The sequence below is a fragment of the Bidens hawaiensis genome, unplaced genomic scaffold, assembly GCF_021521415.1.
Source record: "Bidens hawaiensis isolate Kalapana, Puna unplaced genomic scaffold, B.hawaiensis_p1.1 tig00014198_1, whole genome shotgun sequence".
Classification (NCBI taxonomy): Eukaryota; Viridiplantae; Streptophyta; class Magnoliopsida; order Asterales; family Asteraceae; genus Bidens; species Bidens hawaiensis.
Window position 1 is genome coordinate 565,611 of NW_027492221.1, and position 72,089 is coordinate 637,699.

Genomic DNA, 72,089 nt, shown 5'->3' on the forward strand with positions numbered 1-72,089 from the left:
TGCAGTTTTACTAACTAATACCTACACAACTAGTATATGTCCTACACACTATACCTACACATGAATCAAGCATACCTACACAACAATCGAACATGCCTACACAAGAATCAAGCATGCCTACACCTGAATCAAGCACGCCTACACAACTATACATGAATCAAGCATACCTACACATGAATTGTGCAACATTTTGCATAACTACACATATTATACTTCAGCCAATATATACTACACAAAAACCAAATACATCAATTGCAGCATATACAACATCCTACACAACAAACAACTGTCCTACGCATTTTAAATGTTTAGTAACTACACACAAAAAAAAAACATTAAATACACAAACCTACACATACACGTATATTACAACATATAAAAGCTACACAACAAACAATAATGCCCTGGATGTTTAGAATATACAACCTACAAAAAAAAAACCATAACCTACATAGACACATTCTAAATATTTAGCACCTGCAAAAAAAAACATTATATACATAACCTACATATACCTTACACATACACATCTATAACAACCTACACAACATACAAATATGCCCTACACAGTACAATTATACCACTCAAAATTTCTAGAACCAAACCTTAGTAAGTCACGAAGGTTTATAATATTGATGAACAATAATATGAAGAAATTTCAGATGTGGATATTCAGTTTAGACAATGAAATCGATATGATAGATTGATCCTAAAAAAATTACAAAGAAAGAGCATAACCTTGATACGGTTGAAAGCTTTATTTTGTTAACATCAGAAAAATCCCCAAATTTGTTTTAAACGGGAACGATTGGGATGCGTATCGGCAAAAACCTTTTTTATACCCTCTCGAATTGAATCATCTAGTAAACATCAATTATGAGAATCAAATCTCCATTGCTACATGATTTTGGCAGTTGATTTGATCGAGTTTAATAAGGCGTGAATAGGGGAATTTGATTCAAAGAGTTACGTTTGCTTTAATTGTGTCTAAAAACATATCACGATTATACCCTTCTTACTTTAAAAAGGTTATTTTAATGTCTACTAAATTACAATTATGCCACTCTTGAATTCTACCATTGATTACATCTCATCAACGGCTACGATTCACTTCTTGCACTTCTCACTGTAATATCACTTCTCGCATGATCCATCTCATATATATATATATATATATATATATATATATATATATATATATATATATATATATAGGGTTAGGTTAAAATAAAAACTCACTTGAGTTGTGAAAACTCTAGAAACTCATTCTCAACCACATGTTTTTAATTAAAGATTAAATATTGTGGTCCACAATTAAAGTTAATAAAAAATGTTAATATAAATATAACTTTTTCTCTCTCCTAAAAACATCTAAAAAAATTATTAAAAAAATGTTAAAAAATAGCAAAACAATTTTTTTTAATGTTTCGATTTTTTGTATTAAATATTACAACATATATTACATGTAACAAAAAAAATGATGTTACATAGGGTTTTCGCGGGTTTTCATAACTCAAGTGAGTTTTCATTCTATACTTTGCCTATATATATATCTACACATGAAACTTGTAACGAAACTAGTCGAAACAAAACATTTAACTTTCATGTTGTCGGTTTAAATAAAATATTGGTTATTTAATATTGATTATAATATATTTTATAACAATTATAACAAGTTAAAAATAATACAAATAAAAACATTCCAAAAATCCCACTGGCCGGACTTGAACCCGCGACCTAGACGGCTCAATGATTTAACACACACACCAGCCAGCTGTGCTGGTGTATCAGTTGCTAAGAGAATGAAAACGATTTAAGATATACAGAAGCTAGAAACAAACCAGTTTTGATTCAAAAACCCTAGATTATCCAATTGATTAATCTGATCCTCGTTCATTCAATTAATGTTGGGGTTTATGTTTAATGATGTTATACGAACTTGTTGTATATACTAATTACCTTCACTGATGCTGCAACCAGGGAGAATAGTGACCTCGTCGCTGGCGGCAAGAAGAGAATCAAACAGAAGACAACGACCAATATAAATGCAATTAGGGTTAGGGCTTTTGATAGTCGGGTTATATAGACGGTGAAGACGCGTTTAATTGAATTATTATCAATGTTACGATATATAGTCGATTATAAGTTAAGTCGGTTTGTTAGGTAAATCAATACGCAACCAATTTGTATCTTGTTTCCTAATTAATGGAGTTGTTTAGGCCGATTATAACAAGAACCGATCCAAACCTGATTTAATTCCTTATTTATAACAAAAAATGAGGCTCAAGCAAGATAAACGGGTCACGGTATGGTTAAACGGGTATGGATTCGGGTCTGGGTAAATGGGTTATGAACATAATATGCAGAATTTGCAAATTAGTCCCTGGAGATTAAAGATGGAAATATTATGGGCTTAAACTTTATATTTGGGTTGAAAAATGTACTTTTTCCAAAGTTATATATATATATTAAATAAATATAATAAATAAATATAAATTGTATAGAAATTCCTCGATAAACTTGAAACTTTCCAGCGATAAATTTCCCAAACCTACGACCGGTCGGGTTATGGATATAAGTTGTATGTGAAAAACCCGAGTGGTTACAGTCTCCCCTACTTTAGGGAATTTCGTCCGAAATTAAGGAAAACCAAAACATCATCGTTTTGAAAATAAATTAAGCTTTTAAGAAAATATCATAACAAAGAATTTATGATAACCGAAGCAACGCTTCAAATGACAATCCGATAAGGGCACTTATATATAGGATGTACCAGCGGCGTATCCACCATGTCCTTATCATCTCATCATTCGTACCGTTACCCAAGTTACCTTAGGTTCTAGATCATGACACATAATTGTACGTATTATGATTTCCATGCGAGGACTTGGATAATTATATATGCATCCATAATTACTTTTATCGTCGGATGGTCCCGCGTAATTCGTTCCATCATGTAGGTTATAAAATGTTTTAAATAAAATTTTTAAGAGGAAACAATTGTTTTGATAATTCTAAATATAATTTCAAATTATAATTAATAAATGTTCGAGTTGAATTAGTAAAACCGTAAGAATTCGAAAATCTCTTTTGCTTGTAAAAGTAAAATTTTGTAAATTGAATAAAATAGATTTGGTAAAATAGATGTTATTGTGATAATCGAGATTATGGAAAGGAGATGAAGATGCAAGATCCTAATAGATTAACTTCGATAAAGGAAACTTTATTCATTAAACGATATGCCAAAGGTTTAATTTATAACAATTCTTAAGATCGAGAGTACAAATTTATTTGGTGATCGAGAACTTATGAGATTTAAAGAGAAGTAATTATAAAGCTATAACTTCCAAGTTTGTGACTTTGGGATTAGATTAATTCGATTAAGATACTCTTAAAATATTATAATAGTTAGTAATTAATAATTTAAATGATAATGGGGAAAATATACGTACTTTGAATTAAATTGTTAATAGATTAAATTAGGAAACGGATATTCCCGAACCACCGAGATAGTCATATTCCAATTAAACCTTTAGAATTAGATAAAATATAAAGTAGTTAATTTAATTAGATTAAATTAGGAATTCATGGATTTTTCCTTTTTCATAAAATCATTATAAATATTAGGAAGTAAGTAATTTGAATTATCAATAATGGAAATTTGAATAAATAATAAATTCTAAATTAAATTGAAGCATATAATAAATTGAGATAAATGCGATGCTAGATATGCATGAACCACCATGATTATTCTAACAAATACGAATTTATCATTTAAAACGTTCAAAATTTTCAAAAAAATCAAAGTAGGGAGTTGAAATTTTTACGATGAATGTCCAATCAAAAGGTCAATTTAATAATAAAAGTTAAATTAATTAATGAAAACTTTTTAATTTAAAAATGGAAATTAAATGTAGAGAATACATAATTTAGTTTAATAATAATAAAAAATTTACAATAATTGAATTTTAAAGATTTATAGAGTGGAAAATAAATTGTGAAAACCATCATATGTAAAACCTGGAACCATCACCAACCAATCACCACCACCACCCACCACATGCCACCGACACCACTTGCTGTCGCCATCATCACCCATCATAACTTGTTGCAATTATCAATTTCCCTCGGCAGTAGAAGGTTGGAATTGAACAGAGATTTGGGAGGTCACCAAAGATATAAACCCAAACCCTAAAGCATTTCACTGGCTGCAAACCCAAATCCTTTATTGATTCTCAATTATCTGCAGGTTGTTGCAAACCCTAATTTTTTATATCGATCAATTACAAAAATCTAAACTATTTGCAGACCCGTCCATCTCCATCGACCTTTTTCGGAGGACGGCGACCCATCAGCTGCTACTGCCAACTAATAGTCACCATCCCTTCTACCGGAAACCCCGTGCCGCTGCAAGGTGTGGCTAGAAAGCTGAGGGTCACCGAGTATTCAGTTTCAATTCCATATTCGGGTCGGCGACGAGTTCATCCAATCCGGCGCTGTAAGCCCAACAACTATGGTTCATTTATCTCTGATTTTAAAGGGTTTAACTTTGATTGGAAAATACCTATAATTAGAACCAGATTGGTGATATTGGGATTAATAGGATGTCTTCACATTGCCGGAAAATATCCGACGGCTTTAACCTCCAACAAAATGGTTGGGTATAGGGAACCACCATCGTCGATGGTTGCAGCTGCGGCAGTGCGGTGGTGTCACACCCTGCCAAGGGGGCCTGGGAGTTTCAGTGAAAAATTGGTACCAAATGTAAGCAGCGGATTATTATTGACAAATATAAGTTACAACATTTGCACTATGTATTTAAGAAAAGGTGTAATACAAAACTATCTTATCTCTGACACTGCTTCAATCTCGTATCAGGTTCTACTAATCTTCTTGGCATCTAATCTTCATTGTTCATGTTCGGCATACGCCTCTATCCTTAGCCATACTCATTACATTGATAATCCAAATTGTCATCCTCAGCGTACCTGAATACATGCTAAAAAGCGTCAACTAAAAAGTTGGTGAGTTCATGAGTTTAGGTCACATACACTTAACAGAGTTAAGTTATAAAAACGTAAAAGATTGCGTGTATGTAAGTGTAAAGCATGGTGCACATCAATCAAGTCCACAATCAATCCTGCATTCGATCATAAGCCTCCCCTCGACTTATAACCAAACGAAACCCGTCCCCGATTATTACTCTGCCAAGCAATAATCCAAACGTTAGGTTATATGCCGCAACGGTCCGCAGACCTCAATGTGGTTTACCCGACACAGGGTGGGGGTCTCCTAAATAGTACTACCCATACGAACCATAGGCTCACTCCCTGAGTTAATGATTGTGTAATTTAAAGCGGGAAAAAAACATGGCAGAAAACATTTCTTGATAAACATCACATCATAAGTAAAACAACATGTATCCAACCCAAAAAGCTTAAGTAAAAAGGGCAGCACGTAACTCACCTCAATCCATATACAATATGTGTAAGTGAACGACAATCTACGAGCTTGCAATGATACTAGACACCACCAAGTAAGCCTATTACGTATATATATGTAACAATAAGTAATTTGGCAACAATGTAATATTTGTTATTGGCGTTGTCATTCGATTGAGCTCTTCCGGTATTAAGTGTTATGACTTATTGTTGGTCGTTTGGCATTTAAGTGGGGGTTTCCCATGTTAACTAATTAGACAAACACTTCATTAAACTAATATCGTTTCGGTTAACCTTCCCTAGTATTATGTATTAGTCAACTCTGTGTCAGCCGACTAACTAGGTTCCAACAATTAAAGTTTCCTTTTTAGAAAAGTTCACACATATTCATGTTTATAGCATCTATATCATGTAGGGGGTCATATTATTCATGTATAACAACTAAACATTACAATAAATCACTTTGCCAAGTTTTAACAAAGTTACTATTTTTAGTAAGTCCGGGATTTTGTGAAGTTTCAAATGTCATACCATATTAATATTAGTAGATCAACTATTTTTATAATAAAACATAGTTCGTTTTTTTAAAGGAATGACAATGCCGGCTATCACCGGTATTGTCGGTTTTAAACGTAACGACCCGTAATGATGCTTATATAGACCAAAATCCTTTGTGTTATAACTTCACATTGACCATAAACATATATTAAACATATATTATGCAAAAATATATTTGTTTCAGTTCTAGAAATTCCATCAAGTTTCAAATGCACGGTTTGAGTCCCCACACTTTGTTTAAGTGCCAAAACATAAAAATTTTTAGTCTAGTAACTTAACCAATTGTTACCAAAATAGTTTATGATTAAAATATAAATTATATCATGAATTTCTTACTAAAATATTATAAAAACTTTATGTTTTTACATTTTATAAAATTTTTGTTCGCTTCGTGTCGGTTTAACCGTAAACATCGTATAATTGCCGTTTCTTGCAAAGTAAGACAAAGTAGGTTAATAAAATAGTTTATAATATTAAATAAACTATTTTATGTAAACCTTATGTTAGAAAAATATTATTTTATATGTTTGCATTTATGAGCGTCTATTTTATGATTGAAAACATAAATATCGCGTAAGCGCGTATCATTCAGTTTTCTAAATAATTTGTTTATATTTTCATGATAAACACCTCTCAAATATATTATTTAAGTTATAATAATCCATCATGAGCTTTTAGTTTGAAAACTATAGTTTAAAACAAAGTTCGATACTAAGACCGGTTAACCGTTCAGTTAAGGTTAACTGTTACATAGTTATATTTTATTTAAATTATTTAAATAAAATCTTCTCTCAAAAAGAAATTCTATAAAATTAATAACTTTACCTATTTTATTATTTACAATAATTTCGTTATAATCTAATTGGAAAAATATAGATGGTATACTTCCGTCAAAAATAACATTTTAATATTATTAACGGTTATAATAATTTATCTTGTCCCGAGTTAGGTATGTGCATGGTTATTGGTATTTGTTCGTTATTTCAACAAAAGGAGCCACACTAGAGTTCCCAACTCAATGGCTCGAGGTTATATTTTAACTATTTATCTTATCTATAAGCATGCTTTATATTCATATGAACACCCAAGCTTGCACAAGTTATTATTATTTAATACTAGCACATAATATCTCACGTGTAACGTACTTCTACAAACTTGTACCAACAAAATAATGATGCTCGGTTCTATCTTATAATCATCCATCTTTTAACTTAGTGTTTAAATAAACAATTATATGTTCTGGTTTCATTAACTAAATAGATATCCGTGTTAGCAAATAATCAATTATCCGGTTTTTACCAACTTAGATACCGGTTTTATCAAACTAGTCAAGTACCCGGGTTTACCAAACTAATTAATATCCTATAATTTAAACAAGCTGAATATCATAACTTATAAATCTAATAATAATGCATGTAAGATTTATTCCTTTCTATGCTCAAGTCGATTCATGTTAGTTTTAGTTAGTTCATATTAACGAGAGCTCAACCGGTTGCACAATGAATATCGACTAGTCAAGTTTTATATATTAGAAATATTAATGTTTGTTTCTACCTTTCTTGGGTACGATTTGTTAAGTTAGTTCGTTGATCAAGACCCGAACCCCGAACCATCCGGGATTCGTTGACTTATGTTGACCCCGAGTCCCGAATCGTCCAAGTTGTATTACCACAGTGGCTCACTTTTCTGCTACCGGAAGATTGTATATCGTCGGAAATTGTGCACCAGTCGCCGGAGATTGTCTATTGAGATCGCCCTTCGCATCATCATCTTCACTGCTCGTGTAACACCTCTAATAGCACCACCAAAGAATCGTATGAACCACCATGTACCGCCGTTCCTTTGTTAACCATACCGCCGTTGGAGTGTCTCTTATTAGCCGGATAGTGCAATAGGTGGCCGGAATGTTTCTGGCTCGCCAGAAAGACGACTATTGTCGACCAAGCATCATTTATCTTAGTGCATGTGTAGGTTTGAGACATGGCAGCGAATATCGAGCGTTTCCTTGCCGGAACAGCTAGGCTCGTCTGAAAACTTGCAGCGCCTCTCTCTACTCCTTCTTGCTGTTGGAAAATAAGTATTGGCACACAGATAACAAAGAACAAGATACTACAAAATTCTTATTCTTATTGAACTGGTAAACTTCATCATATGGAAGTTATACTTATTGTGATGATAACAGAAAACAAAAGGCCTTAACATAAATGAGAAACTAAAATAACTTATTTAAGAAGGAAACCAAAGAGTGAACCAACAAAACCCTTCAATCACCCATAATAAGATTACTTCTTTCAATCACCCCTTAATCTTTGTTTGTATCTCCCAAGTCCACCAATCCAAGTAGGGTCCTCATCTCTTCGAATTTGACTCTTGGCAACGCTTTTGTCAACGGGTCCGCTTTTTGTAACTCGCCGCTAATATGCTTGACATGAACTTCACCTTTCTCAACGCATTCTCGTATAAAATGGAAGCGAGTATTTATGTGTTTACTCCTTCCATGAAAGACCGAGTTCTTCATAAGAGCTATAGCCGAACAATTGTCAACATGCAACAGGAACGTCTTTTCTTCTAAACCTGTTATTTCACTTAATAATCCTCTAAGCCACAGACCTTGGCATGCGGAGGTTGCTGCTGCCATGAACTCTGATTCACAAGATGATAAAGCAACCGTTTTTTGTTTTTGAGAATTCCATGAAATGAGCGAATTTCATAGGTAGAAAACCATTCCTGTGGTGCTTTTCCCGTTAATTTGATCAACAGAGTGACTGTTATCACTATATCCAACAAGGTTCTCGTTTCCACCTCGATCATACTTTAACCTGTAGTTCAATGTCCCTTTCACATAACGAAGTATATTTTTTAAAATTTTCATGTGACTTTCTTTTGGTTCCTGCATAAAACGACTTGTAACCCCAACAGAATAACTGAGGTTCAGTCGAGTATGTACAAGGTATCTAAGACTCCCAATTAAGCTTCTGAATTTAGTTGCATCCACCGGATTTCCACCCTCATCTTTAGTTACATTAAGCCTTGGCTCCATAGGATAGCGACATGGATTACACTCCAGTAAACCTGCACTTTTCAATATCTTTTTTTGCATATGCTGTTTGTCTTAGGGTTATACCACCTTCATGTTGAAGCACCTCAATCCCCAAATAATATGAGAGAAGCCCAAGGTCTTGCATATCAAACTTGCTCATCATCTGTTTCTTAAATTTGTCAACTTCCAACAGACTTGATCCTGTAATTATGAGATCATCAACATACACACCTACCACAACCAGACCATCTAGTACTTTCTTTTTGTATACAGCTTGTTCTCTTGGACAACGAATGTAATCAAGCTCTTTTAACACTTCATCGAGCTTCTCATTCCATGCTCGGGGGGCTTGACGAAGACCGTACAAGGCTTTTCTTAATTTGTACACCATGTTCTCCTTTCCGGGAATCTCAAATCCTTCCGGTTGCTTCACATAGATGGTTTCCTTTAAATCACCGTTTAAAAACGCTGACTTAACGTCAAGATGGTAAACTTTCCAACCTCGATTCGTAGCTAATGCCAAGATAAAACGTATGGTTTCGATCCTAGCAATGGGGGCAAACACTTCACTAAAATCGACACCATATTGTTGTCGTACCCTTTCGCCACTAATCTTGCCTTGTGCTTAATAAGTTTTCCTTGCGCATCTCGTTTCACTTTGTACACCCACTTAAGCCCTATAGCTTTATGTCCTGGTAAAGTGGTTAATGCCCAGGTGTTATTTTTCTCGATCGATTCGAGCTCAGATCGCATCGCTTTCTCCTAGTTTTCATTACCTTTAGCTTCAAGATAGTAAGTCAGTTCATCTTCCAACTGTTGTTTTTCAAGTTTCTGCAACATAACATAATCATGAAGATACTTTGGTGGGTGTGACTGACGTGTAGACCGCCACAAATCGGGCTGTGCGTCGATTGGACCAGAATCGGTATGATCGGCTTCTTCGTTCACACAGGTTGGTGAGGAAATCGATTCTGATTCAGTTACAACAGTTGGAGTTTGTATCAAGACTTGTTCAATCGTATCACCCAAACAAATTTGAAATTCAACCCACTCGGGCCCGTTACCGATTTTCATTTTCTCTGTGTAGGATGACCACCCAAACACTCTATCTTCTTCAATTGTGACATCACGGCTAACACAAATCCGATTATGATTCGAATCATAGAGACGATGTGCCTTCGATCCAGGTTCATTTCCAAGGTACACGAGCATTATGCTTCTGTCATCTAGTTTTCTCATATTAACGGATGGAACTTTCATGTGAGCGCAACATCCAAAAACTCGAAGGTGTGACAGGTTTGGTTTGAAACCCATTAGCGCTTCATATGGTGTCACCTTTTTCAAAGCTTTGGTTGTAATTCGATTTTGTATGTAGACCGCATGTCGTACACATTCTCCCCATAAGTTCTATGGAACATTCATAGCCTTTAGCATACTTCGTGTGGCATTTAGTATGGTATGGTTTCGCCTCTCTACCACACCATTCTGTTGTGGTGTGTAGGGAGCCGTGAAGTGTCGCTTTATTCTTGTTTCTTCACAATAATCTGTGAATAAAAAATTTAGGAACTCGCCACCACGATCACTCCTTAGAGCCTTAATCTTTAATGTGAACTCCAACTCAACCTCTTTCTTGAACCTTTTAAATACGCTAAGAGCATCACTTTTAGTTTTGACAGTATATACCCACGTGTACCTCGAATAATCATCAACAAACAAAATAAAGTATCGGCTTCCAGCCAAAGTTAATGGAGTAATTGATCCACAGAGGTCTGTGTGGACAAGTTCGAACGATTTTTTAGCTCTATAATTTGCACATTTTGGAATTGGTGTTCAACTATGTTTGCCAGTCAAGCACGAATTACACACGTGTTTCATGTTTTACTTTTGGTAGGCCTTCCACCATCCTTGTATTCTCCATGAGTTTCATGGATTTAAAATTTAGGTGTCCAAGCCTTGCGTGCCAAAGCCACACTTGGTCACAAATAGAGTTTAGAAGACATACCGGTTTGCCAACAGTTAGTGCTATATTGTAGAGACGGTTCTTACTTCTGGGTACTTTCATCAACAGCCGATTGTCATCCTCATATAGCCATAACTGATCACTGGCCATCCATACTTTACATCCAACTTCGGTAACTTGCCCTAGACTGAGAATATTACTACACAAGTCTGGTATGTAATACACGTCGTGGGCAACACGTTGCTCACCATTCTTGCAGTTAAATATTATTGAGCCTTTACCTCTGATGCTAACTTTTGACCCATCACCGAACTTCACAAGTCCCATTATGGCTCGATCAATCTCGGTAAAATGTGGCTCATAACCGGTCATGTGGTTTCATGCTCCGTTATCAAGATACCATTCTATATCCTCACTTGAAACATTGGCATATAACTTTGGGTGTATTTTCTCTTCATTTAAAAGGATTTTCTCCTCTCTCTCATTGATTGATGCCATCATAAGGGCTGGTCCTTGATCTTCTGTTTGATTTAAATTTGCCTCACCATCTGGCTCTTTGGTACACTCCCAGGAATAGTGTCCAAAATCATTACAGTTGTAACATTGTATGTTTCGTTTATCTTGACCTCTCTTATTTTCCCGATTTTGATTGTTATCTAGGTTTTGGTTTTCTTCATTAGTTTGATATCTGCCCCGACAACGACCAAAACCTCTACCTCGGCCTCGGCCTCTTCCTCGGTTGACAAAACCGCGGCCTCGGCCACCTTGTGCCCATTGACTTTGACCTCTATCATGTGTATCGGTTTTCGCATACAATAGTTTACTTTCTTTTTCAACCAAAACTTCTTGCCCTTTTATTCGTTCTTCAAAGGCCTTGCCTCTGCAATCTTCGAACGTCATCGTACTTAGATCAGCGACTTGTTATATTGTGGCGACAATAGCTATGAATCTAGGAGGCATGGCATCTAGTAACTTTTTTACCACTACATTGTCTTCCAAATTTCCCCCCAGACTATTAAATCTGTTGAGGATCTCAGAAAGCTTCCCCGCAAACTCCTCAACCGTATCGTTGGCTTCCATCTTCAACTGATCAAACTCACATTTTAGGGTTTGGAGCCGAGCTTGTTGAACACGTTCAGCCCCTAAAAACCTTAACTGAAGTGCCTCCCAAATCTCTCGTGCACTGCGAGTCTTAGCTACTTGGGCCAAGATATTTTCTGGAAGAGACTGATAAATCATGACACGAGCCAGCGTGTTCTTCTTATCATCAACGTCATCTTCATTTTCTGGAACTACTACTTCCCACAAATCTTGGGCATCAAGAACAACTTCCATCATAATCGTCCATGTACTGTAGTTAGAGCCCGATAGATTTGGAACTGTCAAGGATGACGTACTCGGTTCCCTTTGATGTACAATGATTTGGTTATGTGCTGGAGCACTACCGTCGGCCATACTTCGCGTCAAGCGTACGAAAACTTCAGACCTTTGCTCTGTAACAATTGGCACACAGATAACAAAGAACAAGATACTACAAAATTCTTATTCTTATTAAACTGATAAACTTCATCATATGGAAGTTATACTTATAGTGATGATAACAGAAAACAAAAGGTCTTAACATAAATGAGAAACAAAAATAACTTACTTAAGAAAGAAACCAAAGAGTGAACCAACAAAACCCTTCAATCCCCCTTGCTCTTCTTCCTCGACTCGAAACACATTCTATGTGGATTGGTTTAGGTTTTATTGAAATGTTTGTTAGGATCTTGTAGTTGTGAAGATGGTGAAGTTTGGAAATAGGGTGTGGAGAAAGAGACAGATTCAATAATGGTGAGAGATGGAGATTTTGAAAGATTTTGTTTAGTTTGCTTTGGGGTTAGCAAAAGTGATCAGAAATTTTAATTGGGTTGTAGATGGGATTGGTGTGCATGTCCTAATTTATCTCATAGCCAACCAAAGTTAGGTAGTTAATTAATATTAATTAATTAAATCCAAAAATATATTTAAATAATCTGGATTTTAAATAATAAATAGGGTTCTAGAAGGTTTAACAGCGCAAGATACTGCGTACGAACCTGTTACTCGTTTAGTGGTCCGCTCTCGAGTTAGTGTTTTATATGTTATTCTTCGTCATGAGTACTAATAATATTTATTTATATGTTCAGGTCTATAGTTGAGTGTTTATATACTGTGCTAGCCATTCTACTAATAATATTGTAGTGTTAGAGCGCATATACAAGCTGGCGCTTTAGCCCTAAATATTTTGTTAGTATATGTTATAATTTACTATTACTCTTTAATAAAATGATTATTTAGTGACAAATAATATTTGACAGCAATTAAATATATTTTTCACATATATTTATTTATTTAGTCGGTGTGAAAAGCATGTATAGGCATACCTCGTTTATCAACTAGCTTATGGATTTTAAGTCTGCTTTTAAACTATATTTAACTTATTTCTTATAACTACCAAGTAACGCATATGTCACATTCATATATGTATATTCACATAACGGCCTTAAGGGTCGGTGCGGCCTTTTACCATGTGCGTTCTCTAATCTGACATAGCATAGTATGTTACAAATATTCCTATCACAAAATATCATTTATTTATTTAATTCTTTTTTTTATTTTTTTATTAGTGGTAGTGCATAACTTAATATTATCTCTCCTATGTGGTCATGACTAACACCGATATCGGTGTCGGTCGCGTATAGTTACTGACTCATCATTCATTAATGTTGTACACAAATGACAATTATAGTATAATTTATCTTAACTATTACGATTAATTAGTATTATATTCCACAAATGACAATTATAGTATAATTTATCTTAACTATTACGATTAATTAGTATTATATTCCGCTCCATATTTACTCACGTTATGATATTGTGTTCTTACTCATAGTGTTAAGCTAAAAATGTCATATCAATGTGTCGCACACCGTATACACCCGTTAGTTTAGTAAGTAATCATCATGTTTGCTTTGAATAATCCTCCTGATATTTTCCTAAAGAGAACTTTGATCACCTCGGATGCCTATACAAGCTGTTGTGTTTATAAAAAATAGTTAGACCCTAAAATTGGGGTTGTTATAGGTGGTGGATCTGTGGTGTAGAAAGAAAGAGGGAGTGGAGAGAAGGGGGTTGCTGGTGGTGGTGGTTTAGAGAGAGAGAGAGAGAGAGAGAGAGAGTTTTAAGAGTTTGTGTTTTATTTTACTTTTATTTATTAAATAGAGTGTAAAATTACAACACTACCCTAATTTGTCTTGCACATGTTCAGATTTAACGAGAAAAATTAGCTGAGTTAGTGTAAAAGGACGTAACTTGAAATGGATTTGAAACATGAAGTGTGTTTTCTGCTATTTCTTTTACTAAATGACGTCTATTGAAAAAACGAAAAAAAATAAAGAACGTTTTTTGCTATTTTGTCTTTCTTTTATGAAAGGCCCAATAACGTCTTGAATTATAATTAAAACACACACATATATATATATATATATATATATTCCGTACGCCGGCCCGTGTCTAGCTTACCATGCTCGGGGCCGGCATTGTCTCGAACTATTATTCATCATCTTCAATGTCTACGTAAACTTTTTCTTTTTAAAAACTAAATCAAAATTTAAACTACTATATATGACATCATAATAGCTAAAAATCATAAACATATCTCAAAAGTAAATGACTGTATTTAACAGGAGTACAGGACTATATATAAATGTTGAATACACACTATGTACATTGCTTTCTGTTGAATAACTTTTAGTCATTACACAAATATCACACACATCTCGTGACTCTTTTCAAAAATACTACAAGGTTATTCATTTTGGTTTTGAATTTTGAATGCGTTGCATTACTAACTTTTATTAATGTACAAGACAACAAAGGCCCTACTCTCTTAACCCTTCGACACCCCCATCATCAATTCTTTGTTTTTCCTTATCACATGTGCCATCTCATGTCATTGCAGCATACCATTAAATTATTGATTCAGAGACACATAGTTTTTATTAACAGCATTCGTAGTCTATCTCCTATCGTCAACTATATAAGCTAACACCAAAACACATTATTTACTAACTTTATCTCTCATTTTCTAAAAACCTCTCACACCCACATAATACACGTATACATGATATTTTTCCTTATCACATGTGCCATCTCATGTCATTGCAACATACCATTAAATTATTGATTCAGATACACATACTTTTTATTGACAGCATTCGTAGTCTATCTCCTATCGTCAACTATATAAGTTAACACCAAAACACATTATTTACTAACTTTATCTCTCATTTTCTAAAAACCTCTCACACCCACATAATACACGTGTACATAATATTTTGAATGTAATACATCAAACGATTACTTAAGCACCACAATTTCTCTCTCTTACTAATTATCTTTAGCATTATGTTTAAGTGTATTATACGGTTTTTACAGTTTTTATCAATTTTGTTGTTATACAAAAATGTATCCCTTTCATACATCAAATGGAATGCTTATTTATGTCACACGGGTTCTTAATCAACTGCAACATATAGTAACATATTTATATTTTTTTAGAATTTTAACATCTAAGTTAATGTTAGAATTTATATCATTTATTCGAAAAACAAACCAACATAGTTAATCTTTGGGACAAATATAACTTTGATCAAAATTACGCATATTATCCAAGTAATTTGAAATTTGCAGATTTGATCCTTAATTACTTCTAATCCAACATCTATATCCAGGGTCGTCTATGAAAATTTAAATACCTCGGTCGAGTCGAAATAAAAAGGCCCATAGGCCTTGACGAAAAACGAAATATATAAGATAATTTTTATAAATGACAGTTAATGTTATTACACTAAACATAGCAAAAATATAGTAGTAATATAATACCCTAATTTTTGAAGCCTTAAAAATTAATGCTTATACGAGTTATTAGTACAAAATTTATGAGAATTAATATAGTTATTTTAATATAAAATTAAGTGTTTTAAATTGTTTAAATGATTATAGAAATGGTATGCTGTTGTAATAAAAGTCATTAAGTTAAGGGTAAAGTATAATTAAAACAAAACTAAAAGTGATGAGTTAAAGAAGGGCTATTTTTGCCATGCCTAAAACTTGATTTTGTAGTCATCTCTACCTCGATTTCTTTTTTGGATTAGTAGGTTTAGGGAAAAAAAAACTTATGGATACTAGGTGTACGGATGCGTTAGTGATGGAAACTAGGTATTTCGCCATCGCATATGGTGAAATATGACAATTCATCACGTTTAATGTTTTTATACCAATAATGTTAGTAAAAAAAACTATATATGCATCAACATCATCTCTTAATTTATAAAGTCACAATAATTACGCGCCAGCCGGTTTCGAATGTCATTCATTTTAGCGTGGATTCATAGGTAGTACTGATTGTATATCTTTTTTATTATTTCTTTATATATCAAGTACACGGGTTAATTAAATAAATTGTAAAACTTAAAGGTTAAAAGTGTTTTTGTTTAATTAATATTGAAATAAGTCAGGGACCAGTTTTACCATTTCCCAAAACTTGAATTGAAAAACTTTCCAGCTTCTGTGCCTCTGTCATCTCCGATTCTCCTCTAATATTCCGTCGTCAACGAACCAGCTTTTCCGGCGAGTTTTAAACACCAAAATTAATGACCAAATCTATCAATTGCCAACGTCGTTTGATTCAGGATCATTTACCGATAAATATATATACATTAAAAGTTTGTGCCCTTGAAAATTACGTGCCCCGGCCGAAGGTCCGACTCGCACACCCCCGGGCCGGCCCTGTCTATATCAATGTAGTTTATAAAAAACTTTTTGACAAATCAAATAAGGTTGGCGGCACAACTTGTTGTTCGTTTGCCTTCCAGACATGTAATGGTTATTTTTAACTCAATATAATCCAAATAAAGTAGACAAATCAGATTTTAATACCCCAATATTGGTACAACATTGACCGATAAGACTATGCGCTATGGGCGCCTTGGAGGGGGGAGAATGGCGCCGTGGAGGTGCGCACATCGCCGGGGGCGCAGTGGGTTGGGACGAAGTGGGATGTGCGGTGAAGGGGAAAGTGGGCGCAGAAGGTGGGGAAGATGGGGTGGGTCCCCTCCAACGGATATATTACCGTTTTAAAAAAAATAAATTTTAAATAATATAAAATACATACATATATACATATACACACACACACACACACACACACACATATATATATATATATATATATATATGTACCATTAACCCAATCTCTACAAGCATCCCATTCTTCTATTTAAAATTTTTAAAACTTTCTCCCCAAATATGTCTTGCGACTCATCTTTGACACCCAACTTCCAGCCCAATATCGACAATACTTCCGATTCGGATTCAGAGGATGAAGCGATATTTAGTGCAATTCGAGAGGCTGCCCAACTTGTAATCCAGCATTGCGAAATCTCACAACCACTAAAACAACGGCCTCATCTTCAACGGGATCGCGTAGGTGCGCATGACCGGTTGATGAAAGATTATTTTTCACCGGATGCGACTTTTGATTCGGAACGATTTCGGCGCCGTTTTCGGATGAGTCGCAAACTACTTTTACGAATAGTTGGTGATTTAGAACGCGTTTATGCATTCTTCCAACAACGGCCGGACGCGAGAGGTAAACCGGGATATTCAACTATGCAAAAATGCATGGCGGCAATTCGTCAACTAACGTACGGGACTACGAGCGACACCGTGGAAGAGTATTTACAGATGTCGAAGACAGTGGCTCGTGAGGCGCTTCACACATTCTGCGAATGTGAGTATTATTATTCTAATTATTTATTCAAAACCGTAACATTTTGAGTATGAATTTTATAAAATTTGTTAAACTTAGGTATTACACAACTATATCATAAAAAATATTTGAGGAAACCGACTCAAAGTGACGTATAAAAAATATACGAGGTGCATCAACAAAGACACGGTTTTCCCGGGATGCTTGGTAGCCTCGATTACACGCACTAGAAGCTTGTCCTGTTGCTTGGCAAGGTCAATATATTGGGGTGATCATGATGGCCCAACAGTTATTCTTGAGGCGACTGCATCATTTGATCTTTGGATATGGCGTGTGTTTTTTGGATGCCCGGTGCAAACAATGATGTAGCTGTGATTAATGCGTCCCCTGTTTTTAACCGCCTCACAGACGGAGTCTCACCCGACATTTCATTTTTCACGAACGATGTCAACTACGAATACAGATATTATCTAGTCGACGGTTTTTATCCGGAGTGGGCCACGTTGGTGCTTAGCTTTACGTGCCCGACTGCCGGAAAATGTCAGTATTTCAAGAAAAAACACGAGTCGGCAAGAAAAGACATCGAAAGGGTATTCGGGGTATTAAAGAAACGTTGGTATATCATTAGACAACTGGCTCGTTTTCAACAAATGGATAAGTTAAGAAACATAAAGTCCACTTGCATTATCTTGCATAATATGATATTGGAGGACTCGAGTAGAGCAATTTGCCAAGGTGAGTACAACGATGAGCCAAAGCCGATCTGTACACTAAACGAAGATGAGCAACTTGCTAATTTATTAAAAACACGAAAAAGGGAAACGAATTTTAGCCTTCGATCGGATTTGGTGGAACATCTTTGGAGTAATAAGCAAGATGACGGCGAAGACGATGACTAAAAATAGTTGTAATTTTTTTATATGTTTTGATATTTAATTTATTTTGTATTTTAGTATTATTGTATTTTTTTATTATTGTATTATATATTACTGTATTGGATTTTTTGTTTTGTGAAAAAAATAAAATAAAAAAGGTTGGGCTTTGAAGACCCCCTCAACCCCCCACGGGCATTATGCCCTGGGGCTTCGATGCCCCCAGTGCCCACGTGACGCTGACGTGTCACTATGGAGAGGCTTCAAAGCTCCCCACCATAGCATACAACCTAAGTGGTTTATGTTTATTATCTCACAAATCAATTAATTAAGGGGCGAACCTTGGAGCAAGGGTTTTGCTACCGTGTGAATTGAAAGCCATGGTTCAAGTTGTGAAAACAAACTCCTGAAGAAATACAGAGTTAAAATGCGTACGTTAGAGCCAAATTGGCCTGAGACCCCTCAACCTTTTGCATGGGAAAGCCTCGTGTACCCATTTTGTCATTCTCGCCAATCAAACACGTTCGAGGTGCTTAAACAATGGTAGCAATATGAGGGCACTGAAGGGACATAAATGACATGACGTAAATGAGAGAGGGTTATGACTTGTGAGATGTTTGCGTATAGGGCATGTGTGAAATTACACGTTTATTTAAGAACGAATTATACTTAGACAATAAAAGTCGTACAATATGATACATCGATTATCAAATCAATTAAACATAATAAGTTAAGGTGCACAAACCCTTTTTTTTTAAATAGCCGTCTACTAGGAACCGCTTCCGAGGTTGATCAACTAAGTCAAGAACTAGGCTGGGTAGGAACCGTTTCCTGGTATCATCGGGGTTTTGACCGGTTTTAACCGGTTTTGCCATGTTTTCGTTAGGTTAGGTTTGAATTTTGACCGAGTAGAAGCGAAACCGGTTCTAAGTTCAGATACGAATTTTCTGAGAAACTGAACAGGTCAGGTATACTTGAGTGGTGCAGGCCCACATTAGAGGTCACGCTCTCTTCATTTTCCCACGATGCAGGATCATGCGTTTCATATCAATTTTCAACTAACTCAAGTTATCTCTTTACTCTCACTCCCAAGCTAAGCTACTCTCTCTGTCTCTATTCCCTACGGTTACCCACAACTCCACTCAATCTCCCATCTTCGCCATCTATTTAAAGCAACGGCTATCAACAAAACACCCACCTCTCTCTCTCTCTCTCTCTCTCCTCTTCGTTATTCGGTTTCCCAACATAAGTGGTTTTGTTGTTCAGTAAAACACATTCTTATTGTGTCAGGAACATTGTCTTTAAATTCATGCTTTTCTCCAGAAATGGTAAGTTCATATCCCTTGAAAAGATAAAGAAAAAAACATGTTCTGGATTCACAGAGTTTTGTAGTGGATTAGGTAAGTCATATATTTTTCAACAACAAATAGCGCATTTTTTTGTTTTTGTCTAAAATGATTTTCTTTTATGATTTTAATTTCTTTAAATTATGCTATTTTATTAATATTTTAATTAATTTAAAATAATATTTTTTATGGCATGTTTAGATATTCTTTTGAGCATATTACCGACTTCTTTCTATTTTCGGTTTTTTTTCCGGTTATCATACTATACTGCAACGAACCAAATCGATAACAGCCAAATATCTGCAATGTCCTCGCGTTACCACTATTTCATTTTAAAATTTAGTTTATTTTGTTTACTCAAAATAATCAGTTCTTGAATCTTGATCATATAAGCATTCATTAATGGAATGTTAATTACTTCTAAACTTTGTGTTTCAGCTTTGATTGAAGGGAATAAATAGGGGTGAAGCTTAAGCTTCATTTTTGTCTTAATCCCAAACTTCTAGCAATGGGCAAATCACCAGGATGATGGATAAAGACACTGATATTTGGAAAGAAATCATCAAGATTAAAAAAATCTAAAGCAAATGATGAGGTAAAAATATATTACCGTCCTCCACTAAAAAGCCACATAATATTAACAATTAGGTGAGTTTTAACTTCATTTTTTCTTGATGTAATTGAAGAAAATATATGTCCATCAAGTACCAATGCCTCAAGATCAAAGAACTGAGTTTAAGACAGACCAGAAACTACAGACTCATAATTCACAAGACAACATATACATATCAGCAACAACAGAACTAAATGCACAAAGTGAATCTGAATCTGATAGAATCAAAGGAGAACAAGCTGCTATACACTTGCAGGCTGCTTTCAGGGGCTGTTTGGTAATTTCCTTAAGCTTAAACTGTAATCTTGACCCTATTTGTAGCATGCATAAACTTAAATTATATTAATGGGTCACGCTTAAATAACCGGTTTTACATTTTTGTGGCAATTGCTTGAAGATACATATTCTTTGTTTTAGGCTCGTCGCTCATTTCGGACACTAAAAGGCATTATAAGACTGCAAGCACTTATTCGTGGTCATTTGGTTAGACGACAAGCTATTTCATCTCTTTACTGTATGTTCCGAATTGTGAGGTTCCAAGCACTTGTTCGTGGAAGAAATATTCGAAAGACGTGTGATTTGAAGGTCACGTGTTCTGTTGGAGTAAGCACATCTATGCAAATACTTAAGCTATCATCAAATGGTTTTGCTCGAAAGGTAATCGATGTAGTAGATATTGATGAATAATAGTTTATGCAAATTAAAAAATTAAAAACTAGATCTCTTTATACTGAGAGATTACGACGAAAGGATATATAATGATGAATCTAACCAATTAAGGATAATGATAAAACGTCAATGACTGTCTTAACTCTTAATATTCAAACTAGAGATACATCTATTATCAAGATATAAACTTTAATAAACTCACATTTGTTGCTTCAGATTCTTGCTTCATCTCCTACACCAATGCCTCTTCACTTCCACTACTATTCAACCGAAGCAAATTCAGTTACAAGATGGCTGGAGCGATGGTCTACATCCCAGTGTTGGCAGCTTCTTCCAAAACCAAAATCCAATCACCCATCTAAACCCATGAAGCCACACGCCCGTAGATCTTCAGTAACAAATGTCGAAATCATTGCTTCTGAATTTGATAGACCCATACGCAGTGTAAGGAAAGTTTCTTCACTCGAATCTATAAATTGCATCGAAGAGAATCCCGAACTCATTCTCGAGAGGATCAAACGTAATTTAAGAAAAGTCAGCAGCTCTATTTTACATAACACAAATGATAGTGCAGTCCAAAACATGATATCAGAGCCAGAAAAACTCAAGGCGACTGAAGCGGAAACAGTTACAAGTAAGAAAACTGAAGAAAAAGATGAAAATGTTAAAGAAAGAAGGAAACCAAGAAGAGTAGTTTGTGCTCCGGCAAAACAGGAGTCAATCGAGAATAATGAATCATTACCGGTAAAGCGGTTGGTTCCGGGTTACATGGCTGCAACTGTATCTGCTAAAGCTAAACTGAGAGGCCAAGATGGGTCTGAAAGCTTTAATATTTTAACTAGAAGATATTCTCTGCCTTTGTTGACAGATGTTAGTAGTCAAGTTTCACCAATGGCTAAAACAAATGGGAAACTTAAGAATGATAGATCTCTCCAGTTGTCAAGAGATGGCAATGGTAAGTAATTTGTCTATTGTTTTTGATATTTGGTATGCTCATATTCTGATATTGTGTTTTTCTTTTTCAGTGAAGGTGAACCGGACTGAGTGGTGGCGGTGACCAGTTGCAGAGTTTACAAGATTGAAACCAAAATTTGGTTCAGGATGGATTGATTATGCTTTTAGATGTTTTGGTTCCTTTTGTGAGAGATGTGTTTGGTGTGATTTATTTGAGGTTTTATTATGATATTAAAGCTTGTTCATTTTTATAACGGCAACTAACACACTCTTTAATATGATCCAAAATTACATCTTTATTGACACAATGGAACTTGAACTTACACCCCTTGAAAAAATAATCTTAAATTCTTTGATACCGCTAGCTAGGTCAAAGACCTTTAGGTATTAAAGCTCGTTCATATAGTATTGAGAACTATAGGACATGGTTAAAGCTAAAGTATCTTCTAAGTTATTTACCAACATCAATATGAAGTCACAGTATTAGAGTATATATAGTTTATATAAATAATATGTATTATATGGCATGATTATCTCATAAAATTATTGCCTAACTTATCATATATGTATTGTATATTTATGTAATGGTCAACAAGGAAAAGAGGCGGGATTATTTTCCAAGATCTCTTAACATTCTATCATGGTATCATCCTCTTGAATAACAAACCCTAGCGCCGATCTTCAACATCTTCGGCTCTTCTGTTCATCCTACGATCCTGCAACCTGTTCTCAATCATCCCTCTTCTGATTTCATTCTTCAACACTTCAATGGCTGCTATACACCCCGCCCTAACAGTCAATAATATTCGCAATTTCATTCCCCTTACTCTAGATCTTGAAACCGGTCAGTATACCTCTTGGGTTGAATTATTCATCATTCATTGTACTGTGTTCGAGGTACTTGATCACATCACCTCATCTGCTGCCCCGGATAAGGAAAAAGAAAACGACAAAACCCCTCTTGTTTCATGGGATCGGTTGGACGCCGTAGTAAAGAAATGGATATACGGCACGATTTCTCCTAATCTGCTAATGAACGTTATCAAGCCGAAGGCCACTGCCAAAGAAACATGGGATGCCATTGCCCATCTATTTCAAGACAATCAAGCTTCTCGAGCTATCGCCTTGAAAACTCGCCTTACCAACACCAAACTGGAGTCGTTTCCCAACATCTCGGCGTATTGCCAAGAACTAAAGGTATTATCCGACCAATTAGCCAACGTCGAAGCACCAATATCCGATGCAGATTTAGTGTTACAATTAGTCACAGGTCTCACAAATACTGAATACGATGCGATCGGTATGTTTATTAGTCAAACCGTACCGCTACCCACTTTTTCTCAGGCAAGATCCAGATTAACACAAGAAGAAACTAGGCGAGCCGGTTACACTTCTAATTCAATTGCGGGGACTGCACTTCTCACTGCTCTAAACAACCCGCATCGTGACGCATCAGGCCGTCGCTCGTATGTACCCGCAAATGAAAACCGTGGCTCACATGATTCATCTCAACGTGGCCGGGGTCGTGGTGCTCGTAGGCGGGGTCGTGGACGATCTCGCGGACGAAGCTATTATGGCCAAACCAACCCTCCTGGCCAATCTGCTCAAGGAACATACTTTCCACCACAACCAATCGTCCATAGTTCCACCCTCACTCAAACTCACAACCTGGTCTATTAGGCCTAGCACCTCAAGCTCACTTTAGCCAAGCCTATTATAATAATAACCCACAACAAATGCCACAACAGTTTACTACATCATAGTATGTCCCTAACTCTCTTGAGCAGGCTTTTCAGACCATGACTCTGAACCCGGATCTACAATGGAATCTTGACATGGGTGCAACCAATCACATGACTAACACGACAGGTACTCTATCTTCTTTTTTCAATAATAGCATTCCAAATAATATTGTTGTGGCAAACGGGTTCTAAATCCTCATTTTAGGGACGGGCTATACCAAACTTAATACCACCTTTAAACCATTACATGTCAATAATATTCTTTTTGCACCTAACCTTATTAAATACCTTCTATCTGTCTGTCGCCTAACTGTTGATAATATGATTTCTATTGAATTTGACCAATTTGGTTTTCTTGTGAAGGACTACCAAACGCGGATTCCTATCCTCCGCAGCAATTGTACTGGCTATCTCTACCCACTTACACTCTCTTCCAACACCAAGTTCACAAGTCCAACAACCTTTGCCGCACTTTCTCAAGACCTTTGGCACAAAAGATTAGGGCACCCTGGAATTTCTCTTTTGCAACATTTGAATGAACAAAATTTTGTTTCTGTTACTAGACCTTCTGTTAAGCGTATTTGTCAATCTTATGTTTTTGGTAAACATGTTAAGTTACCTTTTTATGATTCCTTGTCAACTACGCACTTTCCGTTTGATATATTGCATAGTGATTTATGGACGTCACCGGTACTTAGCACCGGTGGCCACCGCTATTATATTCTCTTTCTTGATGACTTGACAAACTATTTATGGACTTTTCCACTTACTAATAAATCACAAGTATTCTCTATCTTTCTTAATTTTCATAAGTATATACTCACCCAATTTAACATTCACATTAAAACTTTCTAATGTGACAATGGAACCGAATACAATAATAAATCGTTCCATGCTTTTTGTGCCCAAAATGGCATGTCTTTTAGTTTTTCGTGTCCCCACACTTCTGCTCAAAACGGTAAAGTAGAACGAAAAATTCGTTCCATCAACAACATTATTCGTACCCTCCTAACACACACGTTCGTTCCCGCGAATTTTTGGCACCATGCTCTTCAACTCGCCACTTACCTCATTAATATCCTACCTAGCAAAACTAAACAAAATCATACCCCAACTTCAATCTTATACCATACTCACCCTCTTTACTCTCATCTTCGTACTTTTGGGTGTCTTTGCTACCCACTCCTACCGTCTACCTCCATTAACAAACTCGAAAACCGCTCATCTCCTTGTGTCTTTTTAGGCTATCCTTCTAATCATAGAGGATACAAATGCTATGAACTATCGACACGTAAAATTATCTTATCTCGATATGTAATTTTTGACGAGACCATATTTCCTTTTGCTACTTTACAATCACCCCCTCCTTCTTACGATTTTCTCCACTCATATCTCTCATCCGAGACATCTCCGATATTTTGGACATCTCCATACCCACCTCCCAATCCCGAATCTACCACTCAAAACACCTCTAGCCCCTCATCACATCCTAATCCTAACTCTGCTGCCCACTCACCTTCATCCACGGCCCACACACCACCCTCACCCGTTATAACCCAACCCACCCCTGAACAATTATCTACTCCCACACAAACTAATTTCCTCTAACCACCTTCCAGTCCAACCCACACCACTACCATCACACCCTCCCCCATAGTTCCCGAATCACCTATCACATCCCCAATTTCCCCTTCCATTCCAACTACCAACACCTCACCACCGCCCGCCTCGACCCGAACCATGACCACCCGAGGCATGGTCGGGACTTCAAAACCCAAACCTATCTTTAATCTTCACACTCACACCACACTCGAAACCCTTCTACGTAACCCAACCGAGGCCTTAGCCAACCCTACTTGGACCCGTGCCATGACTGATGAATTTAATGCTCTTATTGAAAATGAGACATGGGAGTTAGTGCCTCGTCAACCGAACATGAATGCTATTCGGTGTATGTGGATTTTTAAACATAAAACAAAATCTGATGGTACACTTGAAAGGTATAAGGCTCGTTTGGTGTGTGATGGCAGGTCTCAACAGGTCAGAGTTGATTGTGATGAAACATTTAGTCCAGTTGTTAAACCGGCAACCATCCGTCTTGTTTTATTCATTGCCATATTTCATGGGTGGGACATTAATCAGTTGGATGTTAAAAATGCTTTCTTGCATGGGAATCTATCTGAAACCATCTTTATGCATCAACCTATGGGGTTTAGAAATCCTCACTTACCTCATCATGTATGTCGCCTGAAGAAATCGTTATATGGTTTAAAACAGGCACCCTGGGTTTGGTATCAACGGTTTACAGATTACGTGGCTACTTTGGGATTTCGTCATAGTTCTTGTGATCACTCATTATTTATTTACTCTCATGGTCGTGACACCGCTTATCTTCTACTATATGTGGACGACATCATTCTCACAACCTCGTCAGCATCTCTAAAAGAAACTATTTTACTACGCCTTTCATGTGAGTTTGCAATGAAGGGTCTTGGCCCCTTAAGTTATTTTTTGGGGTTATCTGTATCTCGGGATCCCAATGGTATGTTTCTTTCCCTGTCTACATACGCCATGGATATTCTTCAACGAGCTAATATGGCACAATGCAATCCGGCAAACACACCTGTTGACACTACATGTAAGCTTAGTGCCGACGCCGGCACATTACTCACAGATCCGACCATCTACAGATGGTTAGCGGGTGCTTTACAATACTTGACCTTTACGCGGCCTGATATCTCATACGCTGTGCAACAAATTTGCATGCACATGCATGCACCACGTACTGATCACCTGCACGCCCTTCGAAGGATTCTATGTTATGTGAAAGGTACCATTTCCAAAGGTCTTTACATGCATTGTAGTCAGATATCTACTTTAGTTTCATACACCGACGCTGATTAGGCAGGGTGTCCGGACACCCGCAGATCTACTTCTGGCTACTGTGTCTATCTTGGTGACAACCTAATTTCCTGGTCCTCGAAACGACAATCAACAATTTCTAGGTCAAGTGCCTAGGCTGAATATCGTGGGGTTGCTAATGTCGTGGCTGAAATATGTTGGATTCGTAACCTTCTTCTGGAATTAGGACGCCCCCCCACTCGGGTGTCATCGGTTTATTGTGACAATGTCAACGCCATTTATCTTTCGGGGAACCCAGTTCAACACCAACGCGCCAAACATATTGAAATCGACATCCATTTTGTTAGAGAAAAGGTTCACCGAGGCCACATTCGAGTATTGCACGTCTCGTCACGTTATCAGTTTGCTGACATCTTCACCAAAGGATTACCGCGTGCCTTGTTTGAAGATTTTCGAGCCAGTCTAAGCATTCGTGATCCTCCTGCTTAGACTGCGAGGGTATATTAGAGTATATATAGTTTATATAAATAATATGTATTATATGGCATGATTATCTCATAAAATCATTGCCTAACTTATCATATATGTATTGTATATTTATTTAATGGTCAACAAGGAAAAGAGGCACGGGATTATTTTCCAAGATCTCTTAACATTCTATCACACAGAATATTTATGAAGGAACTGGAAATGATTCAAAGAAATTGAAATTTGAGTGGTTTGTATTGCTTCCAATGAATTAGCTTGAATCAATTTTTGAAAATTTGATTTGGAACAATCACTGTGAAATCCTATCTTTTAAAAAACAAGGAATCAATCAATTAAGTCGGTTAATAACAAAAAAGCAAGAAATTGAACCGCGCAGTTCATATAGCAAGAGCAAGAAGTCAATATGATGTGGTTCATAGTCATATAGCATGCAATGTTTTTTTTTTTTAAGTTTTAAAAAGTTTACTAGTGTATAAGTGGGCGAGCTTACAAGCTATAAACTTTGTAAGCATGTGTAACATACAAATTTGAGTAGCTACTTACAAGTACATAAGTTTACAACTTTGCATGTCCTATGAGGATAGCCACACACCCTTTATTGTGGGGCATAAAATGATGTGGTATCATCATCTATGATGGTCAACGTAAATGAACACGTTATACCATGGGGAACGAGTTTGTGCGATTTGCCCACAGGCCTAATTCTACATAGACGTATTTGGGCTAGCTACCTTACATCATAGTTGAACCTCATGGACACATTCTGGCTTGTTTTCTATTTTGCTCAATAATTTTACTTCAACGCCTGAAAATGTTTTTCTAAGAAAAAATATTTCTATGTTATTACACAATCTATTCACTAGGCAAAATTTGCTTAGACGCACCTACAGTTTTTGCACGCTAGATTAGATTATCAGGGCTTTTGCGAAGATACATAAGAGTGCTGAAGAATTAAAGCTACAAGACATTGTAGAAATTCTTTGGATTTACTTTGAAAATAATTTGGTTACATTTTTATGTTGAAATTCTTTGGACCTAATATGGGTTTTAAACATTTATAGAATGCCATTTGATTTCTATTTTATATAAACTGACACGTGAGCCCAATCAAGACAGTAATTAGGGATGATTAAAACGGGTACCAGTATCGAATTTCAAACCAGTATCGAATTTCAAACCAGTATCGATTTGTATCACTGGTACCAAATTGGTACCAAATTTTGTGTTTTTGGTACCGGTATTTCTCAAATTTTTCTTCAATACCAGTACTGAACCGAACATTTCGGTGCCGGTACCAAGAATTTATTTTCGGTACTAATACCCACTCATCCCTGCAAGTAACTTCAATTTATTCATCAAAAGTCAAATGTATTGATGTCAGACTATGCAATCTATATCGCTGATATATCATCGACATATCGGTTATTGGTCCCTTATTAGATATTGGTGCAAAATATCGGTCATAAATCGCCCAGGATATTATTGACGATGTTAACCAATATTTGATCAATATTGGACCGACATATTACCGATTTTCCCGATATCAATGTTGACCAATATTTGATCAATAAAGTGCGATTTTCGTCCCTATGGTTTGACAAATAATGCGAATTTAGTCCAAAAAGTTTATTTTTTGCATATGGACCATCCACGTTTCCCAATTTTTGCCAATTACATCCAAATCACTAATCCCGTTAAATTTTATCGTTAAGTCAGGGGTAGACATGTCTTTTCACTACTTCTTTATTATATGAGTAAAGTGCTAAAATCGTCCCTGATGTTTGATCTCATTTGTGAATTTTGTCCAAATATATTTTTTTTCGCAATTAGACCCTCGATGTTTCCCAACCGTTGCCAATTTCGTCCAAATTGTTAACTCGGTCTAAATTTAACATTAACTCAGGGTGTTACTGTCATTTTACATGATTGTTTACATTATTAATTTATTATTATTATTATTATTATTATTATTATTATTATTATGTGTTTATTCGATGACATATATAACATCTCACAATTCATATGTTTGAATCAAATATAATATCTGTTTGCTTATTCTTCTTTATTTTTAGTCATATTAAAGGTTTAGCTCAGTGTAATAGTAATAATAATAATGATGATGATGTTGATGATGATGATGATGATGATGTAAACAATCATGCAAAATGACAGTAACACCTATGAGTTAATGTTCAATTTAGACCGAGTTAACAATTTGGACGAAATTGGCAATGGTTGGGCATCGAGGGTCTAATTGCGAAAAAAAATATTTTTGACGGAATTCGCAAATGTGACCAAATCTAAGGGACGATTTTGACACTTTACTCATATAATAAAGAAAGAGTGAAAAGACATGTCTACCCCTGATTTAACGATTGAATTTAATGGGGTTAGTGATTTTGATGTAATTGGCAAGAACTGGGAAACGTGGATGGTCTATATGCAAAAAATAAACTTTTTGAACTAAATTCTCATTATTTGCGAAACCATAAGGACAAAAATGACACTTTACTCTTGTTTTAAGTCTTAAATAGTTCCTACATGCTACAGTTGTTAGCATTTTGTAAGTTGCAAAAGGTTAATTTGTTAACGGTAGGCGAATGTACTGAATTGTTAGTGTTAAATTGCTATATAAATAAATCCTATATGATATTAAAATTGCCGATATCCCAACGATATCTCATTAAGATAACCGATATCTCAAATATCGTTCTAAGGACTGATATTTTTGGGTTGGCATCTTGTACAAACCTTCAAGAGTAATCTCAAATGTATCTTCTAATCCCATAATTTTATTTAGCCTAACCAAATGTAAATCATCGCTCTAGAAATATATTTGTTGAAGATGAACACATAAAAGTTAACCTACATTAGTAACTAGTAAGTAAATATTGTTAAATATAATTGAAGAAACACTAAGTGAACCCTGGGCAGATTATAGATAATCTGGGGGTTTAGTAATGTTTCCCACGAGGATGAGGTCTAGCAGAGAAGGTTGTTCTTCAGGGGACCTGCAAAACAGACACCGTAAGCTCGTCACTGAGAAGGGGGGGGGTTCCTCCTTGTGACCACCCTCCGGCGTGAGAATCAGACTAGATTGCTCTGAATATAAGTGTATATTAAGAGATTGCTAGATAAGATTGAGATATCAGATGATGTCCTTACCATTCCAAGGTGTTGGAGTATTTATAGCCGAAGGTAGGTTTTCTAGAAGGTACAGCCGGCTGAATAGTATTCCTGTTCCACCAACAGTGGACTACGCACAGGCCATGCTGGTTGGTGGATAGGCTACGGCCAACAGTAAAGGTCGGCTGTACACTGTTCCACCAACTGTAGGCTGCGCACGTCCCATCGTAAGGGTTGGTGAGTAGGCAGCGGCTAATAGTGACAAACAGTACTAGAGGGTGCTCCTCCTCGTATTGTTGTCGGTGAGCTGTCACCCTGTGATTGGTTCATGGGCTGTTCTGGTCAAATTGTCTGTTCCGCCCATACCTTAGTAGGTATAGTACGAAAGATCTTCCAGAAGCATACGGACTGGCTCATTTAGGCGGGAGTATTCCTGCCTTGCTCATTCCTTCATGTGACTACTGAAGTAGCTAATGCCTTGTGCGTGTAGCCTTGCTGTTAGTGCGGGTAGCCTTCCCTGATGGGTTGTATCCGCAGCTGCGGGAACAGGCGGGGTACTTCACCATTGGGAGGCTTTCCCTGCGGGTACAGCTGGCGTACTGCGCGTAAGGTTCTCTGAGCATGGTGGGTCCTGCTAGAGCAGTTGGTCGTTGCGGAGACGTCCCTGTTCAAGGTGAGTCTTGCGGGTCCAACTGGACTCTGCTGGGACCTATCTCTTCAATAATTTACCAAAATCATTTTTATATCACGATATGTCTGTAGTTAATCTAGTTTATTTGACAAGAGCTAAAGGTTATGCTTGCCACCAATCCCACTTCTTTTTCCACCACCTCCACTTTTGATTCCTTAGCAAGTTACAAGTAACAAGAAGTTCCACTAGAGCATGGCCATAGCTAGTGACCCCATCTGATTTAATCCATCGTAGATCATGTCCCCTGCTTTTCTAATGAGTACCGTAGCTTAAAAAATCTAATCTATACTATATAATAAATAAAGGTTTCTCAATACCACATGGTATCATACAAGATAATTTCTTACAAAATTTTTCCACCCCCTCTCTCTCTTATTAAATACATTTCATTTCTTATTAATAGTTTATATATAACTTTTTTTCTATTTAATCTATTATTTTTTCTTTTTAATAATTATTTTTTGATTTAAAAAAATTTAATACCAACATAAATATATTATTTTGTTTTATATAAATATATTGTGTTTTTTTATTAATATTAAGCTTTTATAGGTAATGATTTTTCATGTTGATTTAGATAAAATAATTAATTTCAAATAATTTTTTTTTACTTCATGTTTGTTTTGTAGTAAAGATTAATAATTACTAATGTCAATCACTATAGATGGTTGATTTGTTTTTGAGACAACCTGTTTTAACGCATGATAAATTATTTGTTTTATTATCTACAGTTAAACACAAAAACAAAACAAAATTACTAATTTTGATATGGAGGTTAAAATTACAAATATTGTATACAAAAAAAATATTCAGAGATTTATGAATTTTTAACAACTTTTCATTTTCATGTTGTGTAATGTGTAATTTATTCTATCATATATTATATCTTTTGAACAAATTTTTTGTATTTTATATTTTGCTATTATTTAGAAAAAATATTTATTTTAACCTGTGTTCTACATGGGTCTTAATGCCATATGTTATTACACATGAGTGATTGTTACAAAATGTTTCCACCTCTCTCTCATATTATATATATATATATATTTCTTTTTCTTTTTAATAGTTTTAGATTTATTCTTTTTTTCTATTTGATCTTTTATTTTCTCTTTTTAATAATTATTTCCTGGTTTTAAAAATTTAATACTAACATAAATATATTATTTAGTTATATATAAATATATTGTATTAGTTATTAATATTAAGCGTTTATATGTAACGAAGTTTCACGTTGATTTAGATAAAATAATTAATTTCAAATAAATATATTGTATTAGTTATTAATATTAAACGTTTATATGTAACGAAGTTTCATGTTGATTTAGATAAAATAATTAATTTCAAATTACAAAGAAAGAAATTTTCATTTAATGTTTGTTTTGCAATGAAGATTAATAAAAACTAAAGCCAATCATTTTAGATGGTTTGTTTGTTTTTGAAACAACATGTTTTAACACATTGTCAGTTATGTGTTTGATTATCTAGAGTTGAAACAAAAAACAAAGTAAAACTACTAATTTTAATATGAATGATAAAGTTACAAATTAAATTATAAATATTGTATACAAAGAAATATTTAGAGATTTATGAATTTTTAACTTTTTATTTTCATATTGTGTGTTGTGAAATTTATTCTACCATATATTATATTTTTTATATGTTGGATATAATTTTTATATTTCACATTGTGTTCTTATTTAAATAAATTTATTTATTCTAACCTGTGTTCTGCACGGATACCTAACCTAGTGTGTGTGTGTGTGTGTATATAACTGAAACTCGTTAAGTACAAATAAGTTTGTAATTGAATTAAATACTAGGTTAGTTGCTCGTGTATCACACAGACGAAACATATATGATTGTTTATTTGAAGAAATACAAAATTATGAATTTATGTGAACATATGATTTTACGTAAATATTATTTTATTATTATTTTTTATAATTAGAATAAAATTGGATGAATAAAAAGTTAAGAGAATTATAGGTTTACCATTTAACAATTTTAACGTTTTTGCTAGTAAATTTGTTATTAGGCGTATAAGATTAGAATATCACATAATCGTTATGTAAAAAATTATATGAGCAATTAAAATATTGAAACACATTAAGTTATAAAATTATATAGTATAATGAAAGTTATCATGTCGGGTAATATATGAAATTGCATTTTATTAAACTATATGAAAGACATTATGTTTGATAATATTAAAACATATTTAATTTACAAAGTTTTAGAAGTTTGAAATAACTGAAAAGATAATCATGCATACAAATATAAAATATAGTCAAATATTTAATTATAGTAACTTTAAAATGTAATTGCAGTCAATACAAATAAATGAAATTTTAAGTTTAATTCTAATTTAAATTACTTAATTAAATAATTATTAAAATTGGTAGGAGTATATATGACATCCTATGTGAACAGGCTAGAATGATGCCATGTGTCCACATAGTTTTGCTTAAATAGTATAGTAAGATTTTGCAATTATGGTTGACATAAAAGGTAATTTAATCATGATTCAGCGGGTCGTGCATGGTACTTTTTCGGCTCATAAGTCCCAAAGCTTTGTTTTTAGCAGGATCGGCTTTGCTATCAAAAGGGGTTGCAGTACATCTTGTTGCCCGTTACCTGCCACTTTATTGTAATTGTTTTGAGTTTAATGAGATATATTTTAGGATTTTAAAAGCTAAAAAAAATGTTTTCCAAAGATTAATTAATGACTAAAAGCAGATTATATTATAGTTCTGTATTTTAATCCATGATGTACCATGTAATGAAAATTAGCTTTGTCTACTCCATCTCGTATCACATACAAGTATTTTGTTTCAACTATATTTGATCTTTTTATGAAATTAAGTTTTGTAATCTACTGTAAAATAGTTTCTTTCCAACGAGATAATAAAATTTTTGTAACTGCTGGCCATTATCCATCATTTATTTGCTCAAGAATTTATCGATACGTCTATGTAAAAATTTAGAGCATCTGCAATAATAAACTCATACAAACCGACACATTATCGCCACGTCTGATTCCAATTTTTTCTCAAAACCTCACTTTATTCCCATAATAACAAACCTTCACAAACCCAATTACAACATATATATAGTGTGTGTGTATATATATATATTTGAGAGAAAGGGAGAGAATTTGAGCCACTTAAAAGTTTGTATAAAAGGACTTTATCCATAAACTTAATGTCTACAATGGTGTTTTATTCTTTAACTTTGTTGTATTCATGTTCTCTCTGCTTAATTAATTTCCTTAATAACTCCCAACTAGTTTTATTTCTTGCGATCATTCTCGTCGGTTATGATTTTGTTTACTATTTTTAATTAGTGATCATTGACTCCTTCTATTTTATTTATAATTTTTATAAGAAAATAATGTGAACTTTTTTTGCAACACATTTCAATTTATTAATTAAAAAGTTAAGAGATAATTGACCTATTTTGGTTAATGGGGAAAGCACTTTTTTCGAATAATAAAACAATAATTTTATAAACCACATTATTTCTTTCGAGATGCCTAAAAACAATTACTATTTTAATTTATTATATTTGTCATGTTCATTTTATATACATTCTATACCATGTAATTTTCTCTTTCTCGTTTTATTCTTTAACTTTGTTGTTCACTTTCTCTGTGATTAATTAATTTCCTTATAACTCCCAACTAGTTTATTTTCTTGCGATCATTCCCATCGGTTATGATTTTTTTTTCTACTTTTAATTAGTGATCATTTAATCGTTCTATTTTATCTATAATTTTTATAAGAAAAAAAATGTGAACTTTTTTTGCAACACATTTTTTGTTTACTATAATTTTTCTTAATATTGCTACTTACTTTGATACCGGGTTATTTTTATTTATATATAGCTTGATTTTTAAGATATTTGTGGCTGTATGACATAAATCTTATTTTGGACCGATTTGTTTTCGGTCGTTAAATTTGTACCCGTTTTAGTCAGGTTGCTAATTTGCGGCCGTTGTTTATCACCAAATATATGACCAATATAGGTTAGTTGCTTATGTTGCCACCGTTATAGTAGGTTGTAAATTTCAAAAGATGATATATTTTTTATCTATCCAAATTAAATTGATTATCTAATCCGTAGATAATAAATCATTAAAGGCCGCCATTAAAACCGGTTTATCTGGATAATACAATTGTGTTTTATTTATTTTTTAATTTCTCCTTTTAGGATATAATATTGTCGCTAGGGAGAAACTCTGTTTGTAGTTCATCTCACAAGTATGTAAACAAGGAGCCTCGACACTGTGATCCTAGCTAGTTTACCTACGAGAAGCTTGTCCAAACAAGAGTGTCTACACACAAAACTTGATCTAGCAGATGCAAAAGGAAAATAACACAAGAACACTATTTTAAAAGCCATAAAAAACAAACATGTCAAAATACTCTCTCTAGCTCTGTTTGCTAACTCTCAACAAATCCTTTTTTAAACTATATGCATTATCATATATGTCTTCACTAATCAACACCTGCTGGGGCCATCATTGATTCTTGACATTTCTTGTTGGTGCTTTGCATTAGTAGAGAAGAGTATTTTTTCTAGAATGAAGAGTGCATCAGACATAGAGGGGCGATGCCTGGCCTCCAGATGACAACAATCACGGGCGAGACTTGCAACTATGAAGGCCTCCTTTCGTGAGTATCTGCCTTCTAACTTTACATCCATGATCCTGTATATTTTCTTTGGTTCTATCAGTTGAGGTGTTACCCAGCTTAGCAAGTTACGCTCTTCGCAACACCGCTTAGTATCAATGGCACGCCGCCCTGTAATGATTTCCAATAATACTATTCCAAAGCCATATACATCACATTTTGTTGTGTCTCCCTGTTCACATAGGTGACATTACTTCATACAAGTGTCATGCTACTATTTTTCTAAAAATCCTTTTATGTAAAAAAAATGGACAAATCAAGAGGAAATGAATTGAAATGAACCTGTAGCTATATATTCTGGGGTGGTATAACCTTCTATTCCCATGAATTGAGTTGTAACATGACTCTCATCACCTATTGGACCAGCTTTTGCAAAACCAAAACCTGAGAGCTTTACATTGTAGTCCTAAAAACCCAAAAGGTGAACTGAGTATATATGAAACAAGCCCATAATAACAATATTGGTGAATATGCAATTTAATCTTGGGGTATACAACTATACATACCATATCAAGCTTGATGGTAGAAGATTTAAAATCGCGATACATAACTCTGGATGCTGAAGCATGCAAGAAAGAGAGCCCTCGAGCAGCTTCCATGGCCACCTTAATCCTAAGTTCCCATGAAAGAGGCCGTTCACTCTCTAAAATGGGACATACATTTATGCAAACATGGATAAATGGCAATAAACATGCAATAATTATATGAATAATAAAAAATGCATATGACTTGGAACATATACATCAAGAAGAAAACTTACACGCACGACTGAAAAGATGATTCTCCAAGCTGCCTTGAGCCATGAATTCATACACCAAAAACCTATTTTTGCCTTCACAGCACAAACCTATGAGGTTTACCAGATTTGGATGATGGAGTTGACCAAGATAATTAACTTCTGTCTGCAAATTAAATACAACTTTAACTTAGAACAACTATAACAATTAAAAGAATAGTTAAATAGTATGAAAACAAACACTTATCACCACTGTTTATCACCCTGAAAACATGTGGGATTAAATGCCTTGATTGCAACAGCCATTCTAGATTCACCAGGTTCTGCTGGTAAAAGGGTTTCTTGGTTAAGCCATCCTTTGTATATATAGCCGAAACCACCTTTTCCTAGAAGAGCATCTGAACAAAAATATCTAGTAGCAATATTTAAGCTCATAAAATGTGAAGACCTTCAAATGTGTGGGCAATGCCGTATTCCCATTCCTTGGACTCAGACTTGGCATATTTTGAGCGCACGTAGAGCTATGCTGTGGTGGAAGCGGTAAAGGATATGCAACTAGTTTCTTGCCACTGCTTCTGTATGTATCGTTCGGCCCTCCTAAAATGATTATAAATATCGTTAAGCGTTAAAATAAGTTGAAGTTGTCATAGGGAAAGCATGCTTTATAGTTCAATGAATCCGATCCATCACGTTGCATTTGTATATTAGACCGTGACGCATACATAAACTAGATCTTCATTATTAATCACTTATTTGACTAGGATATGTCGGTTCATACTAACAGACTTTTCGCATAATTGCTATCGGCCCCTTAGGGTTCCGTCAGGTCTAGTGTGTGTGTGTGTCTATCCGTAATCAAGAATCTATAACAGATCAATTAATTAGCAATTATCTTGGATGTACACTTAAACACAAATGTCTATGAATGCGCAAAATCGCTGTCAACCACAATAATCTCACAACCATACTTACAAACTCCTCCTTTTCTATAGCTCAATGAAATCAAATGGCCAGTGTTAATAAAAAATAATTATTGTTAATGAATGAGAACTCAAAAAACTTAACTTTGATTTAGTATATATGTTTATGTATTAGCTTTATATTCATTAAAACTTGTACGATTATCTAATTAAGTTAGGTCAGTAAGATATTACCGTTATGATAAGTTATTGTTAACGTTTAGGGTTTATCATGACCGCTTTTTTGGTTGCATAATTGTCAAACATGCATGTATATATACCAAGTATAGGTGGTTGGAAAAATTCACCAAGTTGATCAATAAACTTATTAATTCGTTTTATCCGATAATTCGAGTGTTTGTTTGTTTCATTCATATTCAATTGTGTGAGTATATCCAATAAAGTGGTATGAGAGCACAAAATCAGGGAAAGATCTTACAACAGATTCTCTCAGTTGCTACTACTGTTGTGAACAAGGGTAATTAACTTCTTCTGGACTACAATATGAGGGAGCACAATGAAGCCGCTTCGCTAATATGAGAAAGCATGGATGTGGCACACAAAGATTAGGTCCAACAGATAACTAACATTTATATAGTTTCAGGCACCGATACAGGGAAGTGGAACAATATCTGGTACATTGATTTATTTGATTTGTATGGTAGAATGGTTTTTTTTTTTTATTTTACTTGAAACTTTCTGATTCTAGACCGTTCCCTTCAACTTTGGTAAACGGTAAGATCGTTGATTTATTTGATTTGTATCTCACGGCAAAGGTTTAAGGAGTTATAACTTATAACCAAGTTTGTGAGTTTATCTTATGGGTGTGAATACGACATCGACAATGCTTTAGAAATTGACGATGGGTACATCCAATACTTGGATTTTCTAATCTGGAACTACAAGGTTTAACGAGTAGCAAATTATAACGATAAGGAGGTTGATGAAGATCGGGCCAATAAAGGCACACCAATTCCTAGTGGATCCAAGAGCATGGAGAAATTATACAAACAAACTGAAAATGGCTTTGTGCTTTACAATTATCAGCTAGAAGCAAACAAGTTTGGAAAAAGAACACGTTTTGATTTGGAGAATGATACAGAAACCGTTGAGGAGGCAACTAATGAGTTAAGAATGATAGAAAAGCTGTTGAGGCGGCTTCTAATGAGTTGCAGGAAGGAATTTATGTCACCACGATACATATCTAATTTCTACGTATCTTTCTCTACAGAAAATCTCATGTACGGTTCTATAATGGAGATTCCTTCAACTGGATGACGATTGTTTCACCGCCAAAGATGACCCCTAACATTAAGTTTAGGGAAGTCTAATAGACATGTTTATAAACTTAACTTTAATTTAGTATGTTTATTTATTATCGTTAAGTTCATTCAAATTCGTACGATTTTGTAATTAAGTCAGGCTGGTAGAATATTACTGTTATGATATAATAGTTATTGTTAACGCTAATTTGGCGGTTTATCACAACCGTTTTTCTGTTGTATAATTGGCGAACATGTACGTATATATACCACGTAATGGTGGTAGGAACGCGTCACCAATTTAATCGATTGTTTTAACCGATATTTCGTCTGTTTCTTTGTTTCATTCATATTCAATTGTGCGAGTCGATTTATCCTTTTCTTGATTTATTCTTTTGAATTAAGTATCCTTCTCAATTTCCATTATAACAAAAATAATTAGTATATTGTTTGTCTGATTTACAATAACCAATAACATATTGTGTTGATATCTTTATGAACACATTAAAACCCTAATAAAAATGCCCTTAACTTTCTCAGATATTTAGTCACAAAATTCCTTGATCGAGAAAAAAAAATGATTATTGATTCAGCTTGATTACACAGTTGACTACTGAATTGTTCACAAAATGTATGAAATTTGGACTTAATTTGTAATTTTAATAAGTCCAATCCAAAACTTCAAACCCTGATGGTGTTTTAGGGATTATTTAAAAATAAATTATTTTAAAAAGAACCTAAGCTAGATCCACTACCAAGCCGTTAATTATCACAGCTATCAAACAAAAAGTAAGTATTAATATCATTTAAAACACTTTACTATTTTACTTTTTATTTATTTATTTATTTATTTATATAAAGGCCAAATATATTAAAAAGAAATAAAGGGGACAACCCGAATGCAAGAAGCCCGAAATACGAAGAAAGATCTAATTATCAAATTAACATAAAATCATAGCAAAATTACCAATATCAAATATAAAAATAATAATTAAAAAAATAGGAAGGATTCAAGTTATTGTGCATATATGTGGAAGAGAAATTATACCATGGTTTTGAGGTGGGGCTTAGCGACATTGACTGGCATCAAATCTTTTAGTTCTGAAACATGAGTTGCCCATTTGAATAAAAAAAGTTGAAGAGATCAATATAAGCAAAATGCAAACAAAGAATATCAGAAATGGATCCTGAACTAGCACTTGGTTTCTTCTTTAACTCTATTGCTATGATATGAAGAAGAAGAGATTATATAGGTGAACAGATGAAATAATATTATCTCACTCTTTTCTGTTTTGACGGTAAAGATGGTGTTGATGAAGTACATGTGTCAACTCGGTCGGTGTATACCATATTGTATTTAGTATTTACTATTTATAAGTTGGAAGAATTCATGCAATTTCATCAAATTGGTAATCATGATCGGTTACTTTTCTAATTAAGACAAGATGTATTAAATGGCCAACAAACTTCGGAAATATTATAATTTAATTACCACTTACTTACTATTAATTTATTAAATGGTTGTTTTGTTAGTTTAATAAATGTATTAGTATGTACATTAACAGATAAGTAAAATGCATATATGAAATTTTTGATTAAATAGAAACAAATAATTTAATACCATATATGGATAAGTTTAATTCAGATTTGAATTCATATAAGTTTTAACAAATATCAAATTTGTATATTTTACATGATTTAGTGCTGTCTATAATGTGATTATAATTTTGCTCAAACATATGATTGTAATATGATAACCCGTTCGCCGTGTTTTGATAAACACTTCCGCAAAATATAAAAGGAAAAAAAAGAAAAGTAAATCAAACAAAAACATAAGGAAAAAAACAATTGTTAATTTAAAAAAATACCGAAGAAAATAAAAATTCAATGTAAAAAAAAGAATAAAACAATACAAATGTAAAAATTTATTTGTAAATATAAAAATAAAAAATATTAAAATTAATAATAAAAACAAAAAAAAAATGTGAGTGTGTTGCAAAGCATTTAAATAATGAGGTTTTGAGGTTTTGAGTTGCACGAGGGAAGACTTCCAAATAATCAAAGTCACGTTACATATATTCAAATGCAACGCCTTAATGGTTAAATATCATCGCCATATATATGTATACACACACATATATAATAGATGTTGGCAGTAAACACTTCGCAAATCATATTTTATATATATATATATATATATATATATATATAAGACTAGGTGTTAAACAAATACAAATTCAAATAAAAATAAAAAAGAAAGAAAGAAAATAAAAAAAAGGAAAACAACAATCTTTAAACCATAAAAACAAATTCAAATAAACACACCAAGAAGAAAAACAAACAATAAATAAAAGGAAAATAACAATCTTTTAAAAAAAGGAAAAAAAAAAATTAAGCTAAAAATTCTAGCCAAAAAAGAAAAAAAAAACACACGTTTAGTACTATTAGAAAATACTAAAGAAAAAAATAAATAAATAAAACATGTGATCTAGTGTGTGGTAAGCATTACGTGGGTATGTAGCAAGTATTTGAAAATTTTGTTTTGAACCGATCAAGGAGTGACTTCTAGAGATTCGAACATGCACCAGATATATTCAAAAGCATCGCGCTTGCTACTAGATCAAGCACCTTCTTTTCGTTAATTTTGTTTCCTACTATGTTTATAAAAAGACGGTGGTAATACTGTTCATACCAACCATCACTTTTTATGGTTGTATAAAGATAAAAAGACGTGCTTAGAGCATATATAATAAAATCTTTATGTTGAAATTTCAAGGTTTCTTGTATTGTGTATCTCCGTTAGAATATCCATCTTCATCTCTAAAATTTAAAATTTTATGAATACTTGTTCTTTAAATATAGAGATCTGCTTTCATCATTTCTTTTGAATATTGTGAGTATCTAATTAAGAAAGAAAATAAAATATGGGTTTGTGAGTGAGATAGACATAATGATGGAGAATGAAATGCGGTAGAATAAAGAAAATCTAGAGAAAAGTATAGTGAAATTGTAAGGCCCCGAACCCCGGGAACCCCACAGTTGGTAATCATCCAAACACTCGTAAAATTTAATAAACTTAAAAACCATTTCTTCCATTAAAACAAATGTATCAGAGTATAAATTTTGCGGAAAACATGAAAAATGTAATAAGTTCCCGAAACCCGGGAATTTTGCCCAAGAACCAAAATAAGTATAACTGTTATAAGTTTCCTTGAAATAAAATATTCATAAACAATTCTTCCTTCCAGTATGCCCATCACCATCCAAGTAGCTCCGTGCACGTCCAAGCGATAAGGCATCCTCTTCCAAATCCTGAAACTTACACTGACATGCACACAAAGGTCAGCTTGAGCTGAGTGAGTTAAAGTTTTAAGAACTAGCTCTTAATCCTAGAAAACCAGAAGGTTGTTTAATTGTCATAGGTATAAGTCATTGTTTGATAGATGCAACATACGAAAGATTGGCTACTACACCTTAGCTTAATCGTTCAGAGTTGAATGAACTAGCTCTTAATAATGAAAGAGCATAGCATAGATCACTTGTAACATCCGCTTTTGAGAAGTGTTAAATAAAATAATATAAATATTTATTTAATCATGTGTCATGTGATGCTATTTAACTTAATTAAATAAATAACGAGATGAAAAGATAAAACCAAAATGGATTATGGGCTTTGAGAGTAAATTATGGGCCTAAAAGCTTTGGGCTTAGCCTATTTAAATAAACCTAAAACCCTAATCAATCATCACCTCATCATTTCAATCATCAGACAATCATGCACACGTACTCCCCCTGCTCATACACAAACATTCCTACCTTTCATTTCCATAACAAGATCTAAGAAGTTCATTAGAGATTCAAGGATAATCAAGACTTAATCTAGACACACCTATAAGGTATGTTTTAAAATCAAAACTTTATCCTTTTCATTTTATCTTCATCTTGCTCTTGTCCTAAGCTGATATAAATGAACGAATGAAATTGTAAGATTCAAAACAAAACGAACCGATCCAAACCCGACCTAAACGAGCTCTAAACGAACCGAATATGAAAGTTAGATCTGGGTTTGAAAGATTGGACAGAGTATATAAACCTCTGTTAAGTTGGACTCAAACGAACCTTAATTAAAACGATTCAACCCAAAAATATATAAGTGACTCAAGTGGTGACGGATCTGAACCTCGATCGGTCCGAGTAGGGTAAAAAGTGGTTGAATTGATATATGGGTTGATATATGGCTCGATTGGCGTTTATATCGAGTGATTAAAATGAGTCGAGTATAGGGTATTGATGAATGGATCGAATAAGGAGGGTAAACTCGATTCAATTTGAGTCGAGTTGGGAGTTCTGCACCCGATCGAGTCGAGAGGAAGAATAATACTCGATCCAAACAAGTATTCGACTGGAATGAGGGAACTCGAGTCGATGAATCGACTCGAAGTGAATCTAAGGGAGTCGAGCCAAAAATTGACTCGAGTGGAACCTCCTATGCGACTCGAGTGGAACTCCCTATGCGACTTGACTGGAATTTCATAAGAGAACTCTATTGAAACCCACATTCGGCTCTATATGGGTTGTAAGACTCGACTTGAGTCAAGTCTGATAGAATAGAAGAATCGGCTCGATTCAAATAGGATAAGGGGCATTTGACCCGTTTGAGTTCAAGTACATATACACATAAACATGACGGGCCGGCTTAAATGTAACATGAATTGAACTTAACTCGAACCCGATCCAAATAAGAACATAAACCGAACCCAAAGCCCGACTCGTTAGAAATCATAACCCGTATGATCGGTAAGAAAACTTAAAGACACAAATTGTTAATAAGAGGTTAACTTACAAAAATATATGTAATAATAATAATACAAGGGCTTAACCGAAGTCGACTCAAATATAAATTTGACACGAGCCCGACCCGTTAAGAAACCGGTAACACGTAAGTTCGCTAGAGAATCGTAACTTACAAATTCGTTAAAACAGTGAGAAGCGGTGTAGTTAACTTATGAAGTTCGGTTTCGTTAACTTAAGAATGTAAAATAATTAAAGATAGAGGATTAACATGTGTAATCTAATAAACATTTAGTCAAGCTCAACTGAAGAAAGGAATCATGATTAATTCCGAGCAGAACCGACTATAGGTGAGTTCTAGCCCCTTTCTGTGTTATGTTTTCGGGGCTGTGTGCATACTATGATGTGTTTGATAATACACTTACCTTAAGTGGTAAGCGTATATTAGATGTATGTTTGTGTATGTATGTGAACGATATAGAATGTTTGAATAGTATGCACGTAGTTATATATATTTAAATACTTATTAGTAATAAAGATATGTAACAAACGTATGTATGGTTTTATGGTTGTAAGGTACGAGGTAGGGTGTCAGACCCTTATAATTTCCGAGGTATTTAGGGTGCCAGACCCTTATAATTTTTGAGGTATGTAGGTTGTCGGACCCTTATAATTTTCGAGGTATGTAGGGTGCCGGACCCTTATAATTTCCGAGGTATGTAGGGTGTCGGATCCTTATAATATTCGAGGTATGTTGAGTGTCGAGCCCTTATAATATTCGAGGTATGTAGGGCGAAATGTTCTTTAAATGTAGAGGTAATACGAAAGTAATGTAAGTATAGAAGTAATAAGTAAGACGATATAAATTATGAAAGAAAGCATGAAAGTATGTATGTATGTATGTATGAATGATAGATGAGCAGGTAAGCATTTAACACGTATCTCCGGACGTGTATTAATAAGTAAGTGAATGAATTGTATGTTAACCGATTAACTAGAACTCACTCAGCGTAGCTGACTTTTAGTATGTACGCAGGTGAATAGAATGGGGCAGGTTGTTTAGAAGGAGACACGTGGCAAATGAATGAAGACTGGCATCGAAGAGAAGAAGAATCACGTGTTCTTTATTTTAAAGTTAAAGACTTATGCAATTTTGCTTAAAATAAAGTACTTATGTTTTGTCAGAATGATTGATTTTGTATTCCGCGTATGGTTTTAATTAACTCTTGTCACACCCCAACCTAAGGCGGAAATGCCGGGGCGCAATCCGATTGCTCACAGCTCGAAGATACTATCATAATATAAATGTGACAATATCTACTTAATTATTTTATTTCAAATGTACACACAATATTCAAATATAGCAAAACATTTAAATACGTGAATATAAACTCAAATAATGATTATCTTGATTAAATCCTAAGATCTTGTCTACGTGTCCAAACTTCAATCTTCAATACAAGCAACCTGTATATGCGTATAAAATGGAGTTTGTCAACATAAAGTTGAGTGAGAATCTCACCAGTTTTGACACAACAATATAAATAAGCATAACGTGATAAGTGCGGTAAATATAATCAAACCATAAACAAGTATGTAGACCGTTGCCAAGCGAATCGAGCGTTGGTCAATAGCAGGAGCACCTACTATACGAATGAATGACTAGTAATCCCAATATACGAATGAATGAATAATAGAACAAGTAAGCAAGTAGCACGTATGTTTGATTAAGTCACTCACAATTACACGTATGCATTTGTTTGAATATATATATATATATATATATATATATATATATATATATATATATATATATATAGAGTATGAAATACGGATAGGTACGCATATGTCCCCAAAACGTTTAGAAAAGTTGGTAAAATAGGGGAATGCTAAACTCACCTTAGATTAATGACAAACGAATATAATTACGAATAAGCGAGCTAACGAATAAGCGAGTCGTCCACTACACCTCAAACAATATAACCAATTCAGAATCTAAGATTTTAGGATATTATAATATAAGTAAAAAAGAACTTGTTGCCGCTGGAATCAACCCAAACAGACATTTAGAATTTAAGTTATGTTTGTTTTAAGATTTAAGCGAGCTGGTACTGACCAGAATCTGAACAGCGAGTCGGAAGTTGAGTTTTGGTCAGTAGCCTTAAAATCACGTTACAAGAATAAAAGTCTTCTAGACTGAACGTTGAATCCGACTAGAAGTATGAGAAAACTGATAGTCAAACTGTTTGACTATTTTATCCTTTAACGAGTTTTAAATGAATTGACTAGTCAACACCCTTCAACCAACGAAATTGATTCAAGGTTATGGACTAGGGAATGTATATGAACGATTCCTATGTTTACAACTTACCCGGAAAGTGAAAGGATCAAGAGAAACGAAGAGTCAAAGATCCTAAAGTAAGCAAAGTCAACCGTGTATGCGCTTATCTTCAACATTAATGCGAAAACCGAAGAGTTTGATGAGGCTCAGGGGCATGTGGCGTCTGGAGGAGTCTCTTTGGATTTGGATACATGTTTGTTGCAGAGAATTATGAGGTGTTTATATAGAGATTACAAAAACGAACTATATTTGGAAGGTTTACTCGTTTAGGAAACCGAATCTAGTTTTATTGATCAAATTACTGAAATAAACCAAAATATTTGTTCTTGTTCGGTAAGAAACAACTTGGGACTTGTATTTTAGTTATAATATGTTTACTTGGTCCTTAATTCTCTCGATTATGCTTAAAATAAACGATTTTATACCTTAAACGAGTTAGGAAAACGAAATCGAGTTGTGAGTCTGCCCAGACCGCCCAAGGCGCCGCACGGTGGGAATGTGGGGGCTGCCCACGCGGTGCTCCGGCCAACCATGGGTGGAGTTTCAATTTTTTACAAGTATAGTCCTTTAAGTTTGCTATTTTGTCTTTTATTGGATCTTTTATGATGTAATTATGAAATAAGCAATATGTAGAACATGAAAGGCCTAAAGTGAACATTATATAACTTGATTACTCATAAATATTTGATTTTGATTAATATTAAAGATTTAAACATATTCCCAGTCGGTTTAAACGCAAACGAATACGGGTTTGAAAAATCATAGATTTTACAACTCTGATTATTGAACTATGTGAATGAGTAAATCCAACACAACGAATGTAGGGTTCCAGGGACCGGGGCCTTACATCACTAATATTTACTCCATTATTGTACTATAGACAAGTATATAATCAAAGAATATTTGTGCATTTCCTCAACGTGGTTTGAAAATAAAGTTCATTAGAGCATGGAATATGGTTGGGGTGTTTGTCAATCCAAATTGCATGACAAGAACTCAAAGTGTCCTTAGTGAGTTTGAAAGGCGTTGTTATTTATATATCATTTTCATATATTCTGATACAATGGTAACCTTAGCGTAAGAAAAGACTTTATCATCTCCTGATTGATTAAGGAGAAATTCATATAATGGAATAGGAAAGTCATTTAAGTAATTACACCATTGAGCTTTTCATAGTATATGTAGAGATGTCTAGTATCATATATTTTTTTTCACTACAACCATCGAATATGTCAAGTACTATCTTTCCTTTTTACTAAACCCTAGGCGTGCATCAGTGTCCCTGCGACCCAAATGTTATCCTCACATTCAAGAAACGAAGATTGAACGTTTCTTTCAAACATGTTTCATTAGGGTATTATTATTCACCCAATTAGTAGTCCTTTTTGTATCATTGGTTTTATTAGCCCATAAGAAAGTTGATACACGTGCGGGATTTCCACATTGACTATAGTGCATTAAATGCCATCGTGATCCTAGATGGATTTTGTATTCGATAAATTATAAAAGTAACATGATTTTTGTAGCACCCCGACCAAAGGCGGATTATACATCGGGGCGCCACATATTGTTTCATTACTCGTGACACTATTTGGGTGTCAATATTTAATAAATATGTTCATTCGCGCACGCGCAACGTAAACACAAGATAACATAAATCAACATAAATCATCATATTATAAGGCAAAATATTCGAACAACAATAACTTGTCTTGATACATTTTAATCTAGGTCCAAAAGTAAAAACGTCCTAGTTGTCCACAAGCTCCAAATGTAGCTACAGCAAACCTGAACATGTGTTAAAATAAAACGTCAAACACTTGCGTGTTGGTGAGAAATCAAGTTTAATACCATACATAGATAACAATAAATCTGCGCGCAACATGTGTATGTCTGGTTTTCAACAAGGGTGTAATCAGATCGGGACCAAGTCTAAGATTCATAGCTCATAGTCAATCCGTGCTCCCAATTGAGCACAAAAACAAGAAAACTGTGCAAGTGTAAACAAAAGAGAAAATCATAATCGATTGTTCTCCCGTGTTCATCTAATGGTACCATGAGAACTGCGGAATAGACCGACAAGACGGTTAATGATCCACACATACAAATAAACAGCCAAGTCTACGTCCTCAACACATGGGATACTGCGCGACTAAAGTTCATAAACAAGTTTAAGACTCTAAGTTTGTATGAACACATGAACATCCCAAAACATAAAAAAATAAAAAGGGATTAGGTACGAGATTACTCACTTGCTAAACGGTGCGGTGAAAGATAAAGCAAGAACCAACTTTAAACAAGCACAAGTTAACCTATAATTAAGATTATTGTTTTAACGATTGGTTTTAAGTCTTGATTATAAGTTAGCATAATTAATAAGTAACTTAAACAAATTATTATATATTATAGATTACCGGAAAACAGGGCAGAACAGGAGAGAGGACGAAGGCAGAGAGAGGAGACGGCAGAGGATCAACGGCAGAGAGCAAGGAAGATAATAAGTGTTTGTGTGTGTAGTGTTAAGAAAATAGCATTATTATTTATAGGGAAACCCTAGGGAACACAATCTCTAGAAAAGGGGAAGAGATCTTCAACAGGATCAAGCAAAAGATAACAAAAGCAAAAAGGTTCCAAAAGCAAAAGATATCAAAAGATATGGCAGCTGCAGAGGATAAGGAAAAGCTGACAGGTAACAGTAAACAGGCATGGGAGGGTCAGATAAAGGTACTGGTCAAGCATGGGAAAAACAGATCTCAAAAGATAATGTCAGTCACTTTTTCTGCCAACCAATGGGGTTGGTGCGCATGCTGCGCCAAAAGTGGCTTTTCAGACATAAGATAGATCAGGTCAAAAGCTCAGAAGATAAGACATCACAAAAGTAAACGGCTAGATTACACAGAAGAAGACTCAGGGTTTAGCGCGAGAAGGCATCGAGCGCGCGAAGGCAGACACATGAGATCAAGAGTGCGTGAGCGCGAAGGCAGACAGAACCAACCTTAGCGCACCGCGGGAAGAACTATAATTCTAAGCGCGCCGCGGGAAGAACTACAATTCTAAGCGCGTCGCGGGAAGAACTATATTTCTTAGCGCGTCGCAGCAACAGATGGTCTTCACGCATGCTTCCTTGTAAGGAGTCTGGCGCGTGGAGCTGCGCAGACAACCTTGGGAAGAAACAAAGGACAAACAAAGAGAGAAGGGGGGGGGGGGGTTCAAGGCTTAAGGGCGGGACGGCGACAAGAGAGAGAGAAGCGGGACGGCAACAAGAGGGAAAAGAAGGCGGAGAGAAGAAGAGGGACGGGACGGCGGAAAGGAAGAGAGAGGAAGAGGCGGGAAGGAAAATATTATTAGTAATATATATATTTTAAATGTCAAGTTTTAAAAGAAAATAATTAAATTTTAAATCATAAAAAGAATCGGATCAGAAAACGGGTACCTGGGTCGGGTCGGATAGGACAGATGTCACAGTCTCCCCTACTTTAAGAAATTTCGTCCCGAAATTTATCTCGAAGTAGGTTGCGCAGAGAACAGGTGCAGGTACTTGATCTTCATTTGATCTTCCCTTTCCCATGTAAACTCGGCTCCGCGCTTGGACTCCCAGCGGACTTTCACGATAGGGATACGACTGCGCTTGGTTTGCTTAACCTCGCGATCCATAATCTCAACAGGCTTCTCAACGAAATGCATGGATTCGTCAACTTGAACTTCATCAAGTGGAATGTGAAGGTTCTCGTCGGCTAAACACTTCTTGAGATTGGATACATGGAACGTTGGATGCACATTGCTGAGCGCGGGCGGCAGGTCTAGTTTGTAGGCAACTTTTCCCACACGCACGAGAATCTTGAATGGACCAACATAACGAGGAGCAAGCTTACCTTTCTTCCCAAAGCGGACAACACCTTTCCAGGGCGACACTTTGAGGAGAACAAGATCACCAACTTGAAATTCGAGAGGCTTCCGCCTACGATCTGCGTAACTCTTCTGTCGGCTTCTGGCAGTCAGCAGATGATCACGGATCTTGGCGATTTTATCGGTTGTCTCTTGAACAAGTTCAGGTCCTGTGATTTGAGCTTCACCCACTTCGCTCCAACAAATCGGGGAGCGGCACTTACGACCGTAAAGTGCTTCAAATGGGGCCATACCAATACTGGAATGATAGCTGTTATTATAAGAGAACTCGACCAGAGGTAGGTGTGAATCCCAATTACCTCCAAAATCAAGAACACAAGATCGGAGCATATCCTCAAGAGTTTGAATAGTTCGCTCAGACTGTCCGTCAGTCTGAGGATGATATGCAGTACTCATGTCCAAGCGAGTTCCTAGCGCAGATTGGAGAGATTTCCAAAAGCGGGATATAAAACGGCCATCGCGATCGGATATGATGCTCAAAGGAGTACCATGACGGCAGACAATCTCTTTGACATAAAGCTGCGCAAGTTGTTCAACACGGTAGTTTTCACGAATGGGCAGAAAGTGAGCAGACTTAGTCAAACGATCCACTATTACCCAAATGCTATCATGTTTGCTTGCTGTCAAAGGTAACTTGGTAATAAAATCCATCGCTATACCTTCCCATTTCCACGTAGGAATTTCTGGTTGTTCGAGCAAACCAGATGGGCGTTGATGTTCAGCTTTTACCTTAGAACAAGTCAGGCATTTAGCTATGAACACAGCAATATCCTTTTTCATACCGGGCCACCAATAAGTAATGCGCAAATCCTTGTACATTTTATCAGCGCCGGGATGAATAGAATACTGAGATTTATGCGCTTCACTCAGGATATCAGCGCGAAGATTCTCATCAAAGGGAATCCAGATGCGATTGAGATAGCAGAGAATTCCACTCAGATTAGGGACAAGGTGAGCTTCCGCGCCACACGCTAACTCGGCGCGAAGGTTACCATTACTGATGGATGCGCGCTGCGCGTCGCGAATGCGTGATTCAAGATTGCTCTGAATCGGCGCAAAGTGAAGCTGCGTGCGCGGCAAGATACAGTTAAGCTGGCTGGGTTTACGGCTGAGCGCATCAGCTACCACATTAGCCTTACCAGGATGATACCGGATCTCACAATCGTAATCGCTGATGAGTTCGTTCCATCGGCGTTGCCTCATGTTGAGTTCCTTTTGATCAAAGATATGCTGAAGGCTTTTATGGTCAGTGTAGAGGATACACTTAGTACCATAAAGGTAGTGTCTCCAGATCTTCAAGGCAAATACAACTGCACCAAGTTCGAGGTCGTGAGTTGTATAATTCTTTTCATGAACCTTGAGTTGCCTTGATGCGTAAGTGATAACCTTGCCTCGTTGCATAAGAACACAACCGAGACCTTGGCTGGATGCATCGCAATACACGACAAAATCTTCATTACCCTCAGGTAACGCTAGAACAGGAGCTTCACACAACAAACGCTTGAGCGTCAGAAAGGCTTCTTCTTGCTTCGAGCCCCAAATATACGGTTTACCTTTGTGCGTCAGAGCTGTTAAAGGCAATGCGATCTTTGAGAAGTTCGAAATAAATCGCCGGTAGTAACCAGCTAAGCCCAAGAAGGAACGGATTTCGGTAGGAGTGGATGGCGTAATCCAGTTCTTGATTGCTTCAATCTTGGATGGGTCGACATGAATACCCATCTTGTTTACAACATGACCAAGAAACTGTACTTCATCAGACCAGAATTCACACTTGGAGAGCTTGGCAAAGAGCTGCTCGGCTCTAAGCTTTTGCAATACCAACCGAAGATGTTGCTCATGCTCGGCCTTGGTCTTAGAATACACCAGAACATCATCGATAAACACAATCACGAATTTATCCAAGAAAGGCCTACACACCCGGTTCATTAGATCCATGAAAACGGCGGGTGCGTTGGTTAAACCGAAGGACATGACCAAGAATTCAAAATGGCCATAGCGAGTACGAAAAGCAGTCTTGGGAATATCTTCATCGCGGATGCGCAACTGGTGATAGCCAGAGCGGAGATCGATCTTGGAGAAACAAGAGGCACCTTGGAGTTGATCAAAGAGGTCGTCAATACGCGGTAAGGGATACCGGTTCTTAATGGTGAGTTTGTTCAACTCGCGGTAATCGATACACATGCGAAACGTACCATCTTTCTTTTTAACGAACAACACCGGAGCACTCCAGGGCGAAGAGCTAGGGCGAATGAATCCTTTAGCGGTCAACTCTTGAAGTTGACTTGCCAATTCTTGCATTTCAGCGGGTGCAAGACGATAAGGAGATTTGGCTACGGGGGAAGCACCAGGGACAAGATCAACACGAAACTCGACTTCACGAGCGGGAGGGATACCAGGAAGATCATCGGGAAAAACTTCAGGGAAGTCACGCACAACAGGGATTTCGCGAAGTTTCTTCTTTCCTTCATCGGGTTTGACCACATGGGCTAAAAATGCAATACACTTCTTCCGCATGAGTCTTTGGGCTTCGGCGCAAGACATAAGCTTAAGACCACTGGAGGGTTTCTCGCCGTAGATGTGAAGATCACCGTTTTCTCGAGGAATGCGAATCAACTTCTTGGCGCAAATAACTTCGGCGCGATTATTCGAGAGCCATTCCATACCAATGATAACATCGAAACTTCCAAGAGGCATGGGGATGAGGTCGATTAGAAAATCGTTTTCGTTAAGGTTAAGCGTGCAATCCTTAATCACGGAGTTAATTAAAACAGTTTCACCATTAGCCAATTCAACTGAAAAATTTTCTTTTAAGTTATCGCGGGTCGCGCAAGCTTCTGCTCAAACGCGCGGGAAATAAAACTTCTATCGGCGCCAGTATCAAAAAGTACGGAAGCATAATGTCCGTTAAGCAAAAATGTACCATTAACTACGTCATTATTCGCTTGCGCTTGGTGCGCGGTTATGTTAAAAGCTCGGCCACGCGTCACTTGGTTCGAAATTTGGTTCACCGGATTCGCTTGTGTGATTTGCACTTGTAGTCTCGGGCACGCGTTCCGGAAATGACTGGGATCACCGCAGTTAAAGCACGACCTGGGTCGTGGATTAGGGTATGCTGGTTGAGGGTTTTGCGGGTAGGTTGGTGGTGTTTGTGCGATTGGGTTGGCGGGAAGAACTCTACAGTTTTCCGCCATGTGACCAGCGCGGCCACATCGGTGACAAAGTCGACACGGGGTTTGGGTTGGGTGGTGAAATCTACAGGTTGGGCAAAAGGGTTGGTTTCCTGTGTAAGGTTTCTTAGTTGGCGGGGCAGGGAGTGCGGGATTGGTTAAGGCATAGTTGTGGACTACAGGAGGTGTTGGGTAGGTCGACAGTGGGTTAGGCGAGTAAACTGGAGGTTGGTAGGTGGGTTGCTGGACAATGGGTGGGCTGGTAAGCGCGTAAACTTGTCTGCGCCTACGCTTCGGGTTGTTATGGTTTGAGGGTTCTGGTTTGGTTTCTGTTGGTTCAGGGGCAGTCTTGGTGGGTTTGGTCTTCTCAGCTCCCCGCAGGAACAGGGTTCCTGCTCTGACATGGTTGTCGCTGAGCACAGCGGCCAACTCGATGGCGTCAGAGAGGGTTGCTGGGTTTCTGGCCCAAACAGAATCTTGAATTTCCATGGGGAGACCCCCAAGGAACTTCTCGATGGCTCGGCGGGAAGGGGTAACAAGGTGAGGGACAAGCAGGCTTAGTTCATGGAAGCGCGTCGCGTACTCGCGCGCTTCGCCACTGTATTGCTTCAAGTTCCAAAATTCTTCCTCCAGGCGCTTTACTTCGTTGGGAGGGCAGAATTCTCGCGTCAAGAGATCCTTAAATTCCTCCCAGAGCATGCTGGAAGCAGCCTCTGCGCCACGCGCATGAGCTACTCCATTCCACCATGTAAGCGCTCTAGATTCCAGGACACTGGAAGCATATAGGGTTCGTCTGTCAGGAGGGCATTGGGTATGGAGGAAAGTGTTTTCAATCTTCTCGAGCCACTGGAGCATCACGGTGGCTCCTTCAAGCCCTGTGAATTTCGGAGGGTTACCCGCATTAAAGGACTTAATGTTGTAACCGGAGGGGTTGGGATTATTTTGGTTTAAGGCTTGGGCTATCGCGGCGGCCATTTCCTGGGAACGTTGCAGCGAACGTCTGCGCGCTGCTTCTCTTCTCTGAAATCGGCGAGATAGCGGAGGCATTCTATAAAAGTTTTAGTTTTGTTAATATCTTAGCGCAAAGTATAATCTTATAAAGCTTGGTTTCGCGGGGTTAGATACCATCAACAGTTAAAGTAAAACATGAATTTGAATGCAAACTTAATACAGGTAACAAATTCGAATCGAGAATCGACAATTCATGTATCACCATGACTTTCCGAATTCTCAATTTAAAATGACGAGTAAACGAGTATTGGAGATTGACGATTCATGTATCACCATGACTTTTCAATCCTCAATATAAAATATACAAGAAAATGAGTATTGGAGGTTGACAATTCATGTATCACCATGACTTTTCAAGTCTCCAACCTCAGAACATAATCGTAAATGGAATTTGAAAATCAACTATTCATGTATCACCATGACTTTTCGGATTTTCAATCCCAACAAAGAATATGTAAGTAAAATCAATAAAAATCGAGATTCAGCAAAAATCGAAATATCGCGAAATAAAACATAAAACCATACGCTGCGTCTGCGCAAGCATATCTATAAATAACGAGTAATTAACAATAAGCGCGCAAACATGAGATTTCTCTCATGCGCGAGAAGGGACTCTTAGGTATTCTAGGCCGTTACGTCTAACCACCTATCCTAAAGTGAACGAGCTCTGATACCAATCTGTAGCACCCCGACCAAAGGCGGATTATACATCGGGGCGCCACATATTGTTTCATTACTCGTGACACTATTTGGGTGTCAATATTTAATAAATATGTTCATTCGCGCACGCGCAACGTAAACACAAGATAACATAAATCAACATAAATCATCATATTATAAGGCAAAATATTCGAACAACAATAACTTGTCTTGATACATTTTAATTTAGGTCCAAAAGTAAAAACGTCCTACGTGTCCACAAGCTCCAAATGTAGCTACAGCAAACCTGAACATGTGTTAAAATAAAACGTCAAACACTTGCGTGTTGGTGAGAAATCAAGTTTAATACCATACATAGATAACAATAAATCTGCGCGCAACATGTGTATGTCTGGTTTTCAACAAGGGTGTAATCAGATCGGGACCAAGTCTAAGATTCATAGCTCATAGTCAATCCGTGCTCCCAATTGAGCACAAAAACAAGAAAACTGTGCAAGTGTAAACAAAAGAGAAAATCATAAACGATTGTTCTCCCGTGTTCATCTAATGGTACCATGAGAACTGCGGAATAGACCGACAAGACGGTTAATGATCCACACATACAAATAAACAGCCAAGTCTACGTCCTCAACACATGGGATACTGCGCGACTAAAGTTCATAAACAAGTTTAAGACTCTAAGTTTGTATGAACACATGAACATCCCAAAACATAAAAAAATAAAAAGGGATTAGGTACGAGATTACTCACTTGCTAAACGGTGCGGTGAAAGATAAAGCAAGAACCAACTTTAAACAAGCACAAGTTAACCTATAATTAAGATTATTGTTTTAACGATTGGTTTTAAGTCTTGATTATAAGTTAGCATAATTAATAAGTAACTTAAACAAATTATTATATATTATAGATTACCGGAAAACAGGGCAGAACAGGAGAGAGGACGAAGGCAGAGAGAGGAGACGGCAGAGGATCAACGGCAGAGAGCAAGGAAGATAATAAGTGTTTGTGTGTGTAGTGTTAAGAAAATAGCATTATTATTTATAGGGAAACCCTAGGGAACACAATCTCTAGAAAAGGGGAAGAGATCTTCAACAGGATCAAGCAAAAGATAACAAAAGCAAAAAGGTTCCAAAAGCAAAAGATATCAAAAGATATGGCAGCTGCAGAGGATAAGGAAAAGCTGACAGGTAACAGTAAACAGGCATGGGAGGGTCAGATAAAGGTACTGGTCAAGCATGGGAAAAACAGATCTCAAAAGATAATGTCAGTCACTTTTTCTGCCAACCAATGGGGTTGGTGCGCATGCTGCGCCAAAAGTGGCTTTTCAGACATAAGATAGATCAGGTCAAAAGCTCAGAAGATAAGACATCACAAAAGTAAACGGCTAGATTACACAGAAGAAGACTCAGGGTTTAGCGCGAGAAGGCATCGAGCGCGCGAAGGCAGACACAGGAGATCAAGAGTGCGTGAGCGCGAAGGCAGACAGAACCAACCTTAGCGCACCGCGGGAAGAACTATAATTCTAAGCGCGCCGCGGGAAGAACTACAATTCTAAGCGCGTCGCGGGAAGAACTATATTTCTTAGCGCGTCGCAGCAACAGATGGTCTTCACGCAGGCTTCCTTGTAAGGAGTCTGGCGCGTGGAGCTGCGCAGACAACCTTGGGAAGAAACAAAGGACAAACAAAGAGAGAAGGGGGGGGGGTTCAAGGCTTAAGGGCGGGACGGCGACAAGAGAGAGAGAAGCGGGACGGCAACAAGAGGGAAAAGAAGGCGGAGAGAAGAAGAGGGACGGGACGGCGGAAAGGAAGAGAGAGGAAGAGGCGGGAAGGAAAATATTATTAGTAATATATATATTTTAAATGTCAAGTTTTAAAAGAAAATAATTAAATTTTAAATCATAAAAAGAATCGGATCAGAAAACGAGTACCTGGGTCGGGTCGGATAGGACAGATGTCACAATTTTGAAGATATAAATAGTAGCACAAGCCTAAAAACTATAAGAACTAAACATAGAATGGTATTATTGTTAACACCACGCACCCTTAATGGTGGCATAAAATGATGTGGCATCATTTGTGACGGTGAATTAAGTTCACAATGTTGTCATCTCAAAAGTAAATGAACGTGTTACCATGGGGAACTATTTGGTGTGATTTGCCCACACACCTAATTCCACATAGACGTATTTGGACCAGCTATCTTGCATCACCGACGTTAATTAATTAAACCTCATGGACTTCCATATGATGACACATAATGGTTTGTTTTCTATTTTGCTCAATAATTTAACTTAACACATGAAAATTTGTAGGTCCCGAGATGGGTGGATCTAACAACGTTTCTTGGATCAACCGAACTTAGTGCTAGAGAAAATCACACCAAGTCACCTAAGAGGTCTCGGATCTTGAGAGATTATTTCGGGTAGAGAGAGAGAGAGATTAAGAGAACTAGAGAGAAAGTAAGAGTATGAGAAGTTAGAGAATTTTGGCAAAAGGTTATTTCTCTCATGCCATGCTTCCTATTTATAGGGAAGCATGCATGAGAAACATGTCATATCATCAATGCCCAATAGGCTTCTTTACAAGTTTCCCTTGGGCCTATTACATACAAAGTAAACAACTAAAGCCCAATACATACAAAAGTGACCAAATGGCCCAAATACGTAAACGAACCAATACAAAAGACTAATAACACAAAACGGGACCTAACAATCTCCTTCTAGCCTTTAGTATTGGAATCCGTCGGTGTCATAAACAAGACATTCGTCCTCGGTTAGTGGAAGTTCAACAAGTCTTCGGACGAACTTGTTGAAGGCTTCAACTATCCGATCAGTGTTCAGATGGCCGATGTCCTCGACGGTTCTCAGCGGTGAATGGTAGAGCTTCTTCACGTCCTCCAAGTGTAATCCCATAAGCTCATGCTCGTCAAACACTCGTATCTCGTGCATGTCACGGCAGTGGATGACGGCCTCATCTTTTGTATTATCAAACTCCCAACCAATGAAGTCTCGGAGAGAGTTGGGAATGAAGGGCTCGCCATGATAAATTTCGTGATAGTATTTTGGCGCCCGGTATCTCCACATAGTTCTTGGCTCTCCGGTAGCTGGGTCTATCTCCTTTGGGTTCTTGTACTTCCGACCCTTATTCAGCTCAAGTCTTTGTAGTCCACCTTTGATTGATGATGGAGATGTGTGGTGACCCAACCTCCCAATGAATCTTCATATTCTTCTCTGCTTAGAGCTTTGCGAAGATAATTGATGTCAAGCTCTGGCAATGATTTCAGCTCGTGATGAGAGAGATTTATGAGATCACCACTGAATCTTCGAATGGCCCAACAACTGCTCTCCTTATTGTACTTCGCATAGACGATCAGCGAGTCATCATGATAAGGATAGTTGATCATGCGGGCACAGGCGCGACTTGACACTATATAGGTTTTTCGTTTCTTCTTCAGTGTTGCATGTGTTAAGTCGGTGGCCGGATCGGAGATGGGAACTGATGCAGGAGCCTCTGAAGCTTGAGCTTGTGGCGTGTCTGGATTCGGCGAGTAGTTGATGTAGTCTTCTCCTACTGCCTCCTCCGCATTGTGTGTAATCATGTGCTCCAGGCTTTTCCCAGCTTCAATGAAATCATCCATAGTACCTGCAAAGTCATCTCTAGGAAATAATTCTTTATACATATCGTTAATTTTTGAGTCTGCTTCCCTGACTTTGCTGGCAGATTCGTGTGCAGCAGGGTCTTGTGGAGTTTCTTGAGTATGTGGAGGTGATTGAGTGTTCTCCACCTCCACCTCCTGCTGCACCGGCTCCTCCGTCTCCGCCGTCACCTCCATTATTATTGTCATCATCATCATCCTCATCAAAACTATCGTGGACGTTGTCGTCTTCGTCCTCGTCTTCATCATCTTCACCATCCTCATCATCACCATCATCATCTTTATCTTCACCACCAGCTTGAGCCAGAGGGGGTACCTGTTGTTCAGGACCCAAGCTGGTACTAGCCCCACTTCCGGCTTGGCCAACCTGTTGTACGATACGACCAACAGTTGCCTCACCCTCCGATCCCACAACCTGAACTCCTCGCAAGGCCTCACTTTGTCCCGCGGTAGGTTGTGATCCCCCAATCCCAGAGGTATCACCAGACCTTCTCCAACTCTTGAACATAGCATCAAGCTTGTCTTCCAGCCCATGGAAGTCATTATCATGTATACCCATCAGATCAGAAGCGGCTTGATGCTTGCTCATGAACTCCTCGTTAAGTTTTGACTGGCATTCATTGACACGTTTTTGTTCAGCCAGTTTTGCTTGAAGGGCCTCAATCTCAGTTCGAAATCTTGTGTTTTCAGCAATAAGTGTACTGAGAGAGTCAGATGAGGCCAATTGACCTTCAAGAGCAGATACCCTAGAGTTGGTGGCCTCTTTTTCAACATCCCACTTGGTTGTAGCATCTTCAATCTTCTTAAACAAATTTGCTTCAAGTATAGTGGTAGAGGGTAGGTTCCTCTTAAGTGTAGATACTCTATCACCAAGCCTCGAGTGGTCTGCCCTCAGGTTAGCATTTTCAGAAGCTTCATGGTTCATCAGTAAATGCTGATTCTGGATTTGGGTGTGGAGTGTGTTGAGAATCAATCTTTGACTTTCAATAAGAGCATCGCTCAACTCCTTTTGTTCCTCCAATACTTGAACCCTTGCCACCAGCTTTGCATTAATGACCGCATCCTCACATTCCTTCTTCTTTTGAGTCTTTATGTACTCAAGCAACACAATCTCTCGCTCAGCCCTCTTGGCATTTGATTCCTCCAGTGTGATGATCCTATCGAGGATAGGATCAGCGAACACTGGAGGCGTCAAGGACTTTCCTTTGGTGATGGGTGTGGGTTTGAGGATAGTGGAGGGAGGAGTAGCGGACATGATTGGTGTTGAGATTGTTTGTATGGGTAGGTTAATGGATTGAGTTGGTATAGGTGAGGTTGTGGTGGTGGGTGGTGTTGAGATGAGTGGTAATTGGGTTGGTATAGGTGAGGTTGTGGAAGTGGGTGGTGTTGAGATGAGTGGAATAGAGAGCAGAGGTGTGCATGGTATGGGTTTTAAGTTTAAGGGTGTTGGTTGTTTTGGTGGTGTTATGGTTTTGGATGGTTGTTCGGGTAGAGTGGTTGGCTGTGGTTGAAATTGAGGTGGGGATTCAGGTAAATGTGGTAGGAAGGCTGATATTGGTTGGTCCATTTGTGAGGGTTCGGGTGAGGAGTCGGGAGAGTCATGGAGCATGGTTTTGGTCTGCTTGGCTTTGGTTTTCTTTCTGGATTTGGGTTTCCTATAGGCGGGAATTTGAATCTTGGCCACGTCTAGGTCTTTAAGTACTTTGGCTAAGGTTTCTTGTGAGATTACAGGTGGTTCAGAGGGTTTACCTTTTGAAGGAAGCTTGACAATGAGCTTGGAGGACTTCTGGGAGTCTCCAAGCTTCCTCAGACGCTTCAAGGGCTGAACGTCTTCTTCTTCTTCTTCTTCTTTACCAGAAGAACCACCAACAGAAGGCTTGTCGGTAGCCTTCCGCATCAAGTCATGCTTGGCTTTAGTCCTGTCCTCATCTGGCTCATCTGATAAATCTTGTTCAGCCTCATCCTCAACTTCAACTTCAGCCTCATCCCCAGTAGGCTCAATCTCCTCAAACAATCCAAACTTGGGACCCGGTCTTGGTCTTTCATACTGACGTCCCTTGCTTTTCGTGCTTAACAACACACCAAAAATCGAAAGCTTGATCTCGTTCACATGATAAGGCTCTGGCAGTGATTTCTTGTTTTTAGCTTTCTTGTGAGGTGGCCTGGGTACCTCGGGTACATAAGCCATGTAGGGTCATTCTTCACATTCGCCATCATGCACAAAAATATCCTCCGAGAATAGTTGAACTTCTCCCGAGTGGTCAATGCAAACATAATCCGCACCCAGTCAACCCTAATGATGTCAAAACCTCCACGAATGTTAGCAAAACAATGAGTGACGATGTGAAATATGAATCTCCAGAAGGGTGGAGGTGCTTCTTCTCCAGACTTTTCCATTCAGTGTTATACCCCATTTGAGTTACAAAGTCACTAAGACTGGCCCTATCTCCCTTCTCATATGTGTAATTAGACTCATCTTTGATCTTTAATACCCGTCTGATATCTCCTTCTGTGATAGTCAACTCCTTTCTAGCAACTTTAGTAGTAAACGACAGAGCATCATCAGCAACCTTTGCAAAGGCCCAGAAGTCCAAAACCCATTTGGAATAAATAGCTGGGTTGGCAGTGATGGCATGTGCAAGGGGTGATTGCTTTAGCCCCTTGACCATGGATGTGAAAACCTTGTCATCTTTGGCCTTGGAAAGCTCGAGAGCACAAAATTGATTATGACTCTGAAATCATTCATTAAGATCATGAGAATCATCATTAAGGAAAATTAAACAAGATAAGTTATATTATGCACAAAGTCCTTAAGTATGTACAAATTATTTTACATAGTTATTTACATACAGTTGATTACTTATATATAAATAAGTTTTAATAAGTTAATAAGTTGATTTTAGTATTATACAAGCTAATTAGTCCTTTATATACAAGATTTAACAGTCCATAGCAATTCAAGAGTCCAAACAGTCCATCAGTCCATAACAGTCCAGTAGCTATCAGTCCAATAGTTTGAAAAATTTGCTAAGTATGACTTTTTCGCATGGTCTCTATTTCGCTTCGCATGAGCACGCGAAGCGAAACCCCTTTGAATGCGAAAAAACTAAACTTGTACATTTTTCATCCTTTTTCCATCCTTGGGTGTCGCCTAAACCTGAATTAGGTTACTGGATAGTTTGGGACAAAATCCCCCTGGTTTACATGGTCAATCAGACCCTTGAACACATGAACTAACCCTAGATCTACAAACTTTGCAAAATAACCTAAAAACTAACAAATAATGATGAAATCTATGATCTCGAGTCTTAATAACAGTCTATAATCCTTATATTAACACCGGATATCCAGATCTATCCACAGATCTAGGCCGACGGTTCATTAGAACCCCGTCTAGATCTACGTGAACCCAAAAAATAAGATGAACGGAGGAACATGGTGTTTATGAAGTTATACCGAGGGAGTTGGATCTGGATTCATCATCAAAGATGATAAAGAGGGCCGGATCTTTGAAAATTTTGGTGAAAAGTTAGGGTTTGAAGGATAAAGATGAGAGAAAAGAGAGAGAGTGGAATGTGAAAAGTGTTCGGTGAATAGTGAAAGATATTTTAGGTTGCCCTTATATATAGGGTCAGCCTATCTCGCGATAAGGTCAAAACATCGCGGGTATTCACCGAAAATTACACTCTCGGTCCTCGGTCTTTAAAAATATTTGTTTATTCAAACCCAAAAAACATTTACCCACCGAATCCAAGCACTTGTTTATTTTTCTAATTTTTCTTTTGTCGGTCCGAGACTGTTACGCAAGACGATCTCTTTAGCAAAACAAAAATAAAGTAAAATTTGATTAAGAATAAAACAAACAAAAAAATAAAATGATAAATAAAAATGAAAATAAAAATAAAAAATAAAAATAAAATAAAATTACAAATAAAAATGAAAATAAAAATAAAAATAAAAATTAAAATAAAATAAAATCTAAAATGTTAAAATATAAAGATAAATATTATTTTAGAAACTAAAAACAAAACAAACACAGAAATAAAATAAAATAAAATAGAACAAAATTTGAAATAAATATAAATTTAAAGTTAATAATTGAATTAATTTATATGATATCGTTAAGAACGATCACAACGTGGAATCATATTGATTTGCAAAGCCCTAGACCGCGTTTCCATTTTGATATTATTGTGACACAAGTTCATCATCGATTATAGATATTGTCCATCTGTTTAACTTGACAAGTGTTTTGATGTTAACGTGATACATTTAAAGTTCAATTAGGCACGGTACTTATGTGATCCCCACTTAATCAGACATGTTACTGATTCCATCATATCTTGGGCCTAGTTTGTGTTGACATATCACCTCAACTTGACTTAAACCTTTCTTAGTTGATCACAGTACTCTTATTAACATACTTGACACTTTGTACTTTGTACACTCGAAATTTTGTGCTTTGCACACTTAACTCGATCTAAAAAAGTTAAAATAAAGAAGAAGATTCAGGGCCTTAACAATCAGATCTTGTATGACTACAAACAGAGAAAGTCCAAGGCTTGAATCAAAATAAATGATGAAATAAAGCAGAATTTAAAATCCTAAATGACTCTTTTTCTTGATTTTTCATTTTGTTTTTCTTTTTTCTTTTTCTTTTCTTGACTCTTTTGTTTTTCTTTTTCTTGCTTTTCTATGAAGCTTTTCTTGACTCAATGAAAATACAAAATTGACGCTGATTTTCATAAGACAACTGAGATAAGGTAAAGAGAGGCTTGGGTATGACATGTATAATTACATTTCATCCTTCATTGATATGACTTTAACAGAATCATGCAACCGCTTCTTAAACGTATAACCACTAGTATCGTCAATAGTTTAAGTTTATATCACCCAACACTTACTTGTTTATCAAGCCTACCTACACATTGATGAATGACCTTGTAGCCTTTTGATCTAATCTTTTAGCACGCTAGAATCATTACATACCAATGTACTATCATTTTCTACATAGTCGGATCAAATTCTTAATTGAAAATTTTATATATCTGACTCTCTCTAAGCAGGAGCTCCCTCTAAATGGGATAATACTTTTTGAATTTTCTGAGATTTTTCTTAAATAGAAAGAAATCATGCCCAACAATTCAACGAAAAACAAAAATTGGGCACGACAAAAAGCTTTGGTAAAGAGATCTGCAAAGTTATAATCAGTAGGGACCCTTTTTATGTTGACAAGCTTACGATCAAAACAATAACGAATAAAGTGTATTCAGATGTCGATGTGCTTAGTCTTTGAGTGCTGGACCGGGGCTTTAACAATAGCAACGGCAGCCTCATTATCACATTTGATCGTGGTTCCATAGAAATTCAAACCGTAATCCAGCAGCTGATGCTGGATCCATATCACTTGAGAGCAGTAACTGGATGTGGAAATGTACTCGGCTTCTTCTGTGGAAGTGGACACAGTAACTTGCTTTTTGCACTGCCAAGAAATCAGCCGATCTCCCAGGAATTGACATCCACCCGATGTGGATTTTCTGTCCAAATTGCATCCCCCATAATCACTGTCGGTGTATGCATGAAGATCCAAGGGAGACTCCTTTGGATACCAAAGTCCCAAACGAGGTCTACCCTTCAAGTATCTGAAAATACGCTTGACAGCCGTCATGTGGGATTCTCTCGGGTCTGATTGATATCTGGCACACTAACAAACAGGGAACATGATGTCCGGTCTGCTTGTAGTGAGATACATCAGGGAACCAATCATTGACCTATATAGGTGTTGATCGACGGTTTTCCTAATGGATCAGGAGCGAGAACAGGTCGCGTGGCGATTGGTGTCATGAAAGCCGCTGAGTCCTTGAATCCAAATTTCTGAACAATGTCATGAACATACTTTTCCTGATGAATTAAAGTCCCGTCCTTCTTTTGTTCAACTTGTAAGCCCAGGAAGAATGTCATCTCCCCTAAGGAACTCATCTCAAATCGCTGTTGCATAACCTCCGAAAACTCCTTGCACAGATCCTCATTCGTGGACTCGAAGATAATGTCATCAACATATACTTGGACGAGAATCAAATCATCCTTAACCTTCTTGACAAAGAGAGTTTGATCAACAATACCTCTCTTGTACCCATTCTTCACTAAATGATCAGCCAGTGTGGCATACCATGCACGAGGTGCTTGGTGAAGACCATAATGTGCCTTGTTAAGACGGTGAACATGATCAGGATGACTTGGATAAAACCTGGAGGTTGACTGACGTAGATCCTTCTTTTACCTTCCCGTACAAGAAAGCAGTATTCACATCCATTTGATACACTTTGAAGTTCATGTACGAGGCGTATGCCAGAAAGATACGAATTGCTTCTAATCTGGCTACCGATGCATAGACTTCATCGTAATAAAGTCCATCACGTTGCCAAAAGCCTTGCACAACAAGCCGGGCTTTGTTTATGATGATTACCCCCTTGTCATCTTTTTTATTCCGGAACACCCATTTCATTCCGATTGGATTCTTATGTTCTGGCTTCTTCACTAGCCTCCAAACATTCAACTTCTTGAACTGTAACAGCTCTTCTTGCATTTCTTCAACTCAGGAATTCTCTTTCAATGCAACTTAGTACTCCTTGGGCTCTACCTGTGAAATAAAACAAGCAAAAAGACATCTGTTAATAGTACCAGAGGTGCTGCGTGTTTGAATGCCAGCGGAAGGATCTCCAATTTATTCTCAGTCGGATGTCGACGGTGAATTGGCAACTGTGGAATTTGCTCGACGTGCTCAACTGGTGTTGCCTCCAGCTCAATTGATAAGCTCTCTATGGGATGAAAAACTGTAGTCACATTGAGAGGAGCATTTGGTTGAGGATCATTTGCACTTTCTTCTTGATCAACCAAGTGTTCTTGAGCAATGGGACCTTCCCATAGATTGTCATAGAAAGGCACCACTATGGCCGGAACTGACGTTGAGTCGGTGCTTCCAGAAGCTCCATTCTGAACAAGTTCATTCTGCACGTTTGCTTGATCAATCTCCTCAGCATTACCATGATTTTCTTTTTCAGAGGGAGGTGTAGGAACATATTCAACTACACTCGGTTGCTGGAGGATCCACTACTTGATCAGTCTGGACATTTTCAACATGATCTTCCACATTGTCAGCAGACACGTACGAATCCTATCTGAATCGGACGCGTCTTCGACTGTGGGCATCTCAGTAGAGACTGCAGAAGGTTGCACTTCAATTACCGGGGCTGGTTGGTTAGCCACAAGTGGAACATTAAGTATAGGTGCGGGTGCAGCTACTTGAACATCTTCCAGGTCTCTCAAAACAGCACGCATTAGTATTGACTGATCGTCTTCAGATTGAGCTTGCGTTGTCACAACAGCGGGAACAGGAGAAACAGCCAGTGCTGTATACATTCCTCGAAATTGCTTGAACAGTCTTTCATAGTCAAACATCCAATTTGGACCAGTGTGTGCATCGGCAGGGTTCAATTCTTGCCAGTCTATGTTGTACGATTCCAAGATCACTCGTGTTTTCTTGTTGTAGACACGATAAGCACTTTTGTCAGCAGAATAACCAACAAAGTAGCACTCATCCGCTTTTTCAGCAAACTTGGAAGTTGTATCGAATTTTGTTTGGCGCACGGTGCAAGGACATCCAAACGTCCTGAAGAAATTGACCCTTGGCTTATTTCCATAAAAGACTTCATAAGGTGTCTTATTCAGTCTTTTATTTAGCAACACACGGTTCTGGGTAAAGCAGGCAGTATTGATAGCTTCACCCCAGAAAAACAAAGGAAGTTTGGAGTATGACAGCGTAGTTCTAGCAGCTTCAACCAATGTTCGGTTTCGTCCTTCATCCACCCCTTTTTGTTCGGCGTGTAAGGTGCGCTGAGCTGACGAACGATTCCCTTGTTGTGACAGAATTCATTGACGGTTTTGTTGCAGAATTCTGTTCCGTTATCACTTCTTATGCACTTCACTCTTTTATCGGTTTGATTCTCAACCAGTATGATGAACCTGAGCAGAAACTAAGCTGTCTCATCCTTGTGTCCTAGCAGAAAAGTCCAACTGAAACACGAAAAATCATCAGTAATAACCAGACAATAGGCTTTTCGACCTATTGCCATTGGTTGAATGGGACCGAAGAGGTCCATATGTAATAATTAAAGAGTGGAGCTTATGGAATTGACAGTCTTGGGTCTATGAGGGAGTTTGTGTTGTTTGCATTTTGAGCAAGATAAACATTTTTCAGCACAATGAAAAGATGTTACGGGCAAACCTCTCACATGGTCACCTTTAAGTAACTTATTCATGTTTTTAAAGTTAACGTGATCCAAACATCAATGCAATAAGGATGAATCGTTCTCTGAGGCCTTGGACATCAAACAAGAAGCAGCACTCATGGAATAATTACTTCTAATGTCCAGAATGTAAGCATCATTGTGCCTCGGAGTACGCCACATAATCCATTCTTCAGGGACTTTAAAACTGGCTTTAAGAATAAGACACTCATTTTCTGTGAAAAGGGTAGAGTAATGCTTATCGCAGATTTGTAACAGGCTGAGAAGGTTGTGGTTGAGCTGTTCGACCAGGTTGACTTCATAAAAGGTCAATGTACCATTGGAGACCTTGCCTTGTTTTGTAATCTCTCCTCCTACGTCACCGGCAAAAGAGACATGCCCATTGTCGAATGGTTTGATGTTAAACAACAGGAACTCATCCCCCTGTCATATGTCGGGTGCAGCCACTGTCCAAGTACCAAAAAATATTGACAGGCCTTCCAGGCTGACCCTACACACATGAATAGCTAGTTAGTGGAGGGTTTCCCAAGACGTGCTTGTCTCGGGAAAATTAAACAGAAAATCACCCCGTTTAATTTTATGATTCTAAAAAATATAATATTTTGGAGAATCGGAATCAGAAGAACAATCCCTCGAGGAACTTGAGTTATGATTTCCTCGGTTTGGAAAGGTTTTTTGGATTGTCTTCTTTTTGGTTTGGACTTGACAACAAAGTCCTCTGAAACTTTTGAAGGATTCTTAGGCCTTTCAGCTTCAGAACCCTTTGCTAACCTTCTCCTTTCCCTTTGGGTTAGCCAAAAAGGTTTCTTGGGTTTCTCAATTCTTTTTGGTTTGAAATCCGTCTCACTGGCAGAAGAGTGAGTTCCGTGAGGCATTTCCTTAGTTGTAGCGGGAACCTTAGAAAATGTCTGACCGAACTTGCTGTGTACATCTCTTTGTTGTTTGTGCCAGTTCTTGCTATGTCTCGCAAGATGAGATGGATTTCCACAAACAAAGCAACACTTTCGTTGGTTGCATTTATGGACATCATGATCACTAAGATATGTGGGATAGGATGATGTGGTCCGGGTAACATGTTGGTAACCTTTATCTGACTGATAATTGTAAACATTTGAATGATGAGTTGCAAAATAATTTGATTGCCTAGGTTTCTATCGAGAGTAGTAATAGGAACCATCAAATTGATCATAAAATTGAGAACTATTGTTATAATTTGTATTTTGAGAAAATGAGGTTTTCTTATGTGGCAGATATTTACAGGAAGTGCTTGGTTTTTTATTTTCAAAATTTGATTCTTGTTTTCTCAAATTCTCAATATCATGATCAATTGATGAGCAACTAGGACTAGTCTGTTCATCAACCTTAGCTTCAATGGTTTCATTAAAAACTGTTTTACACTCTGAATCAGTTGAAGAACATTCAGCTTTATTACAGACATCTTTACAACTTTCATCACTAGAAGTTTCACAAAATACAGCTTTGATCCTGACATTAGACATCTCAACATAGATTCACAAACTTTATTACAATTGGGATTGTTAATTGACTTTGTTAGACCCACACAAGACTCAAAACGGGGTTCTAACTCTCCATTTTGCTTACAACCCTGGTTAACCTTCCCACAATCACCATCAATTACATCAATTGCTACACAAGACATATTGACGTTATACTTATCAAATGATTGAATTGGAGCATCAGTTTCTGATGCTGCAGGAACAAATTTCACTAGTTTTGGTATTCTACCAATCCCATATGCCATTTCTTACTCAGGAGAAGTATTATACATAAAGTGGGGCAGATAGGTGTAGTTGTCATTCAAAGGTGGAGGTATATTAGTATAATCGTACCCCAGCCCTGCTTTGACTTTACTACATCTCTAGGCTCCAATAAGATTATCTAATTGCTCAGATGATGTTTCAAATCTTTTGACTATCTTTTATTTTTTCCTTTTTATTAGAAGCATCAAGTTTCAAATTCTCAATTTCTTCTTTTAATTCAGAAACTATGTTTTTATAATAAATTACTTCTTGATCTTTTTGAAAAATTTTAACTCTAAGATTTGCCACATCATCATGATGAGTTTTAATCTTTTCAACATAAATCTTGTCAGCCTTTACATACTCAGTATTTAATTCTCGAAGTTTTGCATTTTCTTTTAAAACTTCGTTCTGATGATATCTATAGTATGTAACCTTATTAATGCAAGCCACGGAACAGAGATTGTGATTTACCTCATTGAGTGGTGATTCATCAGAACTTGCAGCTGAAGACGAAGACGCTTCGTTGTTGGAAGTGAAAGCCATTCCTGCCATGTTGAGATGATTACTCAGCTCCTGAAATTGGTCATCCCAATCCACAATTTGGACCCCCGTTTGAGAGACAAGGGCTTTTGAGTTTGATCCTTGATTGCCCTTGTGTGGATGACCTCCAATTCTTGGAGTTGAGATGCTTGGCTTGTGCACTTCATGCTTCTTCCCAGCTGCCGTACTGTTTTCTTCATCGGTCACCTCAGTCACTCGAATGTCATTTGTTGGTTTGGGAGGATTTGTGCACTCCCTTACAAAGTGACCCATCTCACCACAGTTGTAGCACCGAAGCTTATCCTTATCAAAACCAATTCTCTTTCGATTAGAATCCTTGAAACTATCTTTCCCATATGTCTTCATGAAGTTGGTGGCTCTGTGCACGGCCATAGCCATTTGGTACTTGATGTCCATCTTCTCGAGATCCTTTTGGTTAATGTCTTTTAAATCTCCAGTTTCAAATTGAGGCGGCAACAACTTTCCTTGCATCAACTCTTCGTGACTTGACAGAAATGCATGAACCAGTATTACATTTGAATCGTTCAGCATTGGAAGGGCTTCATAGTAGCTTGAACTTTTGCTTGGTTGATTCTTTGATGAAGATGAAATTCCTTGAGCCTTCAAAGCTTGTTCAACCGCACTATCAATTGCTTTCTGAAATGAGCTAGAATCAGATGACCCGGATTGACTTCCCATTGAGATAAATGCTGTAGTCTGTGATGGCACATTTGAGGAGTACTTTGGAGTGGTCACAGGGTACACATTCTGCTGAGTTTTGCTTTTAAAAGCAGTTGGCATTGTTGATGCAATACTCATCCCAGCTTGATTAAGAGAACTCATATGATTGTTCATTCTCATTTGCTCATCCATTTCAAATGACTTGATAGTTAAAATCAAATCAGTGTTTGCCATAGCATTCAAATTGGTAGTTCCCTTGATCGTGATTGTGTTAGTACTCCAACTATACGACAAAGAATTCATCAACTTGTGGTTGACTTCAGAGTTGGTGATGTTGACACTAGCAGCTCTAATTCTAACCATCATCTTTTCAAACCTTTTTACCAAGTCCAACACAGCTTCACCTTGACGATGGTTAAACATATTGAACTCTTCTTTCAACAATGCCTTCTTGTTTTCCCTAATTTCAGCATTTCCCTCAACTTTTTCTACAAGTGCTTCCCACAAACCTTTTGCACTTCTGTGTTCTCGTAGGGTCTCAGTGATTTCATTGCAAAACAAATGGTTAAAGTGAGATACGCATTCTTATCTTGCTCAATTAATGTTTTGTCATTTTGATCATAGTCTTCAATGGGTTTTGCTCATTCCCCATTTGCAGTGATTATCATGGGAACATGAGGACCTACTTCAAAGCATCTCATCAACTCAGAGTCAGTCAGCGAGATAAAGTTCATGAACCTCCATTTGAAATCGGCAAAGTTATCATCCAGGGTCATATACTTTGGAGGCTTTGTAGGTGTTCCCACTTGTTTTTCTAACAACAAGTACCCCTTCAATAGCTCAGAATCAGTACTCGTCATGATTACAACAGTTCAAATACCAACATCCTTCAAAAAGTTCAAAAACTTGACCAAACAGAAATTTCGCGTGAAACAGTCTCCAAGCGAAGCGAAAAAGTTTAAGCCAAGGGAAGCGAAAAAGTTGTCATGCGAAGCGAAATGAGTTTAAGCGAAGCGGAATTTTTTTAAAGCTTCCAGAAACAATCTTTCTTGGGATCAGTTCACTTAATTTGTCAGTTCTGGTCAAAAGTAGGTACACTGATTTTCATGCCAAGCGATGCGAAAATCTTACTTATCATCTTTTAACAATTTTTAAACTCGAAACCTTGATTTTAACACCTTTAAACCCAATACTTTTAGATCTAAAGCTAGTACACTTGTTGTTTTTCACCAAGAGCACATTCTAAGACATGATTATCAACTTGAGACCGATTCTTTTTGTATTTTTCTAGTTTTCTTGCAAGAACACTTTGTCTTCTACTTTTTCAAGATCAAAACCCAAGGTTGTGATCCAAAAACCTCAACTAGTGAGCCGAAGCTCTGATACCAATTGTAGGTCCCGAAACCGGATCCGACAACGAACGGCTTTGTTCTTGATAAACGCTCAAGACGGGTGCGGTAAATCAAACGACCGAACATAAATAATATAAAGATAAAATAAATGAACGATCTCGTTGTCGGTTAAATATTTGATATATTAAGAAACGAACCAACCCACCCAAGGTGAGCTCCCCTTGGGTTGATGATTTACACTATGAAAAACACACACATAAAAACTAACAAATGTTCCTTATTTGTAGCTAAACAAACATTCTAACTTTCTAGAAGATTTCTCGTCAAACTTGAACGCGTGTCGAAGTTCTCGTCTCGTGTCCGAATTTCTCGCCCACATTAAATATTATCTTGACCATAAATATATAACGGGTTTCGTACTTTGATATCGAAAGTCACATTTTGGCCTTACAAAATCTTTTTCTAAGAAAAAATATTTATGTTTAATTACCTTTTATCCATTCACTAAGCAATTCCTTAGATGTACATGCAGTTTTTGTATTTTAGATTATCTGGGTTTTTGCTAAGTTATATAAGAGTGCTGAAGAATTAAAGATAGGAGAACTTGTAGAAATTCTTAATTTGGACTTATTTTAAAAATAATGTACTTGCATTTTTAATATGAAATTATTTGTACCTCATATAAGGTTTTAAAAATTTATCGAATGACATTTGATTTATGATTTATATATAAGTGACACGTCAGCCCTAATTAAAACTAGGTGTTACAAGCAACTTCATTGCATATTTAGTTCTTTATTCATCAAAAGTCAAATGTGTTAATGCCAGGTAGCTTTTGGGTTGGCATCTTGCACAAACCTTTAAGTGCAATCTCGAATGTATCATCTAATCCCATAATTTCATTTTACCCAACTAAACATAGATCATCGATCTGGACATATTTATTGATTAAGGACACAATAGTTAACGAACATTAGTAGCTAGTAAGTTAATGTTAATAATTTTCCCAAAATCACTTTTGTATCACGATCTGCTTGTAGTTAATCTAGTTTACTTGACAAGAATTAAAGGTTATGTAATATGTTACACAACACAGTTCACACATAATT

At 36.7% G+C, this 72,089-nt stretch overlaps 3 protein-coding genes and 1 pseudogene across 4 annotated transcripts; 3 read left to right on the forward strand and 1 right to left on the reverse strand.

Moving 5' to 3' along the window:
- Positions 1 to 11,920: 11,920 nt before the first annotated feature.
- LOC143546045 (uncharacterized) lies at positions 11,921 to 12,454 on the reverse strand. The gene has a single exon (XM_077037796.1). The coding sequence runs from the start codon at positions 12,452 to 12,454 to the stop codon at positions 11,921 to 11,923; it is 534 nt and encodes a 177-aa protein (XP_076893911.1).
- A 5,667-nt stretch (positions 12,455 to 18,121) lies between these two features.
- On the forward strand, positions 18,122 to 18,694 carry LOC143546046 (uncharacterized). Its single transcript, XM_077037797.1, has one exon. It carries the CDS (start codon positions 18,122 to 18,124, stop codon positions 18,692 to 18,694), a length of 573 nt encoding a protein of 190 aa, XP_076893912.1.
- Positions 18,695 to 20,521: 1,827 nt separating this feature from the next.
- On the forward strand, positions 20,522 to 22,548 carry LOC143546047 (protein IQ-DOMAIN 30-like; annotated as a pseudogene). The gene is made up of 5 exons (XR_013137542.1): positions 20,522 to 20,608; positions 20,700 to 20,903; positions 21,044 to 21,283; positions 21,512 to 22,250; positions 22,321 to 22,548. The product of XR_013137542.1 is annotated as a protein IQ-DOMAIN 30-like (transcript).
- Positions 22,549 to 23,017: 469 nt separating this feature from the next.
- On the forward strand, positions 23,018 to 23,929 carry LOC143546048 (uncharacterized). The gene has a single exon (XM_077037798.1). It carries the CDS (start codon positions 23,018 to 23,020, stop codon positions 23,927 to 23,929), a length of 912 nt encoding a protein of 303 aa, XP_076893913.1.
- The last annotated feature ends 48,160 nt before the right edge of the window (positions 23,930 to 72,089 follow it).

Coding starts and splice junctions, on each gene's coding strand:
- LOC143546045 (XM_077037796.1), bottom strand. CDS start 12,454: ATGGCCGACGGTAGTGCTCCAGCACATAACCAAATCATTGTACATCAA.
- LOC143546046 (XM_077037797.1), top strand. CDS start 18,122: ATGGCGTGTGTTTTTTGGATGCCCGGTGCAAACAATGATGTAGCTGTG.
- LOC143546048 (XM_077037798.1), top strand. CDS start 23,018: ATGGCTGCTATACACCCCGCCCTAACAGTCAATAATATTCGCAATTTC.